The sequence below is a fragment of the Rhopalosiphum maidis genome, chromosome 1 (assembly GCF_003676215.2).
Source record: "Rhopalosiphum maidis isolate BTI-1 chromosome 1, ASM367621v3, whole genome shotgun sequence".
Taxonomy (NCBI): Eukaryota; Metazoa; Arthropoda; class Insecta; order Hemiptera; family Aphididae; genus Rhopalosiphum; species Rhopalosiphum maidis.
In genome coordinates this window covers 15501979-15574067 of record NC_040877.1, presented here as the reverse complement: position 1 = coordinate 15574067, position 72089 = coordinate 15501979, and the positions used below count along the sequence as shown (strand labels likewise).

The 72089-nt window shown below is 27.2% G+C and overlaps 1 protein-coding gene across 1 annotated transcript; it reads left to right on the top strand.

Moving 5' to 3' along the window:
- Positions 1-16981: 16981 nt before the first annotated feature.
- Positions 16982-51877, top strand: LOC113548592 (neuroglobin-like). The gene is made up of 3 exons (XM_026949546.1): positions 16982-17799; positions 40461-40692; positions 51391-51877. Exons 1-3 carry the CDS (start codon positions 17591-17593, stop codon positions 51532-51534), a joined length of 585 nt encoding a protein of 194 aa, XP_026805347.1. The 5' UTR covers positions 16982-17590; the 3' UTR covers positions 51535-51877.
- Positions 51878-72089: the final 20212 nt, after the last annotated feature.

The window sequence follows — 72089 nt, the reverse complement described above, 5'->3', positions numbered from 1 at the left end:
TATACACATAAATTTATGAATGGTGAAAGGGGGTACTAAAAAGATGATTAGGTAATTACATAAATGTAAGTAAATCCTAAATTGTAATTTGTAATACACATCTATCTGAACATCATATAGGAATTAAATTAGCCCAAGACGCTAGTGGAAAATCGAAATGTCTATTTTCCCTTAAAGAATTTTGTTCATTTCCTGCAGATAGTTGCAGAAAGCAATTTGGTGAAGAAAATCATTTTGATTTATTTTCCATTATACTGTTGGTTGTGTGATGTGTGGCTAGAAGAGAGGGTACTTAGTAATTTGATTCACATTTTTTTAATGTTCTTTGCTCGCGGAGTATGATGATAAATAATATGGTAATACCGTTTTTATTGTTCACTGTTAATCGTTTGCATATTATTATTATTATTATTATTATTATTATTATTGGTGTGTTTACGACCATTTCATCAAATGTTATAACATTCCGCTGATTAGCTTGCGCAGTGCCGCTATCTAATGTAACATTCAAAAGTCACAGAATAAATGATACGGTGCCCGATGTAGACAATTCGATAATATAAACGATGGACACTATAATAATTCTTTATAACATTAAAATATATTATATTACTGTAAAAAGTTTTGGTGAGATATGATATTTACGCATTATGAAAACTGAGTAGCACAATTTTTTATGAGCATAGAATACGTTTTATTATTATGTTAATTTAAAATGTTGTATAAAAAAACGGTCACATTATTAAAAGTTTAAAACGAGTTATGATTTATGATGTATCTAAACATAGATAACGAGGGACGTGCGAATTGTTTAATTTTTGCTGTTGTACCTACCTTACGAGTAACTTAAAACTAAAAAATATGAATAAATATAAACATTATAATTACCAGTATACTGATTTTCTCTCATACCAGAATATTATTGATGAAAATACGGTGATTTATCATTGCGTTTGATTGTTTCGATAATTAGTACTATGAATTGATACACGTGAAATCAGTCTAGTTGAAACGAGTGTCTAATAATTTCAACCCTATAATAAATTAAAAACCCCAATGTCCGTCGTTTTTATAATATACAATGTCTATAAACTGTATAGTATTATTATTATTATTTGTTCACATATTATTATCTACTACATATTTATACGAAAATCGTTTTACGTCTTTTGTACGACGTTTAATACCCAAATTAAACGGCATGTATAATAAATGGAGAGTTATTTTTTTACCGTAGTCTTTCTATTGTACAAAAGTGAAATGTTGTGTATTTTAACGTAATAACCCAAGGCATTTTTGTAACGCAATATTTTGTACTTTACCCTCGTAACAAGCTACAATATGTACATAGTATTTTTCAAACGCAAAGCACAAATCTTTTCTTTTTTCCATTTGGTTAGGTTCACACAGCTATAGCTGTAAGCGCTGGACTTTATTTTCTTGCTGCAATATTTGACCTGATGACTTATTTATATTGGTACTATAATAAAAATAACCGAAAGTCGTAACTGTACAACTATATGTAACAATAATGTACAAGTATGTACAATAAAATATCTATGCTATACTAAAACTATTATATTAAAATATATAGAAAAAAAAGTATGATTGTATAATAATAATAAAAATATTGAAAACCATTATTGGAACAATTTTTTTTTTTGCGATTATGCCGTTCAATTTCTTAAAATACTTTATTTAATATATTTTTTAAGCGTAAATGAAATTATTAAATTGTTTTAGAATCCGAGCAAAATGTTATTATTATTTATTATTAGTAATAAAAGTAATATGATCAATAATTGCATTTGATAACACTTCGCGTGAATGAGATAATCGCATTGTTTTATTATGTTCAAAAATATTCTCAGAACAAATATAATTTATTTTAAAAATATTGATATTGTATTAATGAATAGTGACGGTTTCGTTAATCGTTTATGTAGAAAATACTGATGGATAAGTGCTAATATTTATATCAGGCTTTATTGTAAGGTGTAATAGGGCACTAATTGTGCAAGTTTATAAAATTAAAAATGTATACTTAATATTTTATTGTATAAAATATTAAGAAGTAAATTTATTGTATTATACCTATATGATATAATGATATAACGATTGTAAAAAACAAGCCAACCTCTAAAATAAAAATAAAATGTTGGTTTTGTGTATTAAAATTTGTATTCAATATTCTATCAAGTATAGGCTGTTTTAGTAATAGTAGGTAAAAGTATAACTCATCAGGTAGCTTATTTAAAATCTATGGGGACAAGTCATAACTTAGAAATAAAAATAGAGTATAGTTTACTATTTAGAATAGTACGCACTTTAAATAATTAATTCAAAGATATAGTTTCGTATAGATACCTTTTTTTTATGAGCGGTGGGAGGGGGGTGAGGTTGTGGCTAAAAACCCCTAAAGTCACTATAATATCAATTTATTGTTTGTATAATTGAAAAAAATCTTCATAATAAAGCCTGGTTTGAATATGAATGCTATTTGTATAATTTTTAAATAGGAAAGTTTACAAACAAGTACACTATACGTTTGTATTCAGTTTTTAGTTATTTTAGAAATAATAGCTAATAATCTTGTAATACACTAATACATTATTACATTTTCCAAGTAAACAACTATCGTTTTAAATAATTAGAATATTATTTATTTGCTATTCTATATAGTATTAAGAAAACTTCACGAAGATACAATAATTATGTTAATAGTTTCATCGTGAAATTATCAAAGATAAACCATTGCAGTATGTTTATGTTTGTTTTTGAATACAGATAGTTGCTAGGTATCAAATGATAACGTTAACTGAACTAGTTTCATAATATTGTTGAAAAGACAGCTATTTAAAGTTGGTATAAAAAAAAACCGGAAATAGCACTTGTCGGAAATTGCATGCCACTCGTGTAGAGTTGAAAAACAAAAAAGTTTTGGTATAAAATACTAAAGGAAATTGGAACTAATAAATGAAAATTCACCTAATCGCCAAGGACAATCGATTTAAGTTTCTAATTCATTTTATGGAAAAAGTAATTTTCAGACTCTAAGGTTACTTATTATAATTCGTTTAGAAATTAAATATTTAATTTAAACATTTTAATTTTTAATTTATACTATTAATTATATATACATTTGTACGTATATGTGTATAATGTATATTGCATATTTAATCAATGCTCATACTAAAAATATTAAAACTATTTATTCAATCACCTCCTAAAAGTAATTAAAACATATAATCCAAGGTTAAGATTAGGTTAGATTATAATAATATAAAATATTATATTTCAAATTTTAAAAGAATTAGACAATTTACATGATTTTAACCATAATATTTTCTTTCTAATGTTATAAATTCTAAGACCAAATTATTAGATTAGGTTATAATATTAATAATTATACTTATTTTTAAAAATAATTGTAGTTGTATTTATAATTAAAAATTATGGTTTTAATAAATTTTTATTGAAAATTATATTATTTATTTAATAAAATATGTAAGTATATATAATTATTAAAAAGCAATTATCTTTTAACGATACCTAAAAATTATATTTATAAGTATTTTTACAGAATATTGAAATTAGGTATGTATAATTTAAAAGAATATAATATAATAATATATATCATACTTTTAGTTATAAATTATTACCTTATAATAAATAGTTTGGTCATTATTCATTATTTTACATTTCGTTTATTGTTGACTAATTAAGAAACATTTTCTTAAAAAAAATGTTATTATTTGTTCATTATATAATTAGAATAAATACAGTTACAGAATGTATAAAATGAAAAAAAATTATCAATATAAATGTATGTATATTATGCTTAAAATTTAAGAACAAACGTCATTATGTTATTTTGCAACTGATATAATTATTGTTTTATAACTACTGATAAATTAATTATATAATGATATGCAATAAATCTACATAGTATAGTTAATTTATGAAAAAAACCATTACTCAAGTAAAATAAAATAATATCTATCACGTAAATTAATACATTAATCTATTAGAAAACGGTTTACTACAGGAGTGCGCAATAAAAATTAGTTATTAAATTAGATATTTTTATAACGCTAAGAGTTCACGATAATCAATCAAATAGAAACCTTTTTAGATTTAAAATATTAGTAAATGGCATGTGGATACATAATGTGATGTAGGTGTACGGAATAACCAAACGTCAGAATTCATCTGATAAGCACTATCTGTTTATAACATAATGGAACCGTTGGCTATTGCTGAAATTATAAGAAAATAACCCATAAATGGGTCATTTAAATACTACTACACGATGTATTTTACTAATATTACAATGATTTATTAATCAAATAACTATTGATGGTTGTTATAAAAAGTATATGCGAAATGTTTTAAAAACTAATATAGTCAATAACGTAATCGGCGGGATTTAAAAGAAAAAAAATACGTAAAAAAATCGAGCATAAATGACGTGTGTTAAATAATATAGGCTACATGAAAAAAAAAAAAAATGGTGATCGTGTTCTAGTATACTATCAAGCATTTATAACAATATTAAAAATATTTCCGATTTATAACTCTACTACATTATTAAGTATTCGTCGTATTTGATCGAGTGGTGTTACGATAAAAAACTAATATAATAATCATCAATTTTTATATAGTATTTAAATCTTAAAAACATCACGTCGTACATACAGATTACAATAAAATATAATTTGATTCACATGTTAAAGTAATTTGCGCGTTTATGTTACCATAGTAATTTTTCCTTGGAAATTAAAATAATTATAATGCCATTGTAATATATTGTATGGCAATTATTATAATGTTAAGATTTAATTTTTAATGTTTCCCATGAAGTCGAGTTTAAAGATTATGTTGTCCTATAACGTCGATTAAGTATAACGCACTGTTTGTGTTTTTTAGTTATCATGACGTGATGACGGGTGCATATGTCGAGTTTTATCGGAAAGCTAACAACTACTTGTGTCTATATTATAATCAATTTACCAGAAAGACATAAACTGCAGGGTGGATCACAATAGACTGTCAGCTTTTATTATTTTAAGACATGAACCATAGATGGAGGGGGACAATGTCCACCTTGTATACATTGCACAATAATATAATATTTAGTATTCCATCAATAACAATTTAGAATTTTGATATAATATTATATACGTGAATGTCTTCTCATTCTAAATAATTATATTCATTTTTATCCATGTTTATTTTTAATGAATTATTAAAAAAATAATTATAATTATAATTATTATTATTTATTGTCCAGTCTAACCAAGTTTTAACAATCAAAAACTGTCTTCATTTATTTTATATAATTCATTTAAGTCATGATTTCTCAATAAAATTACAGTATCATCAGAAAAAACAAATTACTTTGCCATGAGTATATTGGTTGAAAAGCTCATTAATATATAATATATATATATATGATCAATAAAATCTAGAATAGTCCCTTGTGACACTTAGGAATTAATATCGATTTTGTCAATGAATGTACTATCAATTTTTACTCTATGGACTCTACCTTTTAAGTATGAGTAGTTCCCCTAATACTACGGTAATAAAATCTATTTAAAAGAATATCATGATCAACAGAATCAAATACTTTTTTGACAGCTGAGAAAATTCCAAGAACATGTTGATTATTATCAATATTTTTAATATTATACTGAAAAATAACATAGGAAAATAAAAATTAATAACCCGTATTTCAGATAATATATAGTATCTCAAATTATAGAGATTTCTAAATTAATGATATAACTTATAAAAATACTAATATCTGTTTGCTATTTTTTTTACTATAATTTTTTAAATACCAGTTGTATGCAGATATTTTCAAATTATATTCTGTACGACAATTAACTTGATAACTACATAAATACACTTGTTAATTCTGATTTGAAAACGTTTTTGGCATTTACTAATAATTTAATGCTTTTAAACGTATGTAAATTCCAAAAATATTATAGGAATATAAAGATTTTTAGAAGCTCAAGGTTCAAATAAATAGTAACATGCGTTTAATGAAGTAAATATAATATTACAAATAATATATATAACCATAATGATACGACAAATAAAATACAGTACGTGGTTCAAGGCATCTGATAAAAAAACAGTTAACGAGCAGTGGTTCTCAATGTTTTATTTTATTTTTAATGGACATCAGCACGTCACTTTAGGTATTTTTTGAAAACAACCGACAAAAATAGTTTTAATTCTATAATATAGTCATGACAAGACGTATTTTTTTAATGATGTATATTTGAAATAACTGTATCAGAAATATTAGTAAGTATCATCTATGATTTTAGGTAGCGGTATGCTGGTACGAATATTAAGATATAATGCCTTAGGGAAGGCCGGGCAGTACAGTACTACTAATTTCTAAATGGGTAAAATAAGACATTTTAAAATAAAAAAATAAATACATATGATGGCAAAATCATCTTTAAAATATTGTAAGTTTATATAATTATATTAATTATACATTCAAAAAAATATCATTAACATCATGTTAATAATATGATAGTCCACCTACAGAACAAAAACGTAATAGTCTACATTTGGCCGCCATAACTGAATAGTCGCTATACGTTTTAAAATATCAGACATAAAACTTTCAAGGAATGTTGCAATAAAATAAAAAAAAAAATGTTAGTAATTATTTAATCAAATTATATAAACTGTTTTAAAATTATTTTGTGACTTTAAGTTAGCACGTAAATTAATGAAAATGAAACAATAAACATGTGACTTTTTTCCTGAATTAGTACATAATATTTATAAAAGGAACCTTTTTAATCTCATAAAAATATGATAAATTATAACAACATAATATGAATATACTTTTTAAAATAAATTTTATAATTTATTTAACAATATATTATGTTATTTTATATATATATATATATATATGAAATACGATTTTACCCCAACTGTTTTATCCCACATAATTGAAAGAAAAAAGAAAAATATTCCTTTATAAATAATACAGTTAATTAATCTATAATATTATTAATATATTTCATGTATTATGTTATGGCAAATTAAAACAGTTTTCATTTATATCAAATATATCAATTATATCTATTGTCTATATTTGACTTCAAAATATGAAAACATTTTAGCGTCTGTATTAGTTTTGGATGTTTGAACGATAATTTATTACGAACAATGTTTATTGCTATTATAGATAACAATATTAACATAATACGAACGTTGTGGAAAAAGACGTCAATATATTTGTATTTTGTTGTTGTTGTTGTTTATTGACTCATATAGTGTTATGAAAACCTTATCATATGGTTTTTGCCTCTCGTATGGAACTACCCCGTTTTCCACTGTCAATACTGCGCAGTATCCTAAAACTCACGATCAGCTTTTGCCGTATGAAACATGCACGTATAATATAAGTTGCCGCCTACATTATATACAGCTAATGTGCGAAAAGTTTCAAATTTTTAAAATTGCATTGCCAATTATACCAAATGAATTGTAAAAGTTTGCATGAGTCTGAAGTCTGTAACTTAAAGTTGAGGGGGGGGGGGGCTCCACGCGCGCACGCACAGCGCAATAGTGGTCACAGGGTCGATTTCGAACGATTTCAAAGTTGATTCCTTTCCGGTAAAACGTATTATTAAATATTTAGTAGAGAAAGTTAAACGCCTAAATATTTCAGATCAACGATACAATGTTAATTTATTTTGAAATAACTAAAAGATTTACTGTAAAACACTAATTTATACATAGCTTTAAATTTTAATTTAATTATTTATATATTATACGTATGTTTGTATTACTAATATTATTAATCATTTAAGACTCGAAAATAAAAAAATATTAAGATTATAATATGTTTTTTTTTTTTTTTTTACGAGAGTAAAACGTAAAACCTAACCTTATATGTATATTCCCAATAAATGTTTTATATTATATTACATGCGTCGGACTTTGCAACTCTTAACACCTGTCCAAGCATCGGATGTTGAGTGGTTGAGTGCACTCGAATATGATGTTTAATATAATTCCTCTATATTGTTGGGATTCAAAAATAGTAGCAAAAACGACCCTTTACCAAACCGTTTTCGGATGTAGTAAAGGCGGTAAATATATTTTCTACAGCCGGACCTTTTATCGCAAAATTTTGTATGAATATTTGACGACGTTTTATTGTTGTCTCCTTTCAAGTAATATAATAATTATGTCATGGATAAGAGATTCGAGTGATTGGAAATAGATTTTTTTTTTTTTGGAAAAACAGTTGTATTCTCTTCACGATTATGTCGCGATAACTAAATCAGCACGAAAAAAAGCAATAATTTATAATGTTATCTTGTAGTAACTTAATTTAAATAGAAATACTAGAATCTGCTTTTTAATTTTTTTTTCGCCGTTAGATTGAAATTAATAAAAAAAGATTTTGAATTTTTTTGTTTTAACCCCCTATGGATGACTTTATTTTTATATGCTAAGAAAATTATGAAAAGATTAAAACTGAACTTCTAAAGTTTAAATTAAATAAGATCTGTAATCAATTTGTACGTACCAAGAAACTTTATATGTAACTATATTACTACTACCATTAAAGTGAAAAAATATTTTCAAGAAAATTGTATTAGGAAAAACTAACCAGAAAACACACACAGACACCCAAATGCGTACCCTCGTGTGGCTTATACTTTTCAACAATGAGCTTAGTCTAAAACTAGTTGTTTGAAATGCGTTTTTTTATAATTATCCGTTGTAACTAATTTAACCGTAGTCATAATATTATAATCACGTATGCGTTTTAAGTTTTATTTCAAAAATTAATATCTTTAACGTTTAAATAAATACATATTTTAAGACAATAAATGTTGTTCATATAGAATAGATAATATTATATTGTCAGATCAAAATATCTCGTGATTCCCAAAAAAGCATAATACAGCATTTGAGTGTGATCGATTATGTAGTGGTATATTAAGTAGGCAATAGAGCTAATTGCCGATTAAAACCTATAGAATTAATGTTATACTGTATAATAAATCGAATGATTTTGTAATTTGAGATTTAATTAATTATTTATATTATTTTATTTATTTATTTTGTTTTTAGTCTTTTCACCTCAAAAGTTTATAAAGTTATTTCAGACGTGCGGCAATATATTTATACGTAATATTATATAACAAACATTCCACGTAACTGCATTTTGGATTACACCAGAGTGTGTTAATTTGACCCTCCGCGCGGCAGAGAGAATAGAAAACGTAGAAAAAATAAATGAATACCTAGTTCATATTTATCGCTTTTTGTCAATTATATTAATAGCATTTTATCCGAGTGTTCATATGGTATATACTATGTAATAATAATAATAATAATAATAGTGAGTTCTCGTAGTAAAGGTATTGCGCCGTGTTAAAGCTTGTGAAACGGCAATCACTCGTCTCGAAATGTATATTTAGTAGCGTCCACAAACGTTTTCCAGGAAACTCACAGGAACGGTCTTGTATTGGATAAATATTTTATCGTCTATAATAATATTATTATCTTCTTACAGCGCATTATCGTGAATGCAATGGAGTGCCAGCGAGCAGATCAATTCCCCGCGGACCACGGACCGCATAACGTCATCATTTTATCGAAATATATCACAATATAGTATTATGTTTGCGGAAGACCGCGTCTCGAATTCGACTTTCCCCGGATTGTGATTCGGTTATCACAATCTAGTGCGCGGTACATAATTTTTATGCATATTTATAAGTTATACTTATTTATACATTGTGCACTCAAAAGAGACGGTTTCTTTTTAAAAAAACGCGGGTCTCAGAACGTATTTTGTAAGGAAAACGCATTTAAAAAATGTCGTGATATATTATTTGAACATAAAAGAAAAAAATACGTTTAGCACAATATAAAAAAGGTGAACAGTGACCGTGGTCAGTAATATTTTACAATGTATGCGTAAGTCTGTATATGTTATATTTGGTTATTAAAAATTTGAAAACAATTATTATTACTAATTACAGCGTCCGGAGACGGTTTAGGGTTTGGAGCGTTTTATTAAACATCTGTACAACAGCAAAAAAAAAAAAAAAAATATCTCATAGAGTTCTGTTCAGTTTTTCAATTTATAATCATTATAATATTATGATGTCCAAGTAACAGATTTTGAAAAATGCAAATTTTCTAAGACACAGCAAGCTGTAACCATTTGAACAAATAATGTATAATAGGTATATACATATTATATACTACACAAATAGTCTATTTATAATACTAAAATAACCGATGAATATGTTTTGGTCTCTGTGATTATTAGGAAGTTGGATACTAATGCAAAAAGTTTCCCTTAAGTAAAAGTATCCCGCGTTTTAACGTCAAAGCAGTCGTTATCTGGTAATTTTCCTCAATTGTCAGAAAACTAATGAAAAATTCCGAAAATTCCAAGGACACAAAATTCTAGTTAACTAATGATTTTATTTCGAAATCGATAAATTGACAAATAAATATTTGATAGACAATCAGATGCTGAATAGTTGAGTTGTCGTGTAGGTTATTCAGAAATGTCAAATGATTATAATCAACAACTTGGATCATTGTTCGTTATTATATGATGTGTATATATATATTATATTTTTCTTTTTGAACTTAAATTGTTATTTCACAACCTGTTAGAGTACAATGAACAATAAGTGAGTGTGCTAGCGATATAAAAAAAAACTAAAAAAGCCAATATGATTAATCTATTCCTAGCTTAGCTTATAAAATTAATACTACATAATGTCCATCAACATTACCAATTATGTAATAACATATAAATTTAAAAATACATACAATACGACCAAATTTTAGAGAAAGGAGGTTATGTTAATAAAATGACATTTTTTTTCATTAGCAAATATTTGGTTTAACAAAATATTACTTACTAAATTGTGTCGATCAGTTAATGTAATTATTTTTTTTTTTTGCATCATCGTTATTGTCACAATCCTCACTCAATATTGTGTTACTATAATAAATAAAAATCAAACCTCTTATTTATAATTATTTTATTTTTTTTATTTTTTATTCAATTACTAAATATTCCCACGAGTTATAACTCATATTTTTACGAATCTGAATGAAATCAAAAGTCAAAATGATGAGCTGGATCGGAAGCAAAATATAATAACATGGCGATGAACCGGAATGGTGTTCCTGTGCATCTGATACATTCCAAGCATTTACTTTAAAAAAATTTTCGTAATCCAGAAGTGTCTATTTATTCAATTACTTGATATTGTTATGTGAAAAAAAAGTATCAAGAATTTTTTATTTTTTAATGGAAAATAAATTATACAATTATATTAAATTTTTTTAGACCTACCCATTTAGTTTCAGTTATAATATGCATTTTGAAAATATATACACTTTTTTTTTGTTCAATCTGATAGGATTATTTAAAAATACCTAAGAGAGGCGTATTCTTCTATCACCCAACAAAGGCAAACAAAACCTTCTAAAAATAAACAACTTTTCTTTCTAATTAGAGTAAAATACAAATCTTTAATCGTTTTAAGTTGTAGCCTTTTCATTATTACATAAGCCTAACACTAATTCCTTGCAAAAAACTTGGTATGTTCCTCTTTTATCCTGATTTTACTTAATTTAAGATTCAAAGACCAAGGAAGTTGCTCTGCTATGTAGTAGATTTTGAGTGTAATACGACGTTGAGTAAGTCAGTAAATTGGATGTGTTAAATTTAATTTTAATCCAGTGATAAATAATTGTATGCAATAGACGATTCTGTGTAAAAATGGCGAATCAAAATTTATTTCCAATAAAGATATCTTATGATTGACTTATAATAATAATTTCAATATTTATTAGTCGTACCAATTATTTTAATTCTTGGAAATTTTTTTCTTTTAACCATACCTCCTACCAATTACAATTCGTTAATGCAAACCACTCTTAAAGTTAAAAATTGATCCATTCTCACTATTATAAAATATGGTGATAACGAACACAATTTATAGATATTTAGTTGCGAGTTATTTTCAATTGAATTCCAGTGCTAGCTACAACTAATAACTAATGATGACGACATATCAGGCGATTATCTTCAGCAAAAAATCACATTTTTGCTCCAGGTATATAATCGGTAGATTTTGTTGATTTGATAATATTATATGTATATACGTATTATTGATGCTTATAAATTTCGATTTGATAATTTATTATTCTATATAAATAGTATATTATTGTGATTTGCAGCAAGTGATTGTATATTACTCTACGATAATTTCGCGAACTCGGAAGCGTCGAGAATAATATTAATGACGACGAGATCGTTTTGAAAAGTGATAAAAACAAAATTACTATTAATAATAATGCACCCTTCGTTAGTTCTATCGCATTTTCGCAAAACGACGTAAAATAAAATCGTTTACATGAAAAATACGCTCATACTATTATACTAGGGTGTCCATATTTTTTTTAAAATTAAAAACAGGACGTTATTTTTATGATTTCCGATTGAGATTACTGCGTTTGGTGCGCTTGCGGGCAATCGGCACGTCTATTCAATTATATTATATTATATTGTCGTCGATGTCATTTCCTGTGCTTATCATTGCGGCTCCGCCACTCGAAAAAATATCGAACAATAGCAAACACTATAGTCTATATTATGACATTGTCGATAAAATGGTTTTCTTTTATCGGTACAAATGAAAACTCGAAAATATAACAACATTTTCAATAATAGAAAAAAATGATTAGTATAATATAATATTTTTACAAATAAACGCTTATTTAATTGCAGTGTAGCTAAACTATATTTTTGTATGGTGTAGACAGAAAATCTTTATAAAAACGAAAAAAAAAATTCAAAAAATTGTAACTACAAAGCTGTAAATCAACGAACAATACTATAAGAAAGAGTGCTGTGATCAGCGGGTCACTTCTCGTCACATTTTATTTTGTTCTTTTATTTTAATAATAACATTCATCCGGTAAATTTAACTACCGCGTGTAATGAGCATAAATTGTATAGATATTCTCTTTTTCTTAAATAACAATAATAATAAATAAAAAAATTGACTCGTATTATTCGACTGACAACAATGTCATTAGGTTTCGACGTACGATCACGCAAGCTTATTTTAATCGTATTTGTCGTCGACATCGGTGAGCGAAACAATCCAATGGAAATTAAATAACGACCGCGATAAAGGGCTTAAACGAACCGTATACGACGAAAGTATTTAATGTAATAATATACACACATATAATACACTTAAGCAGATGTGAGTGTGTGCGAGTGTGCACAATATAGCCATAAAGGTGTGTGTAGATGCGACGCCATGAGTAGCTCCTTTAATGTAATGTATCTCCGTCGTTATAAAGACCCGACGAAGATAAACCGACGGCGGACGGACACGAAAATATATTACATTATTGTATAATATATTGTCATAAAGTGTTCTGCCAGCTTTCGGAATCCGTGCGAAATAATTATAGTAATGCTGCCGAAAGAAGAAGGGAAAAAAAGCGCCACATACAACGGCCCTGACGATATATGACGTGAATAATAATTAGCTCTTCCAATCGGTTTTCAGCTTAACTTTTTAACGTTCCGAGCGGGGCTGTGAATTTCACGCATTTTCTCTTGTTGTTGTTGTTGTTGTTGTTTTTTTTTTTCTTTGCTACCGAGTCGAACGAATTATAATGTATCGATCAAAATGCGGTTTACATTGCCACTACATAGGCATAATATGCACATAATATTCGAAATATTCTGATTTGAATACCTTGTTATACTTGGCGGACGGCCCATAATTTGCACATATTATATTAAAATATTCTCATTTTGCCACATTTTTCGTACTTCGGTAACCCGAATCGATATTAAGTACTATTTACTTATTAAATTTGGAGTAATTATTAGAAAACAGACATTTTTCAACACTGAGATAATTCTACAGAGAACGTGAATTCGAAACTCGAGAATTAAAAGTCAGGTATCAATCTAATTTTGTAACGCTTAAAATGTGTAGAAATAAATGGTACACATAAGATTTCGTCATTGAATAGTGACAACAATTTTAGCAGTTAATTTATTGTATTGATAACAAATTAAATATAATAATAATAATAACACAAAACAAAAGGCTATTGTTAAATGAAAATCAATAAAATATTAATCATCAAAGATTAAATTCAAAATACACAGTTATTCAAAATTAAGCTGAGTAAATTAATGATAGGGAATAATTTAGTACAATTCGTAAAAAAAACACTTAGAGTGAAGGAATTTGACACCACAAATCGCTGCTACCCTTATAAATGGTTGTTTTGTATGAACTGATTGAAGACGGCGTTTACGTGTACTTGGCAATTCGAGTCGCCAAACGACAGAGTGTATGAAACACTATAGTATATACTGGAAAGTAATGATTATTGTGGTTTCCTTTAATGGTCCCACGTTTGAAGATTTTTTTTTTTTTTTTGTGAGTTTTTCTTTTATAATATAGTTTGAAGTCTAATTCGATTATATAATATACAATACATTAAACTAACTACGGGCAATTTATAATATTCCTACGTTTAGTCCAAACCCCGTTTTGTGAACACTTCTCTGTCATGGTTCACAGACATCAAAGTAATTTTGAATTCCCCGATGGTCTTATAATAATTGTTATTAAATTCTTGAATCCGTAACACATTATATTACATAAAGCTGTTTGGTAATGACCATCGACTTTCAATGTTCCTTAAACATTCTAATACAATCATAGTGACTTATCCGGAAAGTTGTTTTTGAAGTTTGTGTACAACAATAGTTTTTTAATTATACCATAGTTTTAAATATATTATATATATATATATATATATATATAGTACTCGGTTTTTTGTTGTTTTTGTATTAGCTTTGATATAAAAATCTCTGATTGTGTGTAAACTAATATACAATTTGAAAAGAAAAATAAACTATTATATACATCATCCAATTTCGACATTTTAAATAGTTTTAAAAATAGAATAATATAAATAAAACAATTAATTAAGTACTTACGTGAAAAATTAATTTTCAAACTACGTTTTTAAATATTAAAATATCTTTTGTTCGTATGTTAAAAACATACGAGATTCTCCTTTCAATATCACAGTTAACGATTTTACAAAAAATTTCAGACTAAAGACTAAAATCATAGTGATAGATACAGTCGATACGGACGTTTTATCTCGATGAAAATACCTATCGTTTGACACTTTTTATTCCTCTCAATAATTAATAACTGGGCTCGAAATAAAGATAATGGAAAACATTTTTTTTTTTTTTTTTTTACTACAACACAATCTGTTATCTAACCTATTTACATTTGCATTAGATAAACGAATGAACATTACTAACATTTACTATTCAATGGACAAAAGAAAAGACATATTTTATGGGACGCAAGAAGATATTTTTTTGACAGTGACATATTTTTTTACTTATTTCCACAATCTATTTTCGCCACTCTTTCGTAGCAACTGTGCGCAAGTTCTTGTTCAATTTACAGTGAAATTCAACCTTACTCCCTTCACACTATATCCTTTTCTAAAAGTGACAATAGTACAACCAGTACCTACTGAGAAAGTTATTCGATTAATTGTTACTATGGTTATATACAGTTGTCAGTTACAAATTACAAGAGCTATACATCAGCCACGCGCCACGAACCCAAAAATTTCGGCTCATTTATAGGTATAGTGACCGACCACAGCGCTGTAATTGTATGAATGATTAAATTTTGACTCATAACTTAGATAGGTTAGTTCGAATATAACACTTGTATTGACTATTTCAAACAAATCATCCGATTATCGATAAACGATTTATAGCAACCAAAAAAATGGTCGTTGTCGTGGGAAAAAAAGTTTGCATTTCCATCGGACACTCATTCGATGGTAAAAAACAATAGGAGTTATTGAAATTTTAAATATAATAATATAAAGACGTCAAAAATATACGTCTTACAAATTCCAAAATTAACAATTTCAAGTAATATTTAATTAAGCATTGTCGCAGTTTTTCGATGAATCACTCTATGCCTACGCATATTGTGTAAACGTGTGTGTAAGTGATGTATGAGCTTTGTAATATCGCATGTGATTTCCGACGTGGTACAGGTGCGTAAAGACAGTCACAATGAAAATAATAATAATAATAATAACAACGAGCATCATTAAACGAGTAGGAAGTGCGCGTATACATATTATTATTATTTACCCGAAAGGCCGCGACATAAGAGAAAGACGTTACGAAAAAAAAATAGTAATAATAATAATAATACTAACAATAACGGCGACGACGACGACAATAATAACAATAAAGTCGTGGTGGATATCACACGTACCTATATATATATATATAATACGCCTTAAAAACGTATACACATATATACACGGTTGGCTCAGGTGTGACACGTGAGTATTTATATATATACACACACACACATATGTATGTATATACATAATATATATATATATACAGTGTCGCGAGCGCCACACGGCTTGTCCGAGCGTCCTGTGCCACAGAATAAATGGCTTTTCGTTATATATGTATACATAAGGTTTTCCCCCTATATTTTTTCTCTCTTTTCTCCCACCGCCGCGCGTCCTGCCATCCTAGTCCTGGCCTCTTCTCCCCCGCGAAAACCGGCAGGGGTCGTAGCGCGATCCTCCGCGTGCGCGGGGGGCCGGGGAGGATTCTACGCGGGGGGCCGGGGAGGGTCGACGGCGGGGGTGGCGGCTGGGAGTTTCGTGCGTAGTGCGTGTGCGCGCGGACGCATAAACGCGCGCGCGCGCTTGTGTGTGTGTACAAGCGTGTGCGTGTGTGCGTGTGCGCGCGTGTGTGTGTATGTGGTCTGCGGCGGCGGGCAACGGTCTCTATCCTTTTGGTCGGGGAAAACGGCGACAGTGCTGTGCGAGTGTTGCGGCCGGATGAACGTGCAGGCGCTGTAGCGGCTGTGTGTGTATACTGGCGCGCGGCACGGTCGGTGTGTCTATCGAGAGCTGCGAGCGCGTCTGGACGTGTGGACGACGAGCGCACCAGTCGGTCGGATGTGCCCGCCGCACGAGTCCAACTGAAACAGACTATATGATATAATATAATATATACACGTATACCGTCGTATCCGTTAGACAGTGATAACTGCGACGACGGCGAGTTCGGTGGTTTTATGCATGTGCGCGACTTCGGGTCCTGCAGCCGGTCGTCGACGGGAAAAAGCGCACGGGAAACGGCCGCCGGGCGGCAGCGGATACGCGCGTGAAGCCCCGGAAGTGTTCCGATAACGTTGCGCGCACACCACACGCGGCGGCCAAAAGTCTCCGCGATAACGGCGCGTGCGGATAGGGTAATAGCAGCTGTAGCAGCGGTGCAGTAGGTCGTGCAGGTGCAGTTGCAAGCGGCGGCAGCGGCGGCGGTGGTGGTGGTGATAAAAACGTCGGAGTTGCAGTAGACGTCGTCGTCGCGGAAGAGTGGCTCGCGTCTCCGCGTGACGAGAGACGTCCCGGAGTGGGCTGTTGTTGCGCGCGGATGGGCTGCGATCTGGGTAAACTGGCCAGCTCGGCCACGTCCGGCGACGACCGCGGCGGTAAGCACAAGGATGCGTTGGAGGAACCGCCGAGCCCGGGCCCGCCGGACCCCCGACTCCCGCTGACGGCCAAGCAGAAATACAGCATGATCGCATCGTGGAAGGGCATATCCAGGGCAATGGAACCCACGGGGGTGTACATGTTCATCAAGTACGTACCGCTATAGTACCTATGTATATTACCGTGCCTGTTTCCGATATACCTACGGGGACGTTCAAATAGTGATTCGTCCGTTTTAAAATGCATATATATTTTTAGTTTCTAAGTTTGGTGTAGGTAATTTATACGCAAGTATATGTGTATTAAATAAAAGAACAATATTTCAAACGTATTTAACGGTATATGTTATAAATTGCCTGTGTGGTGACTTCCTTCAGTCACACGAACAACATTAAGTTGGATCTCAAATGTTTTCCTTGCACACCCGTCGTTAATTGACTCCTCTAATTTGTTGGCCCCTTTGCAGTTGTTGACGATAATTGTGGTATGTACACAGTATTCTCAAAATAAGTATAGTCGCATGGCGTAAGATCGGATGACCTAGGAATCCAGTTGCTAAGAATTGCGGATGATTTATTTTGAATAATCCTGTATTGCGTTATAGAGCAAGTTCACATGACCACCATTAATTGTTATTATTTTTATTCGTAGATAGTTCATATGATATTTTTTTCCCGCAATACAAACAATAATGGTGTAGATATAGATATATAATGTGGGTACATCTAATGATAATTAGTTGGACCCCCTCCCCATCCACTTTAGAAAAATCGTTTAGAGGCGCTATCGATATTGTAACGTTGTCATTATCACGACAAAATTATTCACATCATATTTTATAATATATGCATATAATGTGGTCTTGGGTTTATGTTTATGTTGGTAAGGTAGCTACTATGTAATATACTTAAACGCGTGAATTAATATTGGAGTTCAACCCCATTCTATTGTTGCAGGCTAAATATTATTAAGTCGGTGTTTTTTAATATAAAATATTTGTAAAAAAAAAAAAATAATAATAAGCAACCACCTTCAACAATCGTTCAATGTTTTACAACGACAGATCAAAGTTTCCTAATATCATTTTAGTGTCTATTTTATTCCAGTACATTGATCAAAAGTCTCGTGCTTCATTGGCTCTGGTGTACCTATCAAAATGTTCATAGTAATATACCATAACTATACAAATGGTAACAACTATTTGTTTTTTAGACTTGTATTTGCCTAACTATTCGAGTATGGTATATGTATCGTTCATTATTTGTTTTACTCTTATTCTTGAAGAAGATGAGTGGCAAAAAATTAATAACGTTTCACTCAAAACTTATGTTTAGGGATCCACTGCAGCGTGTATACTTCTGGATTCTGTACAGCCTAGTAAAGTTCATTTCACGACCGTCTGGGACCGTTTTTGTATATACAAATATTATGGTTATTATGGGTTGTTATAATAATATTGTAATAATACCAAAAATAATGATATTTTTCGGTTGTTTTCGCAACTTAATAGGATGTGCTGACAAGACAGTGCAACCATTGGGCCACTCGCCGGCAGGTGAGGTTTTTGAGACTGACCTCGACGACCGATTATAATAATATGCACCACGTTAGGTTGGAGCGATGTTGTGTAAAAGCTATTTGCACGCGTCGTCGACGCCGAAGGGATATAATATATTATAAAGAGTTCTCGGGCACTTTATACAACCACGACCGTGGTATATACATATATACGCGTATGGTGTCGATGACGACGACTACGGGCAAATAACACTTGACTCTTCAAACGTGGTATTTGCGTCTAGTCAATTATAGTTTAGTTTTTTTTCTCAAGCACGTCCGAACAATGACAGTGTTTCCGAGAAAAATAAAATAAGGTCGGAACGGAAAAGTGTGCATCGTACTTTTTCCTGCACGAAAAAAAATGTGTTGTTACTTACGATTATAATATTATAAAAAAAAATTAATATTATTATTATTTACACATTACACTTTATTATGTGCAAATAGTCTACGTATTATGATTATTGATAATATTAAAATACATATAAATCTATTCTACGTGTACGTTTGAATTTTTTACACACTGCCGATTGTGCGGAAAGGCGTATATACGTATATTATATACAACTTGACTCACCCGACTTTAGGGTCTAACGTTTAAATCCAGCTGAATTACCCACTCAAAAAGCTCGGTATAATAATGCGAAAACGGAATGCGATGACATAACTACATAATTCAACGGGCGCATCAATACAATATATATAATATGAAAATATGACGCCACTCCGACAAAATGTTTTCCAAATTCTATAGCCAGGCTTTTTATACATATATGTATATTATACTGGGTGATTATTTTATCAACCTACACTCATTATTTCAAAATTTATTAACGTGTTTACACATATTTTTTTACATAACTTTCAATCAAAATAAAACAATTTTTAAAATTTTTTACCTTCAATTTTTTTTATCGTTACAATTTTTTAATTTGTTTTTACTTTTTCGAATGAGAGTATACATTTTTAATTGTATATTCTAAAGCAGAATATTTTTCGGAGTATTTATATACATCCAAATCGAAATTCAGACGAATATTTTATGAGTTATTAGTATTTAAAGTGTTACCGGAGTATATCAACATTTTGCGAGGTGTCCCGGCTCGGGCAGCTCGTACCACTCTACGCCGCACTACTCTACTCTAGACTTGGAATAATTATAGCTCATAAACTGCTTGTCCGAATTGAGATTTTTATGTATCAAAGTACTTTGAAAAATATTCTACTTCGGAATTATAAAATTAAAAATATTTGTTGTAATTTAAAAAAGAAAAAACTTTAAAAATGTATATATTTTTTAGATCTATTGTTTTATTTTGACTGCAAAATTATGTAAAAATAAATATTTTCAGATACTTTAATAGATTTTGAAATAACGAATGTTGGTCGATAAAAGAACCATTCTGTATATAATGCAAATAATGAAAATAATTTCCTGATATTGAAAAGAAATCGGTATAATACTGTAGGTATACACGTCAAGGTGCGCACGTTTATATATTATAATAATAATAATAATAATAATAATAATAATAATAATATTATTATTATAATGCATCGGATCGAATCAATTCCTGGGCGGAGGGTTGAAAACGGAAATCGCGGCGATCGGCGGAGAACTCACCAGCGTATATAGATAACGTATATATACATAAATAGAATGAATAATCGATGCACGGTACCTGTCGCGAAGATATATCACAATGATAATATGACGATATGATTAATAATATTTAATAAGCAAACCGTAGTCAATGTGGCGAATGCGTTTTGTTTGGTTGATGATTTAAATTTTAACTAGACGTGTCAAACTACCTATACGTGTTCGAAGTTTCACGATATAAAATAATAATAACTATAATGAATAAACGGATGTTCGTCAGTTATTATGGTATATTGGACGAACGTGTGGAGGAGAATTGTAATTTTTTAAATTGTGTTTCAATACCATTATATTGGATTAGCCATGTTGAAAAATGCAGTACGTGTTATTTCTGTGGCATCATTAAGTTTGAGTTTCTCTTAGAACTTATACGCAAGTGCATACAATTCTTTGCACGTTTCAATTACTATTATAATAAATTCTCGAAACTTAAAAGTATAAATATAAGTATTACGAAATTTACAATTATTTCAATGCACACAAAAGTTGTGTGATAACAAAAAAAACAGAAAAATATAATATTTTTGTAAACAAAAAAAACTTTTTTTTTTATTAAATCAATTGGGTTTTTTAATTAATTTTCATCGTTTTCAGTAGTATTCATTATATATATAAAAAAAATGAGTCATTCTTCGACGTACGCTATTATAGTATTATTGAACTCATACTCCATAAAAGTGTGTAACTTTTATGTTTTCATATATATTCGCTTCGTTTTCGAATAGATATCAAATACATTTGAATTTTAAAATTTGTTTTGTAACTTTATAAAGTCGTTTCGAAATTGATTTCAAAGTACGAAACATTCGATGATTCGACGTATAGTAGTATTTATATATTGCTATAATAATACTAGTCATACAATAATTCATATTGTGTTCATTTTTGTTACATATGATATTATTTTATCTTCTTTCGGCCACCAGAACCAATGTCGTAATCTTAACTTAATATTTCGTACATTTATATTAAATGTTATGCATAAAAAAATCTTCGTCGAGAGTTGTTAGAGTTTTTTTTTTATATATATATATATATAACTGCAATATGCCCATGGTTAGAGTTTTATTTATTTTAAACAATATAATAATAAAATGTATGAACAAACAACTTACAAAAATATGCGAACTATACAAAATACCTATTATTAATACAGAATATTGTTTGCAAATGTTTTTAATTTTTTAATACGTATTGGCGTTGACCTACTTATTTTCTGGTTTTTATGTGATAGTCTTTTTTTATTCATTTTATCCGATTATATTACTCGTATAACTTTTAGCTTTATTATGACATTATCGTTTTTTTAAACACATAATAATTTAGAGCTTTTGTAAAATATACTATTTAGCTTAAAAATTTTAAAAACTAACAAATTTAGCACAAACAATATTTAAAAGAAAATAGGAATATGAACAAATTATAGTAGGGTGACGTTTGAAGTGGAATTCAGAAGAATTGTCAACCGTTAATGGCTATATGTCAGTTTTAAATACAATTCAAAATGAATCGAATCGATCTTGCGGAAATTTAATAGTCATTTGTCGACGTCGTCCGTGACTGCGTCATAAGTGTGCGTGGCCATAGTGCGTTTCAATGTCGAAATAATAGTTATTATCGTTGATTGAACTCACGGAAAATAGGTTTTTGTAGCGAATACAACAATAATTTGTGATTGGCTGGACGAGCACTAAGAGTATACGCGGGGCGCAATTTGCTGGTGATTCACGTGGTTTAGTACAACCCTCGGTCGGGTGAACTTTAATGCATTTCAGTATTGAGGGGTGTGCGCACAACCTCTGTACAAATATAACTGCTGCAATACCGGCACGACTTACATCGAGAAAGCTACGAGGAAAGTGGTGGGGGTTTGTTTTCAACAACAATAGTTGAGAGTAAGTAAGTTGCTTTGATTATATTATTATGATAACTATGATGGAAGTCCGTGAAACTATATTTTCTGTATACTCGGAGAACGTGTTACCGGGCCATTAATTTCCTAACTTATAACTGTACTTTGCTAAGAGACATTTAAAAAAGTGTACATGTTACAAATCTGTTTGATCACAACACAGTTCAACAAAATTAATTAATATTTTTTATATTCTTATTTTATCCAAGACTTTTTCGTGTGATTCACAGTTTATAGTAATTGTAATTACTCGTATACATACATGTATAATATCACCTTTGTTTTTGACAATACAATTTCATAAATAACACTGAATATTTTTTACTTGCATTTTTATTTTTTAAATTGGCTGCAGATGGTGTACAATAATATTCAACTTGAAAACAAAACTGGCACAAAGCCATTTTCACGAATAAATTTTTATTTTATAATTTACTGTCACATATGAATGTTTCTTCAAGGCAAAAAAAAAAAAATCATTATTTTTCGATCATTAAACTTTTGGACAATATAAGTAGAAACATAACCTTTGATTCGATTTACGGTTTAAATAAGTTTAACAAAAATTTATAAAATTTTGTATTTCGCAACAATTTTAAAATGTAATTATTATACTTTACTTATTGTTTTCTTTAGCTAAAAACATGAACAAAAATAACGATAATCGCGCGTAAACATAATATATTATAGTATAAGTAATAATAATAAAATAATATCACGTGCATATACGGGTAGGGGGGAGGGGACGTTGAACATGAAACTTTCTTCCGTACGTTTTTATAAGCCTTTGTTTTGTTTAAACCAGAGTTCTGTGAAAAACAACTCAATATAAACTGATTTTGTCTTCCCCCGTAACTATACCAGCTGTCGAAAAAAGGCAGGCGTGTTATAGATATTTAATTAAAGGTTTAAATATAGTCATTATATACTATGTATAATTCTGTAAATGGATGCAATCTGTTCGACGACAGATGGCTCGGAGTGCGTCACATAGGTTGGGAGATTAAGTTCCCTATCAGTTGGTACCTGTAGTACGCATAATTATTTGACCTCCTCCGAAAAAAAATCATGTCAACTGTGACTTTGGTTTTTACGGTGCTGTATACTGCGCGCAGGAATAACAACAATGGCATTAATTATTTACATTAGAATAACACTGCAGTCAAACGAGCTACTTACTTAGTCGAGAAATTCGTATGGACGTATATTTCGGCGAGTGACGGCTATGATTGATATTAAATACATCATCCTACCGCATTAACAAAACGAACCTACGTCAAATAATTAAAATATCTACGGCGGAATCGGCAATTTTACGCCGGGGGGGGGAGGGGGGCTACTATTAAAATATGTTGCGTATAATACCTCCTCCCATCACGCACGCGCTCTGTACAATATTATTGTTTTTTATTAAATATTTTACGCGCCGCTCTATGCGGTAAAATCGGACGAGAATCGCCATTTACAATTGGTATATATTGTATTATTATTATGTACTTGCGGCGAACGTTTATCCGTCCCTGCAATGAAATTCCGTAACAAATACACGTTTTCGTAACCAGAAATGTATACCTCCTCCTGCTGTATACATCATTATTTTATGACGTACAGTAGTAGATTTTATATACCCGCAGCACCGTTCGGCACACGTAATAATATATAATAATCACACGTATCCGTATAACATTGCCGATATCGCGCCGCATCGGGGACGAAAATATTTAAACGATCGTAATATAGCGTGCACGTACGACGGTATACCGCCCGTACCGCCGCGGTGCAGCAATCATATCACGGCGGCCCCGTCTTTAAGAATCATGAATAATTCCCCGATTTGGGGTTGACGCGCGAGGTGCATGAAATATACATGGCGGATTTACACGTCCATTGTGGAGGTCTTATGTTCTTATGTAATGGATTTTGATGGACCCTAACCGTTTGTTTGCGGTAATGTTTAAATAATTCATTACTGTCACCTTTTTTTTTTTTTCGCCATATGAATATTTCATTATTATTATTATTATTATTTCCAACGATTATATGAAAATTAGCATTTTCACGTAGATAATATTACGGTCACGAATCCCATTAAATTAATTTTACGAAAAACGTTCGTTCTTACTGTACAATATACGGGTAATGTAGGTAGTCTTACCTACAGTACGAGTATCCACAAACTCGCGATAATAATCTATTTCTATTATATAGATCTGTGTTTTGCTCGACATAATCGAGCGAGAGTAAACTATATTTTATTTCGCTTTGTTCTATTATGGCGGTGAATACCTGCCTTGGTGTACACAATATTATGTCGCGTCCATATCGTGTTATTTCCCATTTCGCGAAATCGAACTATATTTTTCAAACACAGTTTCTCTTCACTTTGCGTAATCACACAATACGGATAACATTTCGTGAAATGGATACTCGGACTATACTTAACAGACTCGTTCCGTCATTTAGAGGTCAAAAATATATTTTAACAATATATAGCTTTCGTTTACACGAATCTCGTTTTTCATAATTTAGTTTACTTGACAATCTATTGATTTGATTTATTATTATTATTATTATTAAACCATAAAACGTTTTGAAAAATTTTCAAACTAATAATATTGTGAAAACGAAATCCTGTTTAAAAATGTATTATTTATTTATTTTTTTTACGGGTCATGAATAATTCGGGGTAGAAAACTATGCCATTAACACGATATAATATATTATTCGACATTTTCTTAGAACTTTGGCGACGTGAGCATTATATTGTAATGAGAAGAACCTAATCAACGGTAGGCGGTAAAAAAAATAAACACAACCCGGAAAAAAATCCACGGAAATAAAAGTCCACGCGAGTGCCATATAATTTTTCTATTTAATATCTAGTTGATTATAGGTACTGTAATACAATAATAACAACTCATACATAATAACATAGATAACAGATAATAATCATAGTCATAACAATAATAATAATAATAGTAATAATAACAATCGTGATACGCAATTTGTTGCTCGTCAGTCGTCAGTCAATTTTCAATAGTTCGATAGTTCGATGATAAAATAATAAAAAATGTAATAATTAAAGTATACACATAAAGTTAATCGAATAATCTGTATATCTATTAAATGAAATAGCCTCTAAGAAATGTTCGATTGTTCTTTTACCTTCGTTGTAGTATATCCATAGCCGTTTTAATGTAGTTTGATGTTTTACTGTCAGTCTTTGTACTGCTTTATTTTGATATTATCTACAGCAATTTCTTGTCTTTTTTTTTTTATCAAAGTCCAGATAGATGGATGGTTATGACATATTAGATTGGAGAATCTATGATCCCATCTCTCAGTTGTATTGTTGGTTTAAATAAAATGTAAAGCTCAATATTTTTTTGTGGGTATTTTTTCCGAGATTCACAACCAACAGAACAGATTTAACACTAAAGTATGTATTCACACATTAACAACATACGATTAGCAATTTTTATAATATATTATTACATATCTCTAATTCATTAAGTATTTGGATTTTTTTTTATTAAACTTAATAGTATAATTTAAATTCTTCAAATTTGGGCCTAAACTTTCTGTAATAATAAGATGAATTATATTGAACAATTTTTCTCTATGTTTTTTTTTTAATTTACTAGATTAATTACATAATATGTGTTCAGTTGTTATAATTATTGTGCCAAAGTTTATAAATTTAAAATTTATTGTTTCGCAGTGCAGACAACCAAGCTATAACACAACCCGCAGTATCTTCGTATATAGTTTTTAGGTACCAATTTAATACCATTCAGCCAAAGGTTAAACATATTGTATAGTTATAGAATTTGAAGTGATTGTGGCTCGACTTCGACAAAAGAATATTATTTTTCTTCGCAATGCGAGTGCTACTGCTACATAAATGTACATATTGTAGATCGAGATCGCAAGATTCGATGTTGTCCGTACACTGTAATGATAATATTATTTTAAGCCACTCAAACACGGTTGCATATTATTTATACGAGAATACTTATTAATCAATTATTCTTAACAACGTCAAATTGTATTTCCATACCTAATGCGCTCGTCTCTTTAAAAGACCGTTTTTAACTAAAAATTAATCACGCAACTAATAATGACCCACACCTGTTAAGTTCCAACATTAAAACAAGTGAAATATATTTATTTTCGATAAATTAATTTTAATTTTCACGATTTCCAATTATTTTCGTGAACTTTTCTAGTACATGTTATTTGTATTATTTTTTTATTGGTTACGCCTATTGTTTAATCAAATATATTAAATTGATAAATTTATATCATTATTATGGTTTATGATTATGATTCGCTCCCGCAAATTTATACTTTACAATATTAGATTTAAAATACGTAATCGCATTTCGTTTTTCAATACCTATGGATGTAATTAAACTCGAAATGTTGAAATTCAATTAATAATACATTGCGAATCAAACGTATTCTCGTGTTTATTATGCGTAAAATAAATAAGCGGGTGTTACATATAGGCAGTCCCAGCTGAGCATAATATCTCTTTCTCAGCATTCACCTTTATATGTTGGCCTCGCTGTTTTCAAATTACACTTTTCGAGTGTTTCGTACCCTTAAAATCAACCAGGGTTTTCACACGTACCATTATTTGTACCGACTCGAATATGTGGTTATAGCGAACACATTTTTTGTAGTCGCGCAAGTTCTGTATGTATATTGTATATAAACCACTTGTGCGTGAGCGTTACATGACGTAGCTATACGACATAATGCGTATGATCGAACATTGTACGAATAAACCCATTATTTTTATTTTTTTTTTGTGTACAATAAGCAAATAACAGGCATAAAACCAGATGCTTTACAAACGCAGCAGTGTTACATTAAGTTTATTATAGTAAATTACATTTTATAATTTAAAAAAAAAAATTAAAAATTTGTAATTAAGTTTCGTATAGTTCATAATATAATATTATCATTTATTATATTACAAAAACGTACATTATATAAATATACAGTTTAGTAAATAAACAAATGTATAGTTGTTTAAGATTACAGAACTTAATGTTCTTTTCATTTCTTGATTATAAATGAATAATCTTAGTTTAATAAAAATTAACTATTTATGTTATTATTTTAAATAAGAAACGACTAATAACAAAAAATTAATAATTCTTTAAAATTTTAGGCAATACATTGAAAATAAATAGACTTATTCATAGGAGGTAACAATTTTTTACGTAAAGCGATTAAGCATACATATATTACCATTGATTAAGTAAAGTGCATACTTAAGAAAACTGCACTTTTTTAAATACATAAATACACAACATCCAGTTATAATCAAATTTTAATACATAATACACTACGTTTTATTTATTCTCAATTAACATCAACAATAAAATAATTAAACAAATTAAACCGTGTTCCCAACAAACTATATACACAGAACATATTTAATTCTGACTTTAATATTAAATTAATAGTTTATGAGTTGGACACATCACACAGCACTTGATTATATAGTTAATAAATACTAATATCGGGATGAACTGAAAAAGAGAAAAACCTTTGTAAAAACTCCCATTGTAATACTCAACTTTGTGAAGCTGTAAATAGTATTAAAAAATAATATTAATTAAATAATTGTATTATAATGAACTTACCAATTCATATATTTTAAAGAATTTAGTATAAAGTTTGATAATAATACTAAAACTACTTCATATAGTTTACATAATATACAACATTGCATATATATATATATTATACATATTGTGCGTATACTATATATAATATTATATAGTATAATATATATTGTATAAAGTTTATAATTGATTTTCGTTATATTGTATTTGTTTCGTAGGGTTAAAAATAAAGTTATATGATTTGAATGATTGCGGAAATATAAATGTAAATTGTACAAAAAAATAAAATAAAACATCGTCAAAATTAATTATAGAGATTTATATTGTCCTTCAATTAAAACGAATCTAAACATTTAAACGAAAAAAGCCAATTTATTAAAATATATAATAAAAGTAAAAACCCATGATAAATATTATTATAGAACATAAAAAAGAATATTATTATTTGATTTTTATATTATCGTATTAATTTTACAACTATTTGATTATTTATATTTATATATTTTTTTTGTCTTTAAAGACACCTTTTATTAGAATAAATTCATTAATGATCAACTTAAAGGAAAGTTTCTGACAAAAAAAACTATACATAGCTTATACTTTCGGGAAGTTGAAATTGAAAAATCTCAGTCTTTTTTTAATAATCCGAAAACAAATACAAACATCTATAAAAACGTAATATTGTTATTAAAATAATTGTTGATTTTTAATTCAATATTAAATTTTCATTTATTAGATGTTAATTTTTGATATTATAAAATTTTAACTAATCAAAATAAATACTTAGGTACTTAATAATAAATCATCGAAACAAAAAAAAAGAACATCGAAGTGTAACTTAGTGAAAAATTAAAACAATAATAAGTGAAATATCGTAAAAAATATTATCTGTAATTAATAGTATTTTTATTATATTGAATAATTCAAGATATCGCACATTTAAAGAAACATCTGTATAATAATTAGTTTCTACAAAAATAATCTGTGATTAAACTTTTCGATCATCCTATTCAAAAAAAAAATTTCAAATAACTTAATAACAATTTAAACAGCTCATATGAAAAATTATTATAAAACAAAAAATAATGCATTCCAAATAGTTAGGTGAAATTTAAAAACAAACAAAATGATCATTCGATTTTTTTCAGATAGGTCTTTGTAAAAATAACTGTGATTAGTGTAATCTTAGATTTATAACGAAGTGAGAACTGTGTATAAGTTATCTTTTGACGTTTTATTTTATTTTATATTTTATTAATACTATTATATATCTTTGTTTGCTGGACCACGAATTTAAAAAAAATATAAATATCATAAGAAACACACGATATCTAACACGATGAAACAAAAACTAATGAAACGCCTTTTGTGATTCCAGTGTTTATTTTATTTTTTTTTAATGTGCTATTATAAAACGCAAAATTTATAATCAACTTTTGATTTGTACAAATAATGAACTACTAATCATACTTTTTACGTTAGGGTCTATTTTTCTGAAGTTACCATTTTGCGATATTTTCTGTTAACAACTTTTTTTTTTTAATTTATTCAATTGGTAGTACATTTTATCGAAACCTTATCAATTTTAGATAATTTTATAAGATCAGAAATTAATTATTACATCATCGTATTTTATTCAAAAGGTTTATGAGGTCTCGTACTAGAGATGGAATATTCTGAGGATGATTATATTGCAGCTTGCGGGCTTAGTGAACGCTGCCAATTTAATTTATTTAACCAATCGATGTTTATAAGACCCATCGACGTTTTACGTGGCTTAACTCATTCTCTTGTCATTTTGAATTTGTTAGATAAACATATTTTCTGCGTACTTTATGTAACCAATAATGTTTTTTTTTCCAATAAATTTAAAAACTTTTAAAACTTATAAAAATAGGCTCTTGTAACACATTTGTTTCTAACGTTATACGTAGGTATAAGTGTATAACTTTATTATATTATAAAGTTGTTTATATTCAAAAAAATATATAACATACTTTAATTTTACCATGATATTACATAAACATATAAATTAAATATTTCCAAAATCTTTAATATTTTCAATTTCGAATTATATTTTATTAAGTTTTAATATGAAAAATGTTCTTAACATTATTACGCATTAGTTATTATTATTAATATGAATTTTTACTTATAAATAAGCAAATACATTTCATGAACAATAATTTCTTTTAAAATACATTAAATTATTTTTTATATATATGTATCAGATTAAGGAAGCTTTTTATAGTTGTATGTGTGTGTGTTTTATCGTTGTATATCGCTAACATTTGCTTGGGGTGTATTATTCAAGTTCATCAAGTCATATATTTATATAAACCTTTTAATATCTATATTAATATTTGCATACATAATATAATATACTTAATAATCATTCAAATTTTTATGTACTTAGCTTTCAATTAAACTGTAAAAATTGATACAAAAAGGTGAAGAAATGTAAAAATATTGTTTTTTAATATAAAATGTTGATAATTTATGGGTTAACGAAGATACATTAAGAATTGTATTTGGAATGTAATGATTTATTACTGCTTTAAAACGTCAAAATATCCTTGTAGCAGCTCATAAAACTTCTTTACAGTTTTTTCAATATTATATAAGTTTGAAGAATAAGTAATTTAAATGATTGATTACTCATAATAAGTTATCGAGTTTTTTTATTTTTAGCTCTTTTCTGTGTATTTTATTACTAAATATTAAATTATAAAATTATAATTATTGTGTTCAATTATTTTTAAATGCGAGTACTTATATATCGTGATATATTGTGCTAATATATATATCTACACATAAATTTAAATCAAATAACCATCTATAGTTATTCTGTATGTCGTTTTATGAATTAGAAAGGTGATTTTTTCAAGTATATGTGAGCCTTAACATTCACGAACGAAAACATATTTTACATCGATACTGTTTGATGATTACATAGGTATCCATTCAATATTCTTATTTCACCCTTGGGAATACAAAAAGATCTACTGACGGCATATATGTACCGTTGCACGTTCGGCACGCCATTTGAACACGCAACTCATACGATAGATCCCTAGGGCTGCTTCGGATAAGACCATTGCAATATAATAATAATAATAATAATAATATAACAAAAAATACAATAATAAGTTCCAATGAGATTTATTTTAATGTAGATAACCTTATACTTACTTGAATAATTATTAAGGAAGATAAAAAAAAATTAAAAAACTATCATTATAATTACAAAAAAAAAAAATGACTGAATATAATAAAATATAAAATATAATGAGTAATAACTTTAAAACTTAGTAAATAATATAAATTTAAAAGTTATATTTTTTAATCAATACTTAACAATTTCCAAACGAAAAATAAAATTACAATTTAAATGATACCATTAAGATAAATTGAAGGATAATAAATTTCTATAGTATATAGGAGTCGTGTGACACCAACAAAGTTATGGTAGATGAATATAGATACTAAGTACAACGATTTATAAAAAATATATACATTGAAATAATTTAGGAAATAGTTTTTTATTTAAAACTGAGCGTTAATATATATTCATATTCGTACCTGCCTAATTGTCATTACTAATTAAAATATACAACTTAGTATAAATTATATTATATTTATGGATCAATAATTCGCAATTAGTATATATTAAAAGTATAAATTTAAAAATCACTTTCAACGCACAAAAAATATGATAAAACAGTTTGAAATTTAAATAATAAAATATATATTTAAATATTCGTACATTTTGATTTAAAACTAATTTACTAAAAATAAAGTCAGCTTAAGGCCAAATGATTTGCTCATGTGAACAATTTTTATTAAGTTATTTACAATATTAATTTTAAATAACTTCTTATCGGTTTAATTCTGTTATAATATTAGGATTTGTATTTTTTCAATATACTGTATAGTATAAAAAATTTCACAACAATAAAATTATGATTTACTATAATTTTCTGATAATTTGTAACCTTAAATATTAAAAACGTATGATAATATTATGCTAAGAAGTTCTAACATTTTTCTAGAGATGTACATAAAATATAAAAATCATAAAATAATGTTAATGGATGGTTCTTTTTCATTGGACTTAGCCTAACCATTTACATTTATTAATTAGTTACAATTGATGCTTATTTTAAAAATTTAAAGAGATTAAAATAAACTTTAATTAAACTTTTGTAACTAATTTACATTCAAAACTAGTGAAATAAAAATGAATATTTTGAGTCATTTTTTAATAATTATTTAATTGTGTTCTTATGGATATAATAGGTACATATTATTATATACTGTACAACGAAATATTCCTATTCCTTATTATACTACATTTTATATACACCTAATTAAGTTACCTAATTAGTATCATTTTTAGTTTAAATTCTTTTTTTTGTTCTTTACTTTTTTTTTTTTTTTTTTTGTATTGCTTAAAATACTCGTGCGCTGTAATGCCATTTCGTCTAAATCCCGTTATATCGCAAAATGACGTGAATAGCAAGAGGACTAAATTATACCTATCACGCACACGCCGCATACGAAATGTTGAACATAATGTAATATTTTAATATTTATTTGAAAATTCATACTCCGATGCCTATTTTTTTTAACGCCGTATTCTGTGTGGGGGCTATCAATTTACATCGAATTCAATAAATCAAATACTGCATTTCCGTGTCACCATTTGAAATATAAATCAATAATAATAATAAAAAAAAAAAACGTCGAAGAAAATATAAATACCAAACTAATGTTGATTTTCTACAGAATATAGCTGGAACGACAATTATATTATAGTTATTAAAATAAAAAAATCCTTTATGGTGGAAACATAAATCATACATTAAGTGTACAACTATAAGCATAAAAATATTATTGATTTTTTACTACTTGCGTATATTACGACTGTATATAATAAAGAGGATGTTCAAGTGTTTTTATACGACTTAAAATTTTGAAATACGTATCGTGTATATTATATTGTATTCTCGTAGAAAGATTAATATTACGCGAGTGTTGTATATATAAAAAAAATGGAATTATAATAATAATATCGATGATAATCTATAGTTATAATTAACACAGACAGACATGTCCCAAACGACCATACGGTACAAACTAAGTTTGTTAGTAGGTTACCTATTATTTTGTAAAAATATCATCACAGAATAATAATATTTATCCGAGATAACCTTAAATATATTTAATATTGTTAAATATTTTTAAATTCAATTTTGAACTAAGACTTAGATTAATGTAAAATAATATTATTTTATCTCTGAACTTTAGTGTTAAATAAAACTTGTATTTTATACACAATAAATAAATAGGAATTAATAATAAATTACTTACACCGAATGTATTGATTTGTCAAATTAATTACACACAACTGTTTTAAAAATGATTTATTAATTTTTAAATAATTTAAATTATATCTAACTATACAAACTTTTGAATAAATGGGACACGGGGTACTAATATATAAATTAATATTAGCGAAAAACCACAAAAAAGTTCTTTATGTTGTACATGTATACGAATATAATATATATTCAAAGTAAATAAACCTTTAGTTTATTTACATTGATTAAATGTCGAACATTTTGTTATATGAGAAGCTTATAATATTACATTTACATTTTTTTAACATAAAAATACCTTGAGTTAACACATCAAACGGAACACTATGAAAAATATTAAATTATAATTATAAACATTTTAAAATCATTTAATTATGTCTTTTGACCAATGAGTTAATTATTTAAAATTATAATGTTGATTTTTTGATTTTTAATAGTTTATAATTCGTTTAATTCCTTAATTAAATATTTTACAAAATACTAAAACTGTAGGCATTGCTTAAAAAAACTGAAAGCATAACTTTTGAAAAATTTTAATTTACAAACATAACAATAGGTACATACTAATATAGCGCACTTTTTTTTTATCCTTCGACGTTAAGTTTTAATTAAAACGTAATATTATATAATTCTGAGAATATAATGTTATTTTCAAATTTAAATAATCGATAAGAAACTGATAAAATTATTGCAGTATTTTTTGTGGATTACAGTAAATTTATAAAATTATAATATTTTAATCCCTCCAAAAAACGTCATATTAAGCCATAAAGCCTTGTGGACTGTGGTATATTAATAAGCACCTGGGGTGTCTAACACAGATTTTTTAAAGATAAAATGTCGTTTGAAAACAAAAAAAAAAACCCCGTTTAGTTTGTTAAAGCGAATTTATATTCACATTTTATAATAATTGTGCAATAGATATTATTTTAAATCTCTTCTGCCTCGTAAAAATATCGTCCTCTCCGCTGTAATAATTAGTCGGTGATATAGACAAAATAAATTCAAGTTAAATAAGGCGTATATGTATTCGAAACATAAAATGATGATGTTTATTTCAAAATGATGAAGAATCAAAATCAAAAAAAAATGTATACATAGGATTTACTGAATTGTATTGTAATGTACCTATATTATTATATTTATATATATACATAATTGTAATATGATGTGTATGCCAATCACGAAATCGTATGCTGAATATTTACGTAGTATTACTTAGTATTATACGTATTTAATTAAATACTATGAACGTTTTACGATAGGTACAGTGAAGTCATTACCTTTGATAGTAATTTATTATATAAACAAAATATGTAACACCTCTATAATTGGATACCTCCTAATAAAATCAATCATCATAAATTGAAATGAAGAGAAATAATATCATATCGGTCGTTGGTACGGAATCAGTGATGTTTATTGATGATATTTTATTTTCTGAAAATGCAAAGGATACCAAATAGTAAATATTTGATAAAACATAGGGAATGTAAGCGTGTGTTCTTTGACATCAGTTTATCAAACTCGAGTCGGCAGGCACAGACATACTTTCGTGAACATTTCATCACTACTATGGATTTTGCATTTTATGCACCAACGCCTAATCAAATATTTCTGTTGGTATAAATAATGTATTTTTTAAATTGAAAATCGAATGTTTTTAACATATATATATATATACCCAACAAATCATCGGCACACCGTAAGAAATAATAATAAGTTTACATTTTTAGAAAAGTAAGGCGTAAAATTGGTTTCCGTGGAATGTATGTAACTACGTAATTTATTCCCATACACGATTACATTTCAATTATATTTAAATATATGTAATACAATGGACGCACACAAAATTATCGTGTACTTTATTATAATAATATACTCACAAGACAAGTCACTTCCTATAACTATGACTATCTATATTATAATTTAAGTGTGAGTAAACAAAAAAAAAAATCAAATTTATATTATAATATTATAACATCGTATTATATTTTCTAAAACAATTTGTCGAAAAACTGAAAAATGAATGCGACGTTCACTCTACGTGTATCTATGTTAATGAGAGTATTTAACTTGAATTCTCGTTAAGAACGATTTCGCGGATTGGTCAGTGTAAAAATATATGTCGTCATATAAATTAAATATAAATTTATGTATCGTTTTAATATCGTCCATCATAATTATTTGTGTTTCCGCGTGCATCTATATATAGTACGTCGCATATCGAACATTTTTTTTTTCACCCTAACCGTTTTACACAAACGTCGCAAATACAACACGCGTGTTTTCACTACAGCCCCCCGTGCAGATCCTCTTATATGGACGATAATATTTAAAACAATAATAGTAATATGTATTATCGTATTATAATATACGTCGACAATAATGTGAATCGTTGTCGAGTCGCGGAAGGAAAACGCGTCGGTATAATACTACCGGTGTACCTACGTCATAAACGTATTATTGTGTTCCCCTATACGATATGTCACTCCATATGAAATCCATAACAGTGAAGTGACGACACCTACGGAATTATTTTATTTTTTCTCCTCACTCTTTCGCCTCTAACACTTTGTCGCGAAATACATTGCTAAAGTATACAGTTGCACGTATCTATGAAACCCACGTATCTTTTTGATCCGAATAAATCGAACACGCGAGTGTTTCATTTCTCAGGAGTTTTTAAACGTTTTTCTACACCGTGTCGGTTTGGTAGCCGTTTCTCTCGTTACTCTTGAGTCCCGACATTCCGTTCGAATTCAACACTCAGCCAGACGTTTTGTCGTGAATCGTCATTTGTAGACAAAAAAAAATAAAAATAAACGATGGTCGGTTATATAGGTACCTCGAGAAACACGACTACAACACTCCACCGACCCGCCGTGGCTCGACGACGTCGTCACACACCGTTCATTAATAATTTACCTGCATCATAGAATAAATAATCAATATAACGGACTATTTATATATACATAACTTATGATGGCTAGAAATCGATTCGTAAACTCGTGCACATACGTCACTAACGTCACGAACAGAGATGGCGATAACAATAACGCACTTTTAAATACCTATTAATAATAATATTTATATCTGTTTTAATCAATTCCAATGGCTATATATGATGTAGTATTACAACAGATCGCACTGCGTTTGATAATAATTCAGCACACGTCATTCCTCTCTTTCCCGTGACATCGCCCCTCGACAATATGGAATATTATATTACATACAATGTATATTGTACATATCTAAATAAAAGGTTGTTTTTTTTTTTTTTTACGTGTGATAACGTCGTATCATTATAATACACTTCCGAGTAGGTACTTGTATACTTTCTGTATAATTATAGATGTTTCATTAAAAAATAACTTTTCTTATAAATGTTCAACAACAATAAGCTACCTTCAATGCAAATTTTCTAAGTACCATACTCGTATAAAAAAAAAAAAAAACTATGACGTGTATTTTTTCAAACAATTTTATTTTAAAAAGTAAGCACAATTTGTTTAGTTTTTTGTCTTGTTTGTATTTATCGATAATAAATAGATTAGTATGAGAAATCAGCTTAAAACGAATGAAAATCATTATCAAAACAATAAATACCCTTTAAGAAAATATATTTTTATTATATTTTGTCTTATTTAAATCAACATTTTTACATACTATATTTGATTAAGTAAATATATTTTTTTTTATTATACAATAAAGTATAAAATATAGTATAATTAAATTTTAATTTCTCACTAGTCACTTTGAAAAATCTTAATAACCTGTAATGTTTAATTTTTTTGTAAGCTTATTAGATAAAATGTAATTTTTATTTAATTTTGTTTAACGGCTTCTAAAAATCATTAAATTGTATTATTATAATCTGCTGATATTACTTCAGAATGTAATAGGTTGACTTTATTGTTTACTTTATGGATTGCGTAATATTCTATAGTATATAAAAACTATAACTGTTAAATTATTTTACTTCTTGTCTCCAATATTACTGTAACCATACTACTATTCATCTTAAATTATTTGTGGCACTATAAATACAATACTGTTATGTTTTTCAACGTGCATGTTGCATGAGACAAACAACAATAATATATAGTTACGAGTATTATTATGACTATTATATCTTTCAACTTAAACTATACATTATATTACAGATTAAGGGCTTGTCGGCTGACTTTATTTAATAATTTGCATACAAGAATAACACTGATATTTATGTAAATCTGTAAATTATAACTTATTTACATATTTCTTTTTATCGAGCTTATAAATAATATCAAATCTTTAAAGTTTAAATGGTTATGGTCACGTTTGTATTGCGTTACAATCTTCAAAAACAACGTTTGGTACGAATTTAAATAACAATAGATTCATTAACTCCACTGTCTGGTCTTGGTGAACTTGAGTTACAAATATTTAAATTATTCATGGATCTAAAAAATTTAATCTTGGAATATTTTTCATTGATTTTCATTACTGAGCAGATTTCGAATTCTAAATTAATACCTATAATGTATTATATTACGAGAATTGCGCGCCACTATACCAGAATTTATAGTTCGTTATGAATATGTTTTATTTCATATCAATTTCATTAAATTAAAAAAAAGAATTTTATTTTAGACAGAATAATGGGTATTGACAGATTGGATACTGAACACTCATCTCGCTTCGATTACCTCATCGACGACAGAGAACCGTGTAAATAAAACCATAAAACTCTCTAAAAACAAATTCTGAGCGAAACTTATTAAACCCACGTTAAGCCGTTTAATTTTCTTAATTTCTAATATATTTTGCAGTTCACTGTAAAATGTCTTAACATAGGTTACCCAAATCACAAAAAAAAACCAAAAAATACTTTATTAATAAAGACGATTTGATTTTCGAACAACGTTTAGGCTCAAAAATAGTCAAAAGTATTTGTGTTCAGAAATAAAAAAAAACATTGTAAACATTGCTAGTAGAACTCATAATCTGAAATTAATAACTTTTATTAGTTCCTATAAGTTTTTAATATTTATTAAAATGTAAGTATTAAGTAATAAAAATAAATTATATTAAGTAACACTTAATAATTGTATTTTTTTCAAAGGTAGTACATTTTAAAACAAACACAATTATATGATTAAATAATAATTCCATATAATATTATCCTCACAATACTTATAAGTATAAGATATTACGGTGGTTAATTTTTTAAATGATTTAAAAATTAATTAAAACTCAAACTCCAAAATTATTAATAATCAACATTTTATTTGTAGTTTTATCAACAAATAATATAACATACAACAATTGATAATATTCTATATTTTCATACCTATTTATAATTTTTTTTATCTTGCTGAACACATATTTATGAAAACGGTAACCAACTTTAAATTTTTAAATGTTTATCTATGATTCTATTTTTCAATATATTTAAAATTATGATTTTATGCATAAATCCAATTTAATCGGATTTCTAGTTAATTGTTTATAGATTATGATCATTTAAAGGTTTAATATGAAGATTAGATTAGAGTAGTTTAAAAATAGATAATATATTTGTATCTCTCCTTGTAAGTTTAAACTTAAATTAATTACATTTAATAAACCGTTATCTAAATCTATTCTAAATATATAAATCAAAATGTTTAGAAAATCAATCAATTGTAGGGTTTTAGATAAAAGAATATGCAATCTCAATTTTTGTTTGACTAACCTTATAATTTATAAATATTGCACAAGTACAAGTAACCCAGCTAAGAACTGAAAATAAACAATTATTGTGTATACATTATATTATAATATTATGTATTGGCGTATTGCAGTGTATAATATCAACTATTATTGAATACGAACAATATTATAGTCATGTACTCATGTAATAATCATATTAGATTAAACAAATAAATAAAAACCAACACATTGAATATCATCGATTTGTACAACGCATAACATTAGAATAACCACTATAACTAACATAAAAAAATTAAAAAAAAATTCTGCAACTCCTGTCCACTGATATTATAATAGTATAAATATTGATATCGAATGAATATTTATCATCAGCTATTGCAGATCGTGTACTGTGTAACAACGAAAAACTCGTCCACGACTGTACTATAATATTTTTCAAAAGTAGTAATATGGTAATGATGTAAATTATAAAAATAAAACTTTAATTAACAATAAATAAATTAGCGTAGACGATGGGTTGAATTCAAACAAATTCCCGGTCAATTAGAGTTTTATAAATTTATTGTTTGATGCGAACGCTCACTGTGACAACAGACGAAATTAACAACAGGTGCGCATTTACAACACTCAACAGATAGTCTAACGGGCAACGATTTATACAATTTACAATTTACAAGGAAAACGATCGCTAAAAGCATTATCCATTCGTGTTTAGCATACAACATCGACTGAATATATATAATACTTAATATCCGATCGTCAATAAATTATTTATATCACGTAAAACATTGGAACGGCTAGAGTGGCAAAAAGTTTTCTCCGTCTTCCCAGTGCAGCCCAATCGTTTGTAACAAATAATCATTCCCATATAAACACCAGTACCCTGTGAATTTGTAACCGCCGTGGCTCAAATCGTGTGACTTAACCCGATTTATTTTTCCTTTCTTTCTGTACAGGCTTTTTGAAGAACACCAAGAACTTCTCCAGCTGTTCACCAAATTCGGCGAACTGAAAACCAGGGACGCACAGGCTAACAGTATGGAGCTAGCCGAACACGCAAACAAAGTGATGACCACACTAGACGAAGGCATCAAAGAACTGGACGACCTTGACAACTTCTTCCAGTATCTGACCCAAGTGGGCGCTACACACAAGACCATACCAGGCTTCAACCCAGACTATTTTTGGGTAAGGACAATATTACATGTTGTGCACTACGATTAGACGATAAAATAAAAAAATTAGGTACAATTTATTTACAAGTGACTACATAGAGTAAGGCAAGACAGTAACCTATTCATATTTACTACCTATACCTGATAATAAGATATAAATATTATTCTGGTATGATCTCATTTTATAGGTTTTGTTAGTTTGAGTAGCCTAACCTAATCTTACATTTTTATTAATCGCTATTTTCTACAAATTTTAAATATTATATGAATACAAAATTATTGTAAATTTAAATATGTATATCAAATTTTATAATTTAATAAGATGGTCAATAGATAAATACAATTGATGTTATCAATACTAAAAATCGATATTAACAACAAAAACTAAAAAACCAATATTTTCAATTAATTTTTTTTATTATTATTAATTTATTTCATCACTAGTAATACTATGTCGTTATAATTTTGCTTTAGCTTTTATTTTATATATATTTAAAAGTGATAATTATTGTATATAATTTACTTTAATTATATAATTTATTGACTATCATATTATAATGAAAAATTAATTTATAATATGAGTAAACAATCTTGATATACATTTTAGAAACAAACGATTTTAATGTAATTACTACAGGAAGTTTTCCTAGCTATCATTATTTATTATGAATTATGACCTTAAGTATTTATAAAACACAAGAAACTTAAAATACTAAAACTCCCTCAACGCACAATTTCTATTTCTATAACTACCACTAATATGTACGTAACAATATGAAAATTAGTATTAATGATATCAGACTGCATAATTGTTTATGGTTTACTCAAAAACTTAAAAGTTTAAATGAGATCATGTTTTGATTTATTTTAACTTCAATAATAATTGTATTGTTTTAACTCAGATTTTTCAGCAAAAAGTAATTAAAATATAACAAAATTAATTAGTGATTTAAACTTACTTGTATGCTTAAGAAATACATTTATATTATCAAGACAGCAGTTAGAATTTTTTAAATGTTAATGTATTTCTAACGATATTTAAACTCAATAAAATGTATTTACTCTTAATATGTACCTACCAAAAATCTAAATATAATTGTATATATTTTATACATATGATTTTTTTATCTTGGTGATGAATAATTAAACTAGAAATAATATGAAACATGCTAAGAAAATTTAAAAATATTTTGTAATTAAATTATTTAGCATATTAAAACTTAAGATATTTCAAATTTTACATGGAATGATGGAAGTGTTGAATTAAAAATAATATATTTTTCCTACCACACAACCTATAAGGTAATAGACAATAGAAATCACACACCACGTATTGTATAAATGCATGATTCAAGTGTTTCCGATTGAGAATTTGAGACGTATTTCAATATAAAAATATAAATATATTATTATATGCATTATTATAATAGTTGTTAATTGATCGTTACTTACATAATATTTTTTGATCTTAAAAAACTCATAATTATAATAACAAATTAAATATTTATTTACTAAGATTTTAATGTTATGCTAAATATGACAGAATGTTGGCTTTAAAATTCATAAAATCTCCATAGTTTTTTTCTTAGTTTTTTTTATTGGCACTGACGATTCAAATTGTAATCTAACAAATTCCGACTAAATACCAACAAGTTTCAATTAGTTATTACATACCCACGAGAGACAAGAGTCTAACATAGATACTATAAGTAGCCTAATGAACGTGCTTTTGTATTTATAATTTTTCTATTATTGGATTTAATATAAAAACTTTTTATTATTTTACTGTTCTACATATTATTCATTAAAATTCATATTTATAAACTAGAGGCGCTCATTTTTTACGTTAAAATTAAGTTAACTTTTTGGCAACTTCTTACGTAAACCTTTTATTTAACTTTGAAATTTTGGAAGTTTATTATGCATATTATAATATGGTAATAACAAAGAACTTTTGATCATTTTCAACGAACTATGTTGATGAAATTCTAAATGCTTTCATGTATTTCTTATTTGAATTAATTCAAGCGGGAACAAGTAAACAACGTTTTAAAACATTTCACAAAAAAAGTAACGTTTGTCTAAAAATAAATAAATACATATACAACCCAAGTGGTTGATTTCCGTTCACATAAAACTTCAATAACGTAAAATCACAAACTAACAGTATAACCTGTCTAGAACAATTTTTACAAAAAAATAAAAATCTAATTTTAATTTTTTTAATTAAAATATGTTTAGAATTATTCATAGTAAGTTATTTTGATAACATTTAAATATATAACGGAAATAATAAAATAAAAGAACACTGTATAGAGCCAAAGTTAGTTTTGAACATATTTGGGGTTATCAGGGATTATTCTGGAAGACAGTCGGTTAATTATTAAGGGTTTTGATGATGCTTTAACTTTGAATGGAATGATAGCTAGAAGTATTTTGTAAATTTAGTTAGTGTTGAAATGTTTAAGTCATTGTGGAGATTCTTGATGAACCAAGGAGCATATTATACGTTAATATTACGATGCCAAATTGACCGGAAGACCTCAGTTTTATTTTTTTAAGTTTGGAAATTTGACAGAGCTCCATATCTGAATGTCGTATGTCCATGTTTTCTGATAATAAGGACCTGATTTCATATGAAAATAAACTACACCATAAAAAGTTGTTTTATTAAAATCGATACCCTTGACTGAAAAATATTCAGCAATTGTAAAATTGATGAAAAACTTTCGTCTAACGAACGAACGACAGAGGATTGAATCGAAATCGTACATCAACAAATCACACAATGTATCTACGGGCCGGAGTGATAATAAATCGCTCCGAGATAGGCCACATCTGTCACACCTATTTGCATTTAATGAAATGAGAAGAATTTCCACGCGTGCGGAATGTATTCGCCACCAGCCGCGGATAAATAAATAACTCTTACCGTTAAACAAACCCTATTCGCTTATATTAAACAATTTAAACATCTGTGGCTTGCTTGCAAATTGAGATATCCTTAGAAATCGATGGTCCCGTTCACCACTAATCGAAAAATCTTCAGAAATTATTATAATATGTACCTATATATGTGTGTGTGTATGTGTTTGTGTGTAATTAATACTTTTTTTATTTTTCAAATATATTTTGAAATACATTTCGAAAATATTGTTTGAAAAATAATCAAAATACGTTTTATTTATATGGTTTTAAATTTAAAAACAACAAAAAAATCTCGATTATAATTGTATGCTAAATTGTATAGAAATTTGTTTGTTGACCTTTGTCTCCGCTAAATTAAAATATATATTTAACTATCGTAAAATAACTAAAAGATACATGCAAAACAAATTCCAATTATAAAAAGCTTTCAATAAGTAAGCATCCATTTGCAGAAAATATTTACATATATTATATAGTGTGTACATTTACATACTTATTGAAAAATGTATTTGGGTTTTAAACGCTTATTTGAAATATATTTCAGAAGGGTTTAAGAAGTATGATATATAGGTACATACACACACCTAACTACAGTATAGAAATAAAATAATTAATAGTAATATTATACCTATTTGAAATAAAAACACAAATTGTATTAAAGTCGACGTTTCGATTATCGTAATCTGCGATGTGTTTTCGAGTAAAATTAAAACTTAAAATTCAATACATAATAATAATAATATATAGCTCGTGTATATGATTTACTAAAATCGCTAAATCATGAATTATTATTATTATTATTATTATTAATTATTATTATTCAGATACCAATGTACCTACCATAATAAATTTCGTATAAAAGTTTTGAAAACTCGTTACAAATTACATTATTGCGTTGTATTATTGTTTCCTTTCTGTTATATATTTGAAATCATCGTCTTTATAACGGGCCATTGAATAATTTGTAGCTCCCGTTTAAATACGACAACGCTTTTTAACATTAAATTTACATTTTGCATTAATTTATTTTCTGAAAAGAGTGAGCTAATATTTGTATAGTTAAACGGTAGGTACATGAGATAACCCGAACTTCGTAGCCATCCTGTCATGGTTCGGCGAGGTAAGTATGTAAATTATTTCGGGTCGACTATAATTATTATCAGGCATCAGCACAGTTAAAAAATGACTTCATTATACAATTATACTTACACGAATACAAAATAGTGCGAGGAGAATTTATAAATTATAATAATTTCTTTGTTTTTAATGTATATATTTTTTTAAGAAATTCAATAAATTTTACGAATACAGTTACAATAAATATTGATATAAAATCGAGAATAATGTTATAGTTTGAGATTCCGAGTGAAATGATTTCCACTATGCTGGTTTTTTTATTATCTTTTTTGAGAAACACTTTTTAAGTTCGAAGTTTCAATGACTCCTCTTTATACGTAAACGAGAAATCTTATCTAGATGGTCCTTTGAAGAGGTAATTTTTCGATTTTCTTAGTCATTGCTCTAAGCGTAAAGAAAACCATTACTAACAATGAATGGGAGGATTTAGCCATTTAGGAGTTAAAACCTTTCTCTAAATGTTTTTTTTTTTTTTTTTTTTTAATTAAAATAAATTACCAATTTTTGAGCTATGCAACACAATAAATAAAAACTACTAGTATCTGTTGTATGATAATACAGTTATTATATATGCTTAACAATATGTCATATACTTTGTTGCGCTATGAATATGGAAGTATTATAATTTAAATATTATTGTACTACGTAAAGCCGCGGATATGACTATTATAGTAGATAGAACTAATCGCCTATAGCCTGATAGATGATGATGAATTAAAAAATAAAATGTAGATGTCACAACCACCTTATAGGTTTTAAGATTTATGTGAATAAAATTATTTTAATCAAAATTCGAATAATCTAAAATTATATTTTAGTTGCAATAAAAAAATTAACTTACTTTATATTATGTTATAAATGTGTGTAAAAAATCTAAACAAGTTAATAAATTGTATTTTTTTACTTTTATAAGTATTTTATTATATACAGTTTTTGCTTATAGTCGTTACTTATCTCTTACCTGTCGTGCTATTATTATTATAGATTATATCTTTTAAATAATAATAAAAAATACATTAAGTTTAAAACCAGTATAATAGATTTTAATATAATAAAATTATAATTATGATTCAAATTTTATATTTGTCATTTTCTAACCAATAATAACAATGCAAATTATTTTATAACTTTATCAAATATTTTAAACCCGTAAATAGTAGGTAGTGATTTTATCTTAGATATTTGAAATATCTTTCCAAAGAAATATAATTTTAAAATACTTTCAATATTAAATTTCTATATCTGTATAAAATTAAAACGTCAGGCATCAGTGCATCCAAATTCAAAAGTAACTTTTTAAATAAATAACAAAAATAAAAAAAATTTTCAGTATTAATACTAAATTATATACCTACGTTATAAATTTTACTTTAATTTTTTTAATTATTACTAATATAATTGTATTTTGATAAAAATTAACGTGAAATGAATAATTTACCTACTTAAAAATACCAACGACAGTATTTCCAATACGCATTACGCAACACACAGCGAAATAGGTGAATGCGAAACTTTTAGTGCATTAATTAATCCAATTGAATATTGATTGTTAATGGAAATATAGATACAAATTAGGTACACAACTCAAAACGAAAATAACTAAATTCGTGAACAGCCGAGCTAATGTATTTTCGCTGCGTTCAGAATCTAAAATCAATGATTATACCTAATAATATTAGTGACAGCAATATTCACAACCAAACTGTATCTGTTTATCACCCGGTGCAACAGGTATACACCTACTTGCTGCTATTAAAGTAGGCGATTTGTCACCCAAAATATATTGTGTTATTATTGGAAAACGGTTGGGTTTGATGAATTTGTTCGGATAACGAGAATAATAGCAATAATATAATGGCAATCGTTTTTGGGGCACACATCAGTGGTTCCATTGTTTTTGGTTGTTCTTCGACATCGTAGAACAATTAACTGCACCCTGTGATTTGTTGATGCAATTACGTACAATATGTTCGATGGAATTATGGGTGAAACCATTAGTTTTAACAGTTCCATACGCCATACAAATTGATTTCGTCGTCTGGTTAATTATTCAAAATTCATTATAAATAAATCATGGCTAGCTGCGGCGAAAAATTGAAATTTAACAAAATATAACAAAATTTAAACACTAGTGATTTTTTTTTTACTTGCCTAGGTTAGGTTTTACCGTTTTTTTTATCGTGTGGTCTTATTAACACGAAAATCAGTAAACATCTATAATTTAAAAGCATTTAAAAGCATGTTAAGCCTCTACGTATGCAAGAATAATGTTTGTTACGATGTCTAAGCCTGAACTTTAAATACATGCTAATATGCTATACATTGAATAAATATTTTATCGTTATAAATTTGAAATTTATAAATATATAATATTCATAATATTATACATAGATTGAAATAATAACCACTCATTAGTAGATAAAATTATTTACTGTTAGAATTTATAGGTTAGAATGTTTTGAAATTTTAGTGTCAAAAAATTATCTCTGACAAAACACGATAAATATTGTTACCTATAGAGTATAGATTTGATTTTACGTGAATATATTATTTTAATAGATATTAAAACTAGCGATGGTTAACGCGAACTTGTGCTTTAAGTGTAAAGTACCTTGTAAAACGAAAACAAGGCGATAAGGGTTTGGTGTTCTGCGTAAAATACGATTGAGGACAGAATTTTTGGAAACACGATTGAGAACGCTAGATTTTAATTTTTTTTTCAACATTGCCAAGTTTAATAACTGTCAAACAATAATTTGAGTACGATAATGTGTTGATATTTATCGGATTAACCGGATGTATTAGTAACTTAGATACTAGATGCGATATGATATACCGTAACTCATTTGTCATTAATATGTCATATTTATTACTTTTGTATACATATATATTACACATCTTACATTTTTTTAAGCGTAATATATATTACATATTTTTATAAGTTCATAATTATTACTTATTAGGTATAATCATGGAGACTGTTCCAAATATTTGTATTTATTAGATGGCAGTTACCCATATATTTGTATGAAATTATTATAATCATTGACTTTTTTTAAGAATATTTATTAACGTTTCTATTACTGAATCGTTTAATATCCAAATAAATAATATGGCAACGTTGCACATAAATTCGTTCGATAGCCGGTGTTCTCTTATTAATTAATTTTTATTTTATTTACAAATTCCTTAAACAAAATTTACCTATAAATTGCTTTCGATTACTTCAATTTATTGTCCCGGGCTTCCCACTACATTATTAATAAAATCTATCTCATGCTGAGAATGAAATAGACATCTCATGAATATGTTCAATGCTTACAATAAATTTTGTATACAGAGTTTCTCCGATAACGCATATTTGTAATAAACTGAGGAAAATCTGTTTCATAACTCCGACACAAAAAATAACAATATATTGACATGCAATCACTGATGCTAGGCCTAAGTTGATAACGTCTGACGTGTGGTTAATGTCCAAAAATAACAGACCAAAGAAAAACTAGATAATAATAACGTTTACAAAACTTTCAACCGTCAAGACGAAATGCATATATATTTATTGGAGGAAAACAATTCACAGCTATTATATTTGACAAAACACTGCAATCATTATACGGTTACCTATATTTTTTTATTGGTTTTCAATACATTTAGCAATGAATCTAATTGGTATAATGATATAAAACGGATGTGGATTAGTTCTGTATTAAAAGCGGTTATAAAATTATAGTTAAAAATTTACAAAGATAGTGTATTTATAATCAATAAATTATATAATATTATGGAATTGTTGTTGTTGTATTAAGTGTTTAGAAAATTGCATATAAATTAATTTTGAAAAAAAAAATACTGAAAAAATCGTATAGCTGTATAACAAATTTTGAGTATATGAGTGTAGTACGTGTACCTACTACCTTGTGAATGAGTGGATCACCGAATTTGATGTGTTAAATATAAATTCTATGACTAAATGCTTATGTAGGATAGACTATTTTGAGCGGAAACGGAGTTTATAAGTTATATTTAGGGAATGGATTTTATTGTAAATACATATTTTTATTGGAATGCGATATTTTAAATCTGATAAAAATGTGGACAATTTAGATCATTCTAATTGAAATAAACCCAAATTTATTTTACATATTTTTACATATTTGGTAAATAAGTACATATTTTAATAATTTTTGACTTTTTCATTGATTCTTGATGACGTTTAACATCATCTGCTTCGTCTAAAACAACAAGATATGTAATTTTTGTCAGAGAAATTTTAATAGAAAAAATTCAACAAGGATCTCTGGAAATTGAATACATTCCTTCTGATATAGTGAATAAGAATTATGCCCCTATCACATATGTTGATGTGAAACGGTATTTTAACCAACACAAAAGTATTCCAAACCGTCGTATTTTTTTATTTGCAAACCTATAACAACATTTTGTTTCTCATTGCTTTGTTCCGGGATAATATTATATACCTACATCATTTGTTTTACTTTTGTTCAATATTTGTAATTATGAAATATTTATTTTTTTGTAATTTTCAATACTAACGAATTTTTTTTAATATTTAAGTATTTTGGATTTTTTATTCTATATTTTAAGAAAAATTGATACATATATATTGTAGGCGGCATTACTTTAACGCCGACCAATAATTAATTAACATAAATCAAATACATAAGATTTAAAAGAAAACTTTATTTGACATTAGAATATTAAAAACATAATTCATAAGCAAAACACACATTTATATGTGCTTTACGTACATAAGAAAGTGTTGTAACGAACTACTCACACACACACACACAAACAGTGCGTCGTCGGAGGTGTAAGATGGTGATATTGCCAACCTCGCCCTACAACTCGTCCATCCTGACTTAGGGTTATCCTCAACCCAAAATTAGAAAGTTAATATAACATAACATAAAATAACATAACCGTAACCAAAATACATCATAAAATATCATAAATAACATAAGTAATCATAACATTATTCATAATAAGTAGCATAAAAATAAAACATAAATTGTTGTAACAATGTTCATAATATCGTAAAATAGTAAGACAACATAATTAATAACATAATAACATAATTCATAATTAAATCATACATATCATAAATTGATTTATTTATTACAATAAAATCCGTTCTCTAGTTATATTACAATATGTGGAACTAATTCGACTGAAACATCGCATATATTATATTAAAATAATGGTTATAATATTGTTATAATATGGTAAAATGATTGATTTACCCACCATGCCCACCCACCCGAATTATTCGTTTATAATATTGAATTTATTCAAATTCTTGAAATTTTTGTAACTATATAAGGTGTGTGTTGTGGCAAAAGTAGACAATGGAAGGTTAGGTTTGTCAAACTTCTAAAAACAGAAGTATGTATCTTCACTGAACATGCTTTAAGTATTACAATAAATCTCAAAAATTTAAATACATGATCTTAAATATATATTTATTATTTAAAAATTTAAATTTTAAATAACTGCATAATTAAAGACGAAAAAGTATGTGAGCATGTTTAATGAATCATATTGTGTATTATAATATTTTAGAAATATAATTCTGTATAGAAAATAATAATAAGCGCAATGGAGAAAAAACTTAATGATTATTTTCTTAATTAAAACATAGTAACTAGTCTGTTAATTTGTATTTAAGCGTCAAAATTTAATCTTAAAACGAAAAATCATAGATAAAAGTCGTATAACTGCTAAAAGTATGATGTACACCTTATGAAGAATCTGGTATTATATTCTGTAGTTTTTTTTTTACTGATAAAAAATATTTATTGATATTTATAAAATAAAATAAACAAATTCTATAGTTTAAAATGTTTATAAATAGCATAAATAGCTCAAAAAGACCTAAAATATTTTGGAAATTATATGATATCTTTATAAATTTAATCAAAATATCAAACAACTAAGGTTATTTATATTTAAACTAAAACAAATTAACAAAATCGATTTTCTCAAAAACTAATAATACTTAAATATTTCTGTTTTGTGGTTTTGTCATAATTTTTTTTCGACTATATTATTAAATAGTATAATGGACATTTTTTACATTGTTAAAACGTACCAATTGGTAAATAGATACAATTCGCTAACAGGAACTTTCAAAGCATTTTTACTACTCAGGTATAAAAATAAAAAATAAAACACTCATTACTGTAAAACCAATAAATTCATCACTCCGTTCAGAGTTTAAAATAACTATTCAATAATCATTCAAAACAGTACATAGATTCAGAATTCATTGGAATTTAAGGATCGTTATAAAATTAATTGATAATTATTATATAATAGGATTCTTATTGGTTATCAACCTAAATCATAAGATAATATATGTAATAAAACGAGTATGATATTTAAAGGCAAAGTATTGTTTTGTTTCTGTTGTCTATACATTATCTATCCTGCTATAATACTTTTACAACATATTATACAATAGTCGATAAATAAAAAAAAATACAAATTGACTTGAATGTTTTACTTAATTAAACTTTGGGTTAGACAAATACATAATAACAATAATCATTAACAATTTATTATTTTTATGTCTAATAATATTATATTTAGTATGATATGTTATTATGTTTTTTTTTATTTTTAGAAAATTGAAGTGCCATTTTTGGAAGCAGTAAAAACTACATTAGGTGACCGGTTCACAGAAAACATCGAAACAATATATAAAATCACCATTAAACTCATCATAGAGACATTAATCAAAGGATATACGGAAGCCGCTGGGCCATGAAAAAAGAACCACACAGGAGCTTAATGAAATCGCAAATTTCATATCATTACAAATGTTCAAGTGACCGAACGTAACAATATTATATTCCATTGTCAAATAATAAGTTTTAATATGTCATTTGGAAATTAAATTTAAAAAAAATAAATAAATAAACGATGAGCTCAAATTTAATTAACTGAGCGCAATTTGTATTAATGTCATAATGTCAATTTGATTATCAACGTGTACCTATACATATAATGAAATCATATTTATATAATTATAAACATATAAATAAAAATGTGTAATTATTGTTATTGATTGTTAATTGGCTATTATTATTTATTACTTATATTAAATCAACGTTGTATACATACTGTATGTTATATAGTGACGAGACTAGTTATATATATATATATATTATTTGTATGTGTATATACATATATATATATTAGATAAACAATATGATTTCGATTTGAATTGTTTTTGTTTATTTATTTTTTTGATTATTTACGTTTAGAAAATAATTATCTTATTATGGCTTTACTGCAGCAGTCGTTACGTGAACGTTTGGTTGCATTTGTTTCAAGTGAGTTATATTACATTATTGTGTGTACGTTTATATAGTACGTTTAATCCGTGCGTAGTAGGTACACGTTATTGATAAAGTACATTTATGATTCATAAATCAAATAACCGTAAGATATTATTGGGAATAATGGGAATAGCAATAAATAACTGATAATTATTACATTCGATGTTAGACACACTCACATCCGTATATACACATATTATGTTGTGTACTATATATACTTTCATAAAAGGTTTCCCGTTTCTTTTGCTCCTTGTTATATTTTTAACAAAGTATATAGTTTGTCCGGAAACTTTAGATGGCGACCAAAGTGTGTACAAACGGATTGTTGACCAGTTGGAAGATCTACAGTGGTTTCACCAAGAGTTGATACGAACAGCAGAAAGTGGCGTCAGCGAAGACCCTAAAACGTTCGAAAGTAAACAAAAGGGTATTTTAACAATGTCAACAGGAAAAGGTCCTTCGACCACACCCCAGTAGCCGCAGGACCTTATAGCCTCATTAATTTCCCCTCGAGATCCCCACCGCCGGTGACCGATTTTTCAAACTTTCCTTGTTGGGATGAAATGCATTTCCAAAGACTTGACATAACTACCCCGAAAAAAACCCTAAAAAAATAAATAAAAACGAAGCCTATAATATTCTTTGTGTGACAATGATAAATCATGAATGCCACATAAAGTTAAAAAAATATCTTGGATAAATAAATAACTCTTAGACCGTATATAGGGTGATAATTGTTCTTAACATAATGTTTGTAATATTTCTTTGTGTTATCGTATTCATCGTCAATTAATGCATAATTTGAATAAACGAATTATATAACAATCATATTATTTTATCATTATGCATGTTAGGTATTAACACAGAACAACTATTGTTGTTGTTGTTTGGTATTACCTGATATTATAAATTGCAGTGTTATTCGTTTAAATTTCCGAAACCCCGAAGGACAGCGCCAATCTTAATATTTGTGCGTATAAATATTGAATATTGAAAGAATAATTTATTGTTTATACTTTATAGGCATATTAATATAGAAAAACTGTATTAAACATTCGAAGGGTATCTTTTGCGTGCCACTATCCTACTAATATCCAAACAAGAAAACCCTTATAAATAACAAATTATTAGTTTAATATTAAACTCGTATAACTTATCATTTTCAGAAAAATATGCTACCTACTTTGGGGTATAAAATTGAAAATAGGGGTTATATTAAAAACAATAAAATTTTGGTTAGTTATTCACGATTGAATTCTTTACTATATCATAAATCTTAAACTGCAGTGGACGAATTAAATTAGTTTCTGCTAAATACTTATTACTTACACTAATATCGTGCGTCTATATCCATATAAAGTTACCATAGTTACTACAGAAAACCATTATTTATAGATGAATAAATATGAAATAATTAGTTGGATACCCGAAGTAGAAGGGTATATTGACGTACCTAACATAGTTAATTAAATATAAGTGTATTATGATACAAGCTTTCCACCGGGAAGTCTTAAGTATTTTAAGCTGAAAGCACTACAAATGTCATTATACTCCACATATACATACATACATGCATACATACATACATACATACATACATACATACATACATACATACATACATACATACATACATACATACATACATACATACATACATACATACATACATACATACATACATACATACATACATACATACATAGCCAGAAGCAAAATTTATCATTAAAAATCTATTTGAATTTGTTATTATTTTTATTAATATTAAAAAATAAAATAAGAATTTTAAGTAACTTTAATATTTATATTACATGATTATAAAATTATGAACTAATATCGATTTTATAGAATTTTCAAAAGCATAAGATAATTCTGTTTATTGAAAATTGGATTTCGATCAGTACAACAGCAGACATAATAATCATAAAAAAATCTTTAGTAACTGATGTAACCTCGATAAATAAAAATAAAACCTTAATAATGGCCTAAAATGTTTTTAATGCGGAAATTATAAACAATTTATTTTTAAAAATACACACAGAATAAATTGAAATAATTCAATACCAAAATATCACCTACATTTGATAGCAATTTTTTTATGTTTAAATATAATTTTTATATTATACGTATTTATTGAAGTATAATGTATTACTAGCTGTTTAATCTGACTTCGCGCACCCGAGAAAAAATATAAAATAACGCGCTTTATTTCGGTTCACGCCAAATCAAAGGCGATGTACATCGCTTTGTGAATTAATTCCGCTGAAATTGTCAAATTTTGTCACAGATTGGATACAGCACTTATTATAGTTTTGACTGTTTTGAGAGTAATTTAAACATTTCTAAGATTTCTAAAAATAATCTTTTACATTTTCGTTAAAACCCATTTAATTATATGAGCTACAAACATACATTCAATTATTTAGACTATATATATAATTATATTTTATTTCTGTAACCAATAGTAACCCTTATAATAAATTGTACAAATAAATATTCGATTTTCGATTCCTATTGGCTATGAGAATATAGATTTCTAACGACATACAAATATTAAAAACAGCCTTGAGAAAAAAGATGGATACTACTCTTTTCTTACATACATACCTAACCTATTGAGATTTTTTTTATTATTATTCCAACAACCTAATACAATTAGTCTAATTTTTTTTAAAAGAGCTCATGATTTACTTTTAAAAGAACGAAACATTTTCACGTTATTATCAAAGTCATAATTACAGTGAGTCAAATAAATTAATATAATATTTATTTCTGTGAAATTTAAATAATGAACATTGATTAAGGAATCCTAAAAAATTCTAGAAAACCTTATAATTTTTATTTTTATCAAAATATAAAGCAATAAAAAGAAGCGCACCACGGGATTTTGAAGACTCTTCAACACACTAATTTTATTTTTTTTATCACTGAACCGAACGTCCGATTATTTTTCCAAATCACGTACCAAAATCATATTGATAATCGTGGCTGACAGTTTCATTTCCAATTAAACCATCTTGTTTTTTAAAAAGACGTCGCGATAAGATCAGTTTTCTCACCGCAGTCTCCATCACATCGTAGACCGTGAAATCGCATTTCACATACTTCCAATTGTACTAGTCTTGATTTAGTTTTTTAATCTACAATTCATTTTATAAAAAAAAGCCTAACTATCGCCGTTTTTCGAATTTTTTTTTTTTTTTAAACGAGTTTAGTTTCAATATCTAGTTATTTTTACTGTATTTATATTAATATTAAATTCTAAGTATTTCAAATTGACTTGAAAATTAAATTATTAAATTAATTTTGGAAAAGATAAAATTCGGGGAATTATAATAAAACATTAAATGACTTGGTATTAATACAAAAAATAAATAAATAAATAAAATTAGCTACACACTTAAAAAGTATATTTTACTATACCTATTAAAATGATATGCAAATTAATATAAACATAAATTGCTATAGCTAGGTAATAATATATGATTGAAGTTTAAAAATGTACTAGGCTTATGTTATATTATAATATTGTTCAACTTCGATTTTTCACAATATTTTTAAATCTTATAAATATTTAACGAAAAGTCTACATTCTTTTTTTTATTATTCGATTCAACTGAAAACTTCGTCTAAAAATAATACAAATAATTTATAATAGTAATAGAAATTAAAATACGATATTAACAAATTCATAATATGTTAGTTAAGTTAGTTTTATAGTTAGAGTGAAGAGTAGGATTACTAAAGAAAAAAAAATGAAAAACAATATGATCTAAGGGAAATAGAAAAAGACAATCAAAAATTAAATAAAAATAAATAACAAATTACTCGTTGTATAATGTGAAGAATGAAAATTTAAACAAAAAATATTAAATTTAAAAATGAAATATAATGAACATTATTGTGTATTTCTATTACAAATTAATTGTACTTATGATCAAACAAAAATATGCCTGTACTTAACAATTAATAATGATACCGCTTTAAGAATTAGATAATTTAATTGCATTATTTGCTCGTATAATTGTCTACACTTATTCTAATTACAGCATTACTTTCAAAATAACTTTCCACTGTGGCTTGTGGATTCCATTTCACGCCTTACCAAGTCAATCACGTCTTAATTAATAATTGAGTTAATTTAATGTACATATAATATAGACTAGACTACAATAAAAAAAATGAAGTAAAAATCATTTACTAACCGATTTTCTTAATTTAGAAATTTGCATAAAAAACAATTTAAAACCGGGGCATACACTTTATTGGAATTTCTTAATTAATCGATTATTGATTTTTTTTTTAATATTATTATAAATAATAATAATACCTATTTAATTATTTTGATATACAGGTTAGTATTATAGTTCTCGTTACATGCTAATGTAACTAAGGTTTTAACTAACTTAAAAATGTAATAAATATTCACCATAATTTATTTTTTATAAATATTAAATATCATTAAATATGTTTATCGTAAATGTAAGTAACTACAGAATTATTCATTTATTCATTTACAAAGATCCTAATGAAACAGTAATTTTTTGTTGATGAACCTATTTTTTTTCAAATCGTTCTAATTAATGTAAAAGAAAAATTTAAATACATATTGAAATTCATTAATTTAACACTCAGAGATCAAAGTAAATTTCTGTTTTAAATAGTTGTCTCTATAAACGAACAATTAATAATAATACTATCACAGCATTTCAAAGGATAGTAATGTATAAATTAATATAAACAATATCTTTATTATCTATCCATAGACGATTTGAAGGGTATACAAAATGAAACGTTTAAATCAATAAAGTCTCTCTTGAATATATTTGAGGATATGTGTGCACAATATCGTCAGAATATAATGTCAGCAAAACCTTGTGTCTCTAATCACATAAATGAAATTGAACTTCAAACTAGGTGCGTCGGTGTATTTTATTTTCATTGTAATATTATTTATGAATTAAAGACGAATATTTCAGAGCCGATTCGTTAGCAATCACACATCACGTACAAAATGCGCTTCATGAATGTATTAGAACTAAAAGTAACATTACTAGAATCATCATGAATCACGATCGTGTCAGACACACAAACGGAACAATCGTGATAAAGGTAAAAACTAACTCTTTGATAAGTAATAAAGTTAGCTTTCACATTCTATTTTAGGAAACTTATACATATAGGAAAATGCTTAACCATGAAATTTTATTCGGCACGAAGCATATCAAACTCTGTAAGAACTTTCTAACCTACAATATTATAATTAGATACACTTAATATAGGAAGCTTTACGTTTTTTTTTTTTTATTTCTCAAATTAAACGTAAAATTAGATCTTTAACAACATCAATGATTAATCTAAAACCTGTATATATATAAACTAATTTAAAATAATATACGATATTATTTGACTATACAGTCATCGTCCAAACTTAAAATAATGATTATTATAATAATTAAGAGTTTGAATGTCAGAAATAACTATATATGAGTATTGAGTAGAACAAAAATAACTCTTTACTACGCGATAATGAGGCATACATTTCTACGACAATATAAATTACGTAAATTCAACATTTTATAAACGGTAATTGCTTCAAAATTGTATTACTGAAATAACTGTTGAATTTTACATTTTTAAATTGTAACTTTAAGTTCAACGATATTTATGGCACACGGGCGTGTAATAAGATTATGTATACAGTAGTATCGTATCGTAGCGTAACGTCAGTAACGTTTCAAGAGTTAATTTTTTTTCTTTGAAATAACTACTATGTAAATAGCTTTTAAAATGAAATTAAATAAGCTATATACATTTATTTAGAATGTACTATTACACCAAAAACTAAACTTGTTTATAAATTACAAAAATATATTACAGTACATAGGACAAGTATTTGTTTTAAATTATGGTTGAAATGATACTGAGACGTTAAGATATACTGATATTCGTACCAATATCAAATTATTATGTTTCAAAATTATACACGTATAAATATTCAATATTTTAAATTCAAATTGCTATTAAAAAATAGTTAAAGACTACCGCTCGACCATATTATATTTTAGGTTTACAATCCATAGTAATCACATTTTTACGATAACCCGTTGATTCGGAATAATAAAAAACAACGTTCTGAGCCGAATGAAGCAGCAAATCGAAAAATGATTTCCTCGTGAAATAGAGTATATAGGTATGATATTTTTATGAATTGTATGACGATTGATCGAAACCATTAAAAACATAAGTACCTACTACCTACTAATATTTGAGTAAATGATTTGTGTTTTATAAAACTACGTATTTTTTTTTATGAAATGCATTACAGTTTATAATTTTATTTCAAGTTGTATATCATATATTTTAATAAGTTGATAACCTGCAGACAATCCGGAGGTATCCATGAGTATACCTTAAAAATCAGTTGTATACTCAAGAAGTCGAGATTTCGAGACAGTATAACTGAAATATAAAATGCAATATTCCTTAGCCCATAGGTATATGTTACAATGACATGTAACATAATAATTGTTAAATAATACAATTATGACATCTGACGTTATATGTTATATTTTTTTTTCTATTATTTGTTTTTTTACATCATACGCTGAATAAATTACTTTTATATCCGTAAGCCAAATTTCGTTATTAAATAAGTTTGTATGCAATTTGTAATACTTGCTTACAGTAAGTCTATATAATCTGTACTTGCTACCCATAATTGGTGCCTACTATATCTCAGCTAACGTATATTCAGAAATGATGGCGCATGACGTTTCGGCTATTATAAATGTATAACATACCTAAACACATAGGAGAAGGTCCTGGAAAATATTTGGTGACGGCTAAGTATTTGACAGATTGGGGACTTGTTTCTATTATTTGAAAGCATTAAAACAACAGTTTTTTATATCAAATAAATTATTTAAAGGTGGTTAAGCCCCCGTAACCCCCCTTATACCGATCTCAGCATACGCCTAAGCCTCTATTCCCGCATATTTCACCACATCATTACTTTAGCAACTACTTCACAATAATAATACATTAAATATGCTCTAATCAGATAGATCTAAGCAATGGGGTTCAGCAGATTTCTCGTAAGTTTACTGATCTTAAATTACGTTCGTCTAATTTAAATAAATATAACTCATAACATTATCTATTATTTCTCAATCGTTCGCTAATTCAAAGTAGGCGTGTAATTTTATAAGTAATTCAGATAAATTATTTTTATTGAAGTAATACTTATTCACGGGCTTAATTAAAAACTGAAATAAAATAAACAAATACATCATTATTTCATGTTGCATGCAGACTTCAATATCTGTTCCCCGCTTTTCCGACACTGTGCGATAAAATTCCGATTTCAATAAAGCAATACCTACATCTATAACATCTATTGTCTATAATATGAGTTCAGATTTTTTTCTTTTCAAACATTGATTTATATTTACCATGATAAGTTTATACAGGGACATAGTCAAAATAATTGACAATAGAATAGGAAGAATAAACAAGAAAAATTAAGAAAAATAAAAAAATAAGAATATATTTTTCGTACATAATGTCTCCGTCAATTATGTGTAACAACCAACATTTATTATAGCATGGTACAAAGTTATGCACTCTATAACACTTAAAATATATTAGTTTTTAGTTTATATAATTCAATGAGTAATAATAAATATGACGAAAAAAATAAATGTTTAAACATACAATAATTTATTATGTAAAATATGTGAAACCAGTCGAATTCAAATAGATAAATAATCAATAGCAACATTTTATTTTTAAATCAAAACTATAAATATTAAAAATTATCTACCAAAGTGTGAACTTTAAACGGTCTTTAAACACAAAACAACACGGGCTCGTTGATTAAAAACGAGCAACTTACTCCGGACTAAAGTACTAATTAATTGTTTTTACTACAATATAAGAAGATTATTTCATAATAATAACAGTATGCATTAAAACATTAAAACATTCAAGACTCCGTTAATTTCCTGTCGTGCCTTTTTTAAATATTAATTTGAAAATTATAAGACAAGTTACCAAAGATTAAAAATCTAATTGTTTTAAATAATATTAATCAATTAAAACATATTTTGTAGAACCCCAACTATATTATTTCGTTTTAACAAATAAACGTATACATATCATGAATAGCATATACTCATTGCTTATGATTTATTCGTGAGCTCTTATTAATTAATAATAAGCTAAACGCAGTTTATCAGCAGATATTTTAGTGACTGACACTCTTAGACTTAAATCCACTTTTAAAATTATTAGATACCATTATATTTTTATTTTATTTTTTAAATTTTTTTAATAAAAAATACCGCAGGAATTTGAAAAATTATTATTTTTTTTTTAGCGAGTTTTTCAAAAAAAAACATAATAATTTTATCTTATCATACTATATATTTTATATCAATCGTTTCACTGGAGTCTTGAATACTGAAATGTTGTAATTTTACGCCACACATGTATGATGTATTGCCTGTATCAATACAAATATTAAACAAGGTGCATTATTAATTAGTGCAACACAGCTACTGAAGATAATACTAATTTAAACTTAATAACATTAATTAATTTATAAAAACAAACAAAATGTGAGTATTTTATATTAACATACGAACAAAAGCGTGTGCTTACTCCCTCCTCACACTTAAATACAATTTTTAACAGTTTGCCGTCGGATTATATTAGTTTGTGAAAACTATACAGCATAATATTATATACCTAACGTGTACTTATTCCAATACTAAGTAAAAGTATAAATTGATTTTATAAGATTATATAAGTGTCCTGTAGCCATACAACCTCTTTCTCAGAAAATAATATCCCTCTTTTTTTTAATAACTGTTATATAGATTATTTTTTTGTAGATGTTGATGTATCTGAATCGAAAATAAAACTACGAGTTTCTGAGACATTAAACTTTATGTTCAAAGCCACTAAGGATAAAAAAAAAATGTCATACTCACTCAACCTAGGTTGACAGGTCAATAATTCATTTAATGTATCAATATTTTCAATGTGTCTAAAGATAATGTGCTATGATGATAATTGATTTATTGATGTAAACGTTTTGTAATTTGTAAAAACTGTCTGAGTATTAAAAATGCCAAACTATAAATCTTATACATTGTATTTTTAATTGTATGTTTTTTGTATTTACTAATAATATATGTGTATGAATCAGCGGAGAGATTTTGATGATTCTTATTACATATACTTAAAAATTCTCATAATTAAAAGGCAAAATGGCGGAAAGCATAATTGTAAAGTAACGATTTATTAATTTTTAAATAATTTTAAGTTCACGCAAGTTACTTGATCTTTCCGGTCTATACGAAGCAAAGCTTATATGTGTACACACTATGCGCGTAGAATATATGTGTAGTTTTGTGAATTACACTCAGATGATATATTTTTACCGTTGACATAATATATTATCGTAGCGATTGCATTAATACGTTATTAAAAAAAAAAAGGTGTCAGACTTTTAAGATAGGCTTGGTGTACCCGAACAAGTGTCATTAAATCTTGAAGCAATGATAAATTATCGCATTTGGAAACAACTCTGAATGGAGCTTAGTTGACTATGTTATTAATTTTACGTAACGTATAAATTGGTATTAACCTAATGTTTACAATGGACAATTATTATAAATCGAAATTTTCAAAATAAAATAGCATTAGACCTTTTTGTTAACACGCCAATGCTTAATGATCTGAATCAAAACCATAAATACCATATAAAAAATCTAGATGTTTTCATATAATTTAAGAAATAAAAAAAATACTGCCATTTAAATACGTGTTATAAAAATAAGTTGATTATTCAAAATAGAATTGACTTTCAATCACTTGATATTTATTAATTAAAAGTATTTCATAATATTAAAAAAAAATAATTCCTAAGTCCTAATTGAGTTTGTTATAAACTAAACATAATATCGGATTAATTTTATTTATACAAAAGTTGTGTTTAAGTTTGTTAATTGCCTGTATGTATAACTACTCGAGAATGAGTATGTAGACATTATTAATAAATATTTCAATTAACTTAGATAATATACTTCAAAAATGGAATTAGAATAATTTCTTAGTATTTTCTTAATATCGACTAAGCGTATAATTTGACTAATTTTACACAATTTTATAATTTGTAATATAAAATAAAAATGTGAACACACATTTTTATTTGTTTTATTTAAAGATGGCATTTTTATTCGGTTAGTAGAATACGGCCACAAGTTATAATAGTTAGTTAAAATAAATTGAATATCTAGTTACAAAAATAAATAAATAAATATACTTTTAGAAATTTATAACTGGTTACTAGTTACAGTAACTCAATGCATTTACTAAATAAATTAAAAATTACAAATTACTTAACTGGTATTTATATTTTATGCTTATTTCACTGAAAATAATGATAACGCTAAATAATTAGTTCGTATGAGGTTCTAGAGAAAAATGTGTCATGTAAGTTTTGTATTACTAAAATATTTAAGATTGTTATTATTGAAATATACTAAAACATTGATTACGGAATAGAATAATTAATATATATTCATATATGATACTATTATATAAATATCAAAGAACAAATTATACTATATTATTTTGATACGAAATAATATTATGTAAAACTCATCACTTACACTTCGTCATATGTATACATTATACATAACATCATAAATCATTTAAGTTATATAATAAAATAAAAATCCAATAACTTTTAAGGTATATAAGTCAAAAAAACAAACAATTGTATTTTTGATATTACTGATATGGAAGGCGAAGCTAAAGACAACGTTATTATTAATTGTATTTAAAGTTACGGTAAAAACATTAACGACATATATTTTAATGTTACTCGAAAATCATGTCACTTATTATACAAATTACAAGTTGTAAATTAATATAACATTATTACATAGCTTTAATTAATGTTATTGATAACAGCGCAACCATATATTTTATGAAGTTTACTTTTATGTTTTTGACAAAACACATTTTCAGCATAAAAATTACGTCACATTAAAATTATACACTGCATTTTAAAACAATAATTTTCCAATCGCATAATTGATAAAGATATTTATCTGTGTATTCAATATAATATTAATTAGGAAATTTAACATAGCAAAATTCCCCAAGTGAAAATTCCAGGTAGTTCATATGCGACAATAAAGGTTTAAAAGTTTAATTAAATGAATAGTTGAAAATGAAGATCAGGGATATATCGTTTATTTTTGTCAGAGACGAGAACCCATTACTCTTCCAAAAGTTTTAAATGAAGTAGAAAATTCCGGTCTGCGGGATTGGCTAAAATAATTTGAGTAGGTCATCTAAATCAAAAGTATAAATATTCTAGACAGCCTTAGGGGCAAAATCTTTATTAGCCCGTCGTAACTCAGTTTCTCGAATAATTTTATATCACCCTATACTGCTCTCGATTTTGGTTTCTTATCATTGCATCTCAGCAAGATTATCGCATGACATGTATTAAAGTACACCAGTATTATGACACTTTCTTCTGAATAGTATATATTCTGAAAAAATGTGGAGTTGATGTAACATCGAGTATAAAATTGTGATTGACAATATGCACGATTTCATATTATTTTTTTCCCAAATATTATGTATTGAACCATATTTGACATTATATATACCGAGAATATTTCACTATATTTGAGCATTCAAGTTAGATAAATTATAAACAACTGTACAAGACAAAAATGTAAGTCACCGAAATCATATAAGTCACGCTTTTTAAATACAAATATTATTATTACTAACGGCAAATGCAGCGTTTCTTAATATTGTGTCTTGAATGTATACATTTTATCTATACACCACGCCGTGTTAAAAAAAAAAAACGTGCTACCTATTTTATTTTGTTTCAACTGGCAAGAACGAAATTATAAAATATGTAACTATTATTATAAACATTTACATATCAACAGTTTTGTTCTATACAAACCAAATATATTAATCATCTTTAAACAATCATTTCAACTTTGATGATTATCGTTTGGAAATTAAATTATTTTAAATTATTTGCATAAAATAATAACTATTGCGTGACTTAATGTTATGGTTTTTTTTTTTTTTTTTGTAGTGGGATTCATGTTATGGAAATAATATAAAAAATATGATAGAACAATTAGAAAGGCAAAAACAGTATTATGCAGACATCATTAACGAACTAAAAAACAGAATATTGTCAATAGAGGAAGAAAATCGAGCAACGTTTGCAGTGTTTTCACGGATAATGAGGTAAAATCTAAAAACAAAAATGTTTTAATATTATTAAACTCTGAATTAATTTTTTTTTAAAATGAGTTAAATTATGATGATAAGTAACGAGGCTGCGAACAGCAGGGGTAGTTAAGTTAATACATATTACAACGAAGGTATTTCATAATCAGTATTATGCCTTTTTGTACTACAAGTCCGCGGAGGTGAATTTTAATTCCGTTTTTTAAGAATTTTTTTTTCAAACCTACTTATTTCATATTTAAAAAAAATAAATAAATAAAAATATGTTCATCCATGAAAATTCTACAAACCGCAACCAATAAAATATTAAAATATGGTTTTGGACAAATTTTGAGATTACCCAACAATTGAAAGTGGTACTGATTTGAAACCACTTCTACATTTCTTTAATATTATATCTTCATATTTTTTAATATTATTTCGTCAATATTTATTTTGTTTAAGAATTCCTTGACTTTTTACCGTTGCCTAACCTCTTAAAGGAATATTATATTTTCTGAATAATGGAATGATATAAATTAGAAATTTATTAGAAATGGTAATAACATATGCACGAATGACGATCATAAGTCTGAGTATAAAATGAAAGTAAAGTATTGATAGTTTATAATTTCATATAAACAAAATTATCGTTATGATGTTGACATAAAGTAAATAAAAATTCAATTGAAAACATCAATGATTTATTTGAAAATACATTAAAAAGAAAAAATGGAAATGGCTCGATGAGAAAAATTCCATAAATAAAAGATTAAAATAAAATTTATATTTTCGTGTAACGGATAAACAAAATATTTCTACCAATATATTTGTAAAAAATATACAATTTTACATTTACCAAATAAAACTAGGAAAGTCCAAAAATAAAACGAAAACAAAGAAAATCACATCGTAATAATCATTTCCTTTTTCGTATTACGACAAGACAAATGTATGTGTGTATTATGTATGGCTTTCTCTCTGTTATGTTTCTTGTCATTTCCTTTAAAGTATGCAAAGTCTTGGCGAAAGGAAAAAAAAATACATCGATTTATTCGCCGCATCGAAAATTAAATATATTATCGTATTATATACCTAATCGTGTTTAAATATCATCGCTATACACACACAATATCATATCTATTAGTTTATAAATATTTGAACCGTCTAACAGTGTATATATAGGTCCCCGTATATCGCTGTTTTGTACAAATTATAATAACACACGAGTTCAAAATAAATAAACCTATAGGTGTTATATTTCGCGAAATACCCGACGGAAAAGAGTATAATATATAACGTAACGGTATTCCGGGCCGTACAGTAATTATTTAAAAACAATAAGAAATGACGGGCTTGATCGATCTCGTGCTGCACCCGAAACCGCGCGCGCGAGTCTGCGCACGCTTAGAATATAATAATAATAGAGAGACAAAGATGTGTATAGCTGTCATAATTTATGATCGACAACGTTATGATAAAAGGCGCGAACGACCAATCAAACGTGTTTAGTGACATTTTTTTCTTTTCTCGTCACACCGAGTAGACGAGTACGAATCAGTGGCGTGCTCAGCTCTTTTGAAACGGGTGGGGGCGATATTCATTTTTGACTTGTCACAGACCCTAAATTTTTTTTTCATATAGATAATGTATCATTACAAAAAATTCCAAAGCGGGATATGACACCCTGATCCCCCCTTGTGAGCACGCCACTGGTATGCGTATATTACGTATTACTTATTATTATCATTGTGCAGAGACACCCGACAACGATGTACCCGACACGGTCATACGAGACACAGCCGCTCGTGCAGTGTCGTCGGTGCGTGCGGTAGTGTCGCAATTTTTACACCACTTTATCGACGTCCCTCGACGGGAAGGTCGCGGCCGAAAAAAAAAGTTGATCGTCCGCGTGACATTCGTATCTCTCACACGCGCGCTGTGATGATCGATTGCCACGCGTGGGCATAATAATAATAATTCATACGGTGCGCGATATCCGAACAACTCCGCGTTTTCAGACGGACGCGGAAAAAGAAGTCGGCTAACGTCTTGGCGTGACGAATTATATATATATATATATATGAATGATTGTTACTTTAACGGTTGACAGATTACCGAATAGTCGGTTACGCGTAATATTATGTCGTATACTCGTCGGTAAACTCGTCGTGCAATGTGCCTACAGGTTAACAGAACACAATCGGAATGCCGAGTAGGAACGAATATATATATATATATATATATTTATATTATTATTATTTATACAATAACAGTCTGAATCGGCAAATGGATGAACTAACGCCGAGCGACGCCAATTAACTCCATAAACTTTTATTTGATCGTTTACCGAGTACATATTATTATATATTGTGTGGTAAAATATTTTTTGATAGATAAACCGTATAAATTTAATTTTTCTACTCGTGTTTACCTATACTCTCTTCGGTTGTATTATATTATTTTAGATATTAAATAAATCTTTGTATACATGTTGCATGTGTATTGTGTTTGTTCGAACACGGGTCATAATAAGTTTCTGGGACTTGTAAAATATAACTAAGAAAACATGATTTATAATATTATTAATCCAAGAACTCAGTTCTCAGATCGGTTAGTGTAATAGTAATTAGCCATCTGACTACCATTATAATTAACTACCCTATAACCGAAAAGGATTAAGTGTAATTATCAACAGTTAATTGGTTTGAAATAACGAGGGAGATGTATCGCATTATGTATACCTAAAAAAAAAACCGGAGCCATAAAGTAACCAGTGTTCATACAATATTCGATGGAAAACCCTAATTACCCCTTATAATCTGAATTTTCCTCTTTTTAGAAAACATACTCATAGACGGCAGCAGCTGGTCGTAATTTAGGGTGACAATACGTCCTGACAAATTTCGAACAGCGCGTTTTTTTTAGCCGTTTTTTGTGTATAATATAGTTCCGTTGGCCGTTATAAGCTCCTCCATATAATTATGCGTATATAGGTATGCGAGTAAAAAAAACCTGTATACATAAAAAAAAAAATATTTTTACTGTTTTACTCTGAGAGATTATTGCAATGACAGTTTTAATAGTTATAACTTTTAATTAATAGTTTTTGTATAATTAACTATGAGCGTGGTGTAACGACGAACAGTTATCAGCAATAAATATGAGATGTGTCCTATAATAATATAAACGTATTTCAAAGCATAATATCATATGGGCTCATAACAAGGGCCTTTACCACATATTATAATAGGCAAACATTATCTACAAAATATTATTAAAAACATAAAAATCACTATACAATAAAGTACGGGGATTTTTTTAGAGTTGTGCAAAAATCATTTGACTCGTTTTATGTATAAATAGCTGTGATCGCCCTATCGTAATTTGAACTGCACATTTACACACCAATCACTATTACTTTAACATCTTTCAAAACATGACATTAAACCGACTATACGAGTATAATTATTCCTAAACCCGTATTGTTAAAATTATTATAATATTGGGTCATGCATAATATTTATTAATTTATAATAGCTATACAGTATACATAATATAGTATTGCAACTCGACGGTTTAGTCGATTTAAAATTAATTCTATGACCAATCGAACTATCCACTATCGCAATTCTATATACATAATATATTGTCAAACGTCTAAGACACTCTCGGGTATAAACGTAATCATTAGTTTTCATCCCATAACATCCTATAATCCCGTAAGCATGTACTCCTTATGTATTTCGGATTATAATTATCTATTCTAAATACGAAAAATGTATGACTTAAGACCAAGTCAACATACTCAATGAAAATAATTAGAAAACAGAATAAGAATTGACTAGGAAAACAATTGCCATTCTTTTTTATATTTATGTCTTATTTCGACGCAACACAAAATATATTTCCAATAGGATTCGGACACAACTAAATAATACTAATAATAATAAAATCCAAAAAATAGCTTTAACATCGAAATTTGAGTAATTTAATTAAGCAATGAAATATTTTAGTAACGCGATGAATCTTCAAATGAAATATGATTGTATACAAATAGTATGCGAAACTTGTTCAAAAGTGTACATCAAAGTATCGGATTACGAAGATATTTGCCGTCAGACTAGCAAGAATTTGACTTTAAAAATTGAAGACTGTAAATCAGAACTTTCTATAGCTGAAGAAAAACGGTGATTATATAGACTATTAGTTTAAAAGAATTTTTACACTAAAATACACAATCGTTTACTATATTTTAACGAGAAATTCGTCATGCCCAAACTCCAAAAAATAATAATCGCCATTTAATTGTATTTATTACCTATTATACGCATTAAATATATTATAATCATCTATCATTATTTTTTGTTTCATTTAATTCTATAGGAAATCAATATTGTCGGAATGGAATGATTTTCAAACCCAATCAGATGAAATATCAGTTAGTTTATCCGAAAACATCGACCAAGTAAAATTATTTATTATAATATAGAATATAATTGACGGATAATTGAAATAGGCAAGATTAAACATTTAAATTGACTGTTCAAAAATGTTCGCTCCTTATTATTATTCATACGGTGTAACATAACTATGGATTCTCAGAACTTAGGGAATATGTTTGTTTCACAATAACCGTAACAGCATTTATTATATAATTCGATATTGAAAAGTGATTGTAGATCAACGCGTATTAGCTGAATACTTTACATTATTGCAAATATTATGCGCATGTCAACCACACAATTCATAAAATATTATTGCATAACCACAAGCTTTGCTCGAGGGACTTAATAATATTATACCTATACCACTCGACTGTATCCGCCATAATTAAATGGTATTTTTCAACGGTACCTGCCTACATTATTTAACAACGAATTAATTAGACACAATAATTTCCGTGTTTTACAATTATTCAGAATACCGCGTGCGTATGAGGCATTTGCTTTTCTGCTAATATAGGTACCACATTATTTTAATATTATAAAATAACAATAATAATAATAATTCTATACTCTCGACTCTCAAGTGTCTCCGGTGCTTAATTAATTTCATAATATTCTTCCAAGTTGTGCGTGGCACCTCTAGTTAATGTTATTCAAAAATCGTGTTGTTGGGACACCAAGCATGCACATTATGGAATATAGTTCATAAATTAAACAAATTACACGCAGCTATAGTTTCCGGTTAAGAAAGCCACTCGTCAATACAACACTATATCTATCTACAAAGGTGTTGTATACTTTTATAATATACATTTTATACATATATATATACACATGAAAACATTGCCGTGCGCATAGATTTAATCTTGAGGTGTTGGAGTGGAAGTTTGGCGGAATGGTGGGATGTTCTCCCCAGAGATTTTATAGTTAGACCAAAGATATCTTTTTTTCTCATTTTATGCAGGTCGTTGCTCCGAATTAACCAGAAACACCTCTAATAACCCTTTAAAAAATCCGACACTTGAGACCCACATAACCCGAATAATTTTAGATTTTACAATAATATGTGTTTTTTTTCTAAAACCCTATTTTTAGTGTAAAAAATAATCCGATTATCCAACTTTGATTGCATCTCTTTTAGAAATAGGATCTAATTGCTATTTTAAAGATTTTACAATTAAAAATATTTAATACTTTTTAAAATAAATAAAAAAAAAGAGAATACGAATATTTATTACAATTTAAATATTATTAAAATAATCGTTTGATAATCTTGGTTACCAAAAAGTTAAACATCTTCGCTCAGAATCATTTTTCATCATGTACAATGATTTATTTTTGAATTTAGATTAAATTATCGCATCAATTACTGTACCTACTAGATGATTAGGTATAATGAACCTTTTCTATATAACAAAGCGGTTACATACTTTTTATTTTACAAATTTTGTGTGATAATTTGTAACTTTAAATTTATTTATTGCGGTTTTTTACATTTTACTAGTCACTTAATAATTATTATATTGTATAATCGATTGAAATTAGTTATTAAGATTATCGAAATATTTTATCATAGTATTTAATGCATTATGCTTTATTACATTCATCATTCTTTAAAAAGCAATAAATAATATTCTTGGACAGTCAAGGAGCCATGTCAAGTATAAAGTAGCAACTGTACCAAAAATATTGGATAAAAAACTAGCGGTCCACATACACATTTTTTTTGCAAAAAATATTGTATTTTCACTTAATTGTTCAATGATTCTGGTATCAGTTGGTCGCGAAAAAAAAACTAAGAGCGTTTTACTTGCTTTTAGTATATTTTAAAGAATATTCCAAGTATCTTATAATCTAAAAAAAAAAAATGGTTTTCAAATTAAATTTTTCCTTATTCCTCTATATTAACCCAAATAATAACGGTTATGAGCACACCCAAATGTTTGTTTAAATTTTTTATTCCTGTGTTTGAACACCCAAATACACTCAACACTAAAAACCCGAAACCCAAGTAAATGATTCAAGTTTAATGATCTCTAGTTTCAACCTCTAATTTATTGCAGTATATTACAATTTACATAGCATTTTTAAAAGCATTATACTTGAATATTTTGTCTGTGTGCGTTTTATGTAATTACTTATAATTAGTCTTTAAAATGTTTGTATTGTATAAGTACCTAACTTAATTTTCACTAATTTTAATAACCTAAGACTCCTATACGGTATATACGTACAAAAATGTATTATTGATTAATTATTTGATATGTAAAAAGAGAATTTTCCCCTTCCCAAATTAATGCATTATAAATTATACCAATAGTTTTACAGTAGCAAGATATCGATACATAATTTTTTATAACAAAGACCCAAATAATAATAACAACTCGTGTACCGATTACTATATGTCGTCACATTGCTTTTATTCTTGTCAACTTAGACAACTTTTTTTGTATTTTAACAATACGCGTTTTAAACAATCAAACAACTTTTTAGAAATTCTAAATGTATATCTCATGAAAAAATATTAACCAAGCGTTAATATTATAAAACAAGTTTAAAAAACAATTGCCTTCCTCAAATAAACAAATAAATGAAAAAAAACTTTAAAAATATTATCTATTACTTATGATTATAGTCTAACATCACGAAAAAATGATATTATTTAGTAATGCGCCTAATGCGATTCGACACTAATTTAATAATATCGTATTAGTTCTAAAATAATTAATTTAATTAAAATGTCGAAATGTGTACATAGTTGTTTATTTTTCTTGCTTTTTTTTTAAATAATATATACAATATACATATACACAACTTGTTTACCTTATTGGCCCTAGATATGATCCTTCTAGAATTACATCGGAATAACGATTAGAATGATTAGATATAAGGAAATATATACCTTCGTGTTCGAATCCGGCACAATTCGCACACCAAAATACACTAAACAACCCCCCAGTGGCCCATATTGTGGTTTATTTTTATACTTAAGCATTAGTCAACAAAACGCAGGTACTTACAAAAGTTGTCTAAGTATAATATTATGCAAAATGGCGCTTTGATCATAACTATACGGTATAACAATGATTTTAATATTCATCATAGACTTATAATTATACAATATAAATAATAATAATATCATTTTTAGTACATTGAAATGAATGAATCATTAGAAGTGTTAATACTACAAAAATCCAGCCAACTACATCGTTTGAATAATGGTAAGTATTGTCAACTAACTAAAAATT

Excerpts from the sequence above, each read along its gene's own strand:
- LOC113548592 (XM_026949546.1), top strand. The coding sequence starts at position 17,591 with ATGGGCTGCGATCTGGGTAAACTGGCCAGCTCGGCCACGTCCGGCGAC. Across the intron at positions 17,800-40,460 it reads GGGGTGTACATGTTCATCAA|GCTTTTTGAAGAACACCAAG; the intron begins GTACGTACCGCT and ends CTTTCTGTACAG. Across the intron at positions 40,693-51,390 it reads TCAACCCAGACTATTTTTGG|AAAATTGAAGTGCCATTTTT; the intron begins GTAAGGACAATA and ends TTTTATTTTTAG.